General features: G+C 45.1%; 2 protein-coding genes and 1 pseudogene across 2 annotated transcripts; all 3 read left to right on the top strand.

Moving 5' to 3' along the window:
• Nucleotides 1-8,110: 8,110 nt before the first annotated feature.
• LOC123108183 (putative serpin-Z12) lies at nt 8,111-9,361 on the top strand. The gene has a single exon (XM_044530018.1). The coding sequence runs from the start codon at nt 8,111-8,113 to the stop codon at nt 9,347-9,349; it is 1,239 nt and encodes a 412-aa protein (XP_044385953.1). The 3' UTR covers nt 9,350-9,361.
• Nucleotides 9,362-40,805: 31,444 nt separating this feature from the next.
• LOC123101715 (putative serpin-Z12) lies at nt 40,806-42,922 on the top strand (annotated as a pseudogene).
• A 17,127-nt stretch (nt 42,923-60,049) lies between these two features.
• On the top strand, nt 60,050-61,905 carry LOC123101714 (putative serpin-Z12). Its single transcript, XM_044523041.1, has 2 exons — nt 60,050-60,577; nt 61,065-61,905. Exons 1-2 carry the CDS (start codon nt 60,177-60,179, stop codon nt 61,903-61,905), a joined length of 1,242 nt encoding a protein of 413 aa, XP_044378976.1. The 5' UTR covers nt 60,050-60,176.
• The last annotated feature ends 10,184 nt before the right edge of the window (nt 61,906-72,089 follow it).

Here is a 72,089-nt window from a genome sequence, read left to right as displayed (position 1 = left end):
AAAGGGGGAATCCTACTCCCGGTGGGAGTAGGACTCCCCTAGGGCGCGCCATAGAGAGGGCCGGCCCTCTCCTCCTCCACTCCTTTATATACGGGGGCAGGGGGCACCCCATAGACACAAGTTGATCCACGTGATCATATTCTTAGCCGTGTGCGGTGCCCCCTTCCACCATAATCCTCGATAATATTGTAGCGGTGCTTAGGCGAAGCCCTGCGATGGTAGAATATCAAGATCGTCACCACGCCGTGGTGCTGACGAAACTCTTCCCCGACACTTTGCTGGATCGGAGTCCGGGGATCGTCATCGAGCTGAACGTGTGCTAAAACTCGGAGGTGATGTAGTTTCGGTGCTTGATCGGTCGGGCCGTGAAGACGTACGACTACATCAACCGCATTGTGCTAACGCTTCCGCTGTCGGTCTACAGGGTACGTAGATCACACTCTCCCCTCTCATTGCTATGCATCACCATGATCTTGCATGTGCGTAGGAAATTTTTGAAATTACTACGTTCCCCAACAGTGGTATCAGAGCCTAGGTTTTATGTGTTGATGTTATATGCATGAGGAGAACACAAGTGAGTTGTGGACGATATAAGTCATACTGCTTACCAGCATGTCATACTTTGGTTCGGCGGTATTGTTGGACGAAGCGGCCCAGACCGACATTACATGTACGCTTACGCGAGACCGGTTCTCCCGACGTGCTTTGCAAAAAGGTGGCTAGCGGGTGACAGTTTCTCCAACTTTAGTTGAACCGAGTGTGCCTACGCCCGGTCCTTGCGAAGGTTAAAACAGCACCAACTTGACAAACTATCGTTGTGGTTTTGATGCGTAGGTAAGATTGGTTCTTGCTTAAGCCCGTAGCAGCCACGTAAAACTTGCAACAACAAAGTAGAGGACGTCTAACTTGTTTTTGCAGGGCATGTTGTGATGTGATATGGTCAAGACATGATGCTGAATTTTATTGTATGAGACGATCATGTTTTGTAACCGAGTTATCGGCAACTGGCAGGAGCCATATGGTTGTCACTTTATTGTATGCAATGCAATCGCGCTGTAATGCTTTACTTTATCACTAAGCGGTAGCGATAGTCGTGGAAGCATAAATTGGCGAGACGACAACGATGCTACGATGGAGATCAAGGTGTCGCGCCGGTCACGATGGTGATCATGACGATGCTTCGGAGATGGAGATCACAGGCACAAGATGATGATGGCCATATCATATCACTTATATTGATTGCATGTGATGTTTATCTTTTATGCATCTTATCTTGCTTTGATTGACGGTAGCATTATAAGATGATCTCTCACTAAATTATCAAGAAGTGTTCTCCCTGAGTATGCACCATTGCGAAAGTTCTTCGTGCTGAGACACTACGTGATGATCGGGTGTGATAGGCTCTACGTTCAAATACAATGGGTGCAAAACAGTTGCACACGCGGAATACTCAGGTTATACTTGACGAGCCAAGCATATACATATATGTCCTCGAAACACGGAGACTGAAAGGTCGAGCATGAATCATATAGTAGATACGATCAACATAGTGATGTTCACCAATGAAACTACTCCATCTCACGTGATGATCGGACATGGTTTAGTTGATTTGGATCACGTGATCACTTAGAGGATTAGAGGGATGTCTCTCTAAGTGGGAGTTCTTAAGTAATATGATTAAATTGAACTTAAATTTATCATGAACTTAGTCCTGGTAGTATTTTGCAAATTATGTTGTAGATCAATAGCTCGCGTTGTTGCTTCCCTGTGTTTATTTTGATATGTTCCTAGAGAAAATTGTGTTGAAAGATGTTAGTAGCAATGATGCGGATTGGATCCGTGATCTGAGGTTTATCCTCATTGCTGCATAGAAGAATTATGTCCTTGATGCACCGCTAGGTGACAGACCTATTGCAGGAGCAGATGTAGACGTTATGAACGTTTGGCTAGCTCAATATGATGACTACTTAATAGTTTAGTGCACCATGCTTAACGGCTTAGAATCGGGACTTCAAAAGACGTTTTGAACGTCATGGACCATATGAGATGTTCCAGGAGTTGAAGTTAATATTTCAAGCAAATACCCCAGTTGAGAGATATGAAGTCTCCAACAAGTTCTATTGCCAAAAGATGGAGGAGAATCGCTCAACTAGTGAGCATGTGCTCATATTGTCTGGGTACTACAATCGCTTGAATCAAGTGGGAGTTAATCTTCCAGATAAGATAGTGATTGACAGAATTCTCTAGTCACCATCACCAAGTTAGTAGAACTTCCTGATGAACTATAGTATGCAAGGGATGACGAAAACGGCTCCCGAGCTTTTCATGATGATGAAATCGATGAAGGTAGAAATCAAGAAAGAGCATCAAGTGTTGATGGTAGACAAGACCACTAGTTTCAATAAAAGGGCAAAGGGAAGAAGGGGAACTTCAAGAAGAATGGCTAGCAAGTTGCTGCTCAAGTGAAGAAGCCCAAGTCTGGTCCTAAGCCTGAGACTAAGTGCTTATACTGCAAAGGGACTGGTCACTGGAAGCAGAACTGCCCCAAGTATTTGGCGGATAAGAAGGATGGCAAAGTGAACAAAGGTATATTTGATATACAGATTATTAATGTGTATTTTACTAGTGTTCATAGCAACCCCTCGGTATTTGATACTGGTTCAGTTGCTAAGAGTAGTAACTCGAAACGGGAGTTGCAGAATGAACAGAAACTAGTTAAGGGTGAAGTGACGATGTGTGTTGGAAGTAGTTCCAAGATTGATATGATCATCATCGCACACTCCCTATACTTACGGGATTAGTGTTGAACCTAAATAAGTGTTATTTGGTGTTTGCGTTGAGCATGAATATGATTTGATCATGTTTATTGCAATACGGTTATTCATTTAAGTTAGAGAATAATTGTTGTTCTTTTTACATGAATAAAACCTTATATGGTTACACACCCAATGAAAATGGTTCATTGGATCTCGATCATAGTGATACACATATTCATAATATTGAAGACAAAAGATGCAAAGTTAATAATGATAGTGTAACTTATTTGTGGCACTGCCATTTAGGTCATATTGGTGTAAAGCGCATGAAGAAACTCCATGCTGATAGGATTTTGGAATCACTTGATTATGAATCACTTGATGCTTGCGAACCATGCCTTATGGGCAAGATGACTAAGACTCCGTTCTCCGGAACAATGGAGCGAGCAACTGACTTATTGGAAATAATACACACTGATGTATGTGATCCGATGAGTGTTGAGGCTCGCGGCAGGTATCGTTATTTTCTGACCTTCACATATGATTTGAGCAGATATGAGTATATCTACTTGATGAAACACAAGTCTGAAACATTTGAAAAGTTCAAAGAATTTCAGAGTGAAGTGGAGAATCATCATAATAAAAATAAAAGTTTCTACGATATGATCGCAGAAGATGAATATTTAAGTTACGAGTTTGGTCTTCAATTAAAAAAATGTGGAATAGTTTCACAAATTCATGCCACCTGGAACACCACAGCATAATGGTGTGTCCAAACGTCATAACCGTACTTTATTGGATATAGTGCAATCTATGATGTTTCTTACCGATTTACCACTAAAGTTTCGGGGTTATGCATCAGAGACAGCTGCATTCACGTTAGAAAAAAGGGGCACCATCTAAATCCGTTGAGACGACACCGTATGAACTGTGGTTTGGCAAGAAACCAAAGTTGTCGGTTGCGATGCTTATATGAAAAAGTTTCATCCTGATAAGCTCAAACCCAAATCGGAGAAGTGTGTCTTCATAGGATACCCAAAAGAAAATGTTGGGTACACCTTCTATCATAGATCCGAAGGCAAGATATTTGTTGCTGAGAATGGATCCTTTCCAGAGAAGGAGTTTCTCTCGAAATAAGTGAGTGAGAGGAAAGTAGAACTTAATGAAGTAACTGTATCTGCTCCCTTATTGGAAAGTAGTTCATCACAGAAATCTGTTCCTGTGACTACTACACCAATTAGTGAGGAAGCTAATGATGATGATCATGTAACTTCAGATCAAGTTACTACCCAAACTCGTAGGTAAACCATAGTGAGATCCGCACCAGAGTGGTACGATAATCCTATTCTGGAGGTTATGTTACTTGAGCATGACGAACCTACAAACTATGAGGAAGCGATGATGAGCCCAGATTCCAATAAATGGCTTAAGGCCATGAAATCTAAGATAGGATCCATGTATGAGAACAAAGTGTGGACTTTGGTGGACTTGCCCGAGGATCGGCAAGCCATTGATAATAAATGGATCTTCAAGAGGAAGACGGACATGGATACTAGTGTTACTATCTACGAAGCTAGAATTGTCGCAAAAGGTTTTCGACAAGTTCAAGGTGTTGACTATAATGAGAGCTTCTCACTCGTATCTATGCTTGAGTCTGTCCGAATCATGTTAGTAATTGCCGCATTTTATGAAATCTGGCAAATGGATAAACAAAACTGCATTCCTTAATGGATTTATTAAAGAAGAGTTGTATATGATGCAACCAGAAGGTTTTGTCAATCCGAAAGGTGCTAACAAAATGTGCAAGCTCCAGCGATCCATCTGTGGACTGGTGCAAGCATCTCGGAATTGGAATATACGCTTTGATGAGTTGATCAAAGCATATAGTTTTATACAGACTTGCGGTGAAGCCTGTATTTACAAGAAAGTGAGTGGGAGCACTACAGCATTTCTGATAAGTATATGTGAATGACATATTGTTGATCAGAAATAATGTAGAATTATTCTGTAAAGCATAAAGGAGTGTTTGAAAGGAGTTTTTCAAAGAAAGACTTCGGTGAAGCTGCTTACATATTGAGCTTCAAAATCTATAGAGATAGATCAAGACGTTTGGTAAGTTTTTTCAATGAGTACATACCTTGACAAGATTTTGAAGTAGTTCAAAATGGAGCAGTCAAAGAAAGAGTTCTTGCCTGTCTTACAAGGTGTGAAGTTGAGTAAGACTCAAAGCCCGACCACGGCAGAAGATAGAAAGAGAATGGAAGTCATTCCCTATGCCTTGGCCATAGGTTCTATAAAGTATGTCATGATGTGTACCAGATCTATTGTATACCCTGCACTGATTTGGCAAGGGAGTACAATAGTGATCTAGGAGTAGATCACTGGACAGCGGTCAGAATTATCCTTAGTGAAATAAGGATATGTTTCTCGATTATGGATGTGACAAAAAGGTTCGTCGTAAGGGGTTAGGTCGATGCAAGTTTTTGACACTGATCCAGATGATTCTAAGTCTCAATCTGGATACATATTGAAAGTGGGAGCAATTAGCTAGAGTAGCTCCGTGCAGAGCGTTGTAGACATAGAATTTTGCAAAATACATACGGATCTGAATTTGGCAAGCCCGTTGACTAAATTTCTCTCACAAGCAAAACATGATCACTCTTTGGGTGTTAATCACATAGCGATGTGAACTAGATTATTGAATCTAGTAAACCCTTTGGGTGTTAGTCACATGGAGATGTGAACCAATCACATAAAGATGTGAACTATTGGTGTTAATCACATAGCGATGTGAACTAGATTATTGACTCTAGTGCAAGTGGGAGACTGAAGGAAATATGCCCTAGAGGCAATAATAAAGTTATTATTTATTTCCTTATATCATGATAAAAGTTTATTATTCATGCTAGAATTGTATTAACCGGAAACATAATACATGTGTGAATACATAGACAAACAGAGTGTCACTAGTATGCCTCTACTTGACTGGTTCGTTAATCAAAGATGGTTATGTTTCCTGACCATGGACAAAGAGTTGTTATTTGATTAACGGGATCACATCATTAGTTGAATGATCTGATTGACATGACCCATTCCATTAGCTTAGCACCCGATCATTTAGTATGTTGCTATTGCTTTCTTCATGACTTATACATGTTCCTATCACTATGAGATTATGTAACTCCCGTGTGCCGGAGGAACACTTTGTGTGCTACCAAACGTCACAACGTAACTGGGTGATTATAAAGGTGCTCTACAGGTGTCTCCCAAGGTACATGTTGGGTTGACGTATTTCGAGATTAGGATTTGTCACTCCGATCGTCGGAGAGGTATCTCTGGGCCCTCTCGGTAATGCACATAACTTAAGCCTTGCAAGCATTGCAACTAATGAGTTAGTTGCGGGATGATGTATTACGGAACGAGTAAAGAGACTTGCCGGTAACGAGATTGAACTAGGTATTGGATACCGACGATCGAATCTCGGGCAAGTAACATACCGATGATAAAGGGAACAAAGTATGTTGTTATGCGGTCTGACCGATAAAGATCTTCGTAGAATATGTGGGAGCCAATATGAGCATCCAGGTTCCGCTATTGGTTATTGACCAGAGACGTGTCTCGGTCATGTCTACATTGTTCTCGAACCCGTAGGGTCCGCACGCTTAAGGTTTCAATGACAGTTATATTATGAGTTTATGAGTTTTGATGTACCGAAGGAGTTCGGAGTCCCGGATGAGATCGGGGACATGACGAGGAGTCTCGAAATGGTCGAGACGTAAAAATCGATATATTGGACGACTATATTCGGACATCGGAAAGGTTCCGAGTGATTCGAGTATTTTTTGGAGTACCGGAGAGTTACGGGAATTCGCCGGGGAGTATATGGGCCTTATTGGGCTTTAGGGGCAAGAGATAGGAGAGGTTGGGCGCCCCCCCAAGGCCTAGTCCGAATTGAACTAGGGGGAAGGGCTGCGCCCCCTCCTTCCTTCTCTTCTCTTTTCCTTTGCCTTGACTCCTACTCCTACTACATGGAAGGACTCCTATTTGGACTAGGAAAGGGGGAATCCTACTCCCGGTGGGAGTAGGACTCCCCTAGGGCGCGCCATAGAGAGGGCCGGCCCTCCCCTCCTCCACTCCTTTATATACGGGGGCAGGGGGCACCCCATAGACACAAGTTGATCCACGTGATCATATTCTTAGCCGTGTGCGGTGCCCCCTTCCACCATAATCCTCGATAATATTGTAACGGTGCTTAGGCGAAGCCCTGCGATGGTAGAACATCAAGATCGTCACCACGCCATCGTGCTGACGAAACTCTTCCCCGACACTTTGCTGGATCGGAGTCTGGGGATCGTCATCGAGCTGAACGTGTGCTAAAACTCGGAGGTGCTATAGTTTCGGTGCTTGATCGGTCGGGCCGTGAAGACGTACGACTACATCAACCGCGTTGTGCTAACGCTTTCGCTGTCGGTCTACAAGGGTACGTAGATCACACTCTCCCCTCTCGTTGCTATGCATCACCATGATCTTGCGTGTGCGTAGGAAATTTTTGAAATTACTACGGTCCCCAACAGTATGAGCATGAGAAGAGGAGACCTACACGCGCGCTCCTCCTCCTCGCTCGCCTCGCCACGTCACGTCACCCCTCGTCACGACGCACCACGGGTTGCGGGTTGCGGGGTTGAGCCTAGCCGAGGACAGAGCTATGCACGTTGTCTATATTTTTGTTGCATGGGAAAATTAATGAGTCATTAATTAATAATTAATGGACGCGTTAATTACTGAACCGTTTCCGATTCTTTTGGATCGTGACGACTCGGACGTGGGGTTTACTCCCACGACCTACCCGGCCCGCACTATATAGTCAGGCAGACGTCTACCCTAGCGGCCGCCGCTTCGTATGGTTTCTCACCACCGCCGCCAAGCAAGTCTTCTCCATCCCTCCTTCCGGCGTGCATCGCGAGAAGGGACAGCAGGCCTCCGGAACCCTGCCTCTCGTGATCCTGTACGGGAGAGGGGCGATCAGGTTTTTGGGGAGCGCACTCGCGTGACTGCTGGCAGCGACGACTTCGAAATCGACGACTTCTTCCCCGACCTCGGCAACCTCGTCCTCGACGACATGGGCGACAACGTCAACGCCGGCGGTGCTGCACCCGCTGCACCGTATGTGATTCTGTCCTTCCTGTTCGAGACCATGGTAGAATTCATGCTTCTAGTATGTTCCCTAGATATGATATGTTCATCTGCTATGCTAGTTCGCATGATTAGTTTAATCTCTGATGTTGTGGTCATGATTTATCTTCTATTTATTTGGATTAAATCTCGTAGTAATGCTCATATTTCCAACAATTCCGATGTCGCCCTTCGGGAAGTTCTTGTTCTGCTTGACCCTGCTCGCCGCATGGCGCCTCAGCTCGACCCTGTTCACCGAGGCGCCTCCAGCTCCTGGTGTCGACCCCGCGTTCAGGAACGCATCGTGCCTGGCTCTCGCCAGGGAGGCCGGCGTCCGGGCGGAAGGCGGCACGGGGAGCAACTTCGTCATCTCACCGCTGTCCATCCATGCGGCGCTCGCGAAGGTGGCCGCCGACGCGCGGGGTGACATGCTTGACGAGCTCCTACAATTCCTTGGGTCGGCGTCGCTCAACGAGTTGCACCGCGCGATGGCGACCGAGCTCGTCGGCAGGCTCAACAGCATAGCGCAGACGTCCTTCGCCAGCGGCGTGTTGGTGGACCGGATGCTGGCGCTCAAGCCAAAGTTCACGGCCATCGCCGCGTCACGGTACAACGCCATGGTAGAATCCGTGGACTTCGTGTCGGGGGCTGAGCAGGCGAGGCAGCGCGTGAACGCCTTCGTGGTGGACGCGACCAACAAGCAAATCCTCCAAGTTCTGCCTCCGGGCTCCATCAACTCCGGCACGGCGGTCATCCTCGCCAACGCGCTCTACTTCAAAGGGGCGTGGACACAGCCGTTCGACGTCTCTAATGCGCCGTTCCACATCCCAGGCGGCACCACCGTGCGCGTGCCATCCATGACGACAAGCGAGTCACAGCAGATCGAAGTCTACCCGGGCTTTAGGGCCCTCAAGCTGTCGTACAAGAATGATGTGCAGCAGCAAGCTGAATTCTACATGCCTATCCTACTACCGGACAGCGAGACTGAGATCGTCGATCTGTACGACAAGGCTGTGTCGACGCTAGAGTTCATCAAGACGCACACGCTGACAAAGAAGGTTCCAGTCGGGCAGTTCATGGTCCCCAAGTTCAAGTTCACATCCGAGTTCGAAGTGTCATCCGACATGCGGAAGCTTGGTGTCACTAGGGCTTTCCGAGGCAGCGACTTCTCGGGCATGATGACCGGCGGGGAAGGGATTTCCATCACCGGGGTGTACCATAAGGCCACTATCAAGGTGGACGAGGTAGGCACCGTGGCCGCCGCTGCCACGGCCGTCCTCTGCTTTGGTAGTGCGGCTCCTGGGGCACCACGGGATCTGGTCGATTTTGTGGCGGATCGACCTTTCTTATTTGCCGTGGTAGAGGAGGGGACAGATGCAGTTTTGTTTCTTGGTCACCTGGCTAATCCTCTCGCTCACTAGATGAATAGTAAATAATTATTCTATAAAATTTGGAATCCTTTGTACAGTATTGGAATCAAATCATTAGGGGTTTGATGTGCAGTATTGGAATCTTATGGGTTTTTTTTTCTTCATAGAATTCATTTGTACTCTATTTTGATGGGGGAAATTTTCCTTCCAGTCAAACCTCTTGCAAAAATTTCTTTGTTTTTTCTGGGCTACCAAATACAATTCTATCCAAATTTCTTTAGTCTTGTAATCCTATATACAGAATACAAAAGGACATGTCACTCTACTCCCGCGTTTTTCCTATTCATGTATTTTGAAAATCCGGCAAATTACGACAGATAAAGAGAACCAAACATGGCACAAATTTTCCGTACAACAACAAAACAATTGATGGGTGATGATATATACAAAAACTAGCTAGCCCGGTTATGAACACTCCTCGATCTAAATCATGTATTTGTTATATATTTTTCAAGTGCTTGATCCGCGGAATTGAACACTCACTATCAGTCAGGACTCTAGAGTCTAGACTGACGCAAAACCGCCGAAGGAGAGAACTTGTGAGTTGGGGGTAAAAATCTCAGAGGAAAGGTTTCAACTCATCTATATCTATATCTATATCTACTAATAAAGTAAGGTGCGTTTTTCCAATTTTTTCATCCGTTCACCTTCGAAAGTATTTTTTTATCCGAGGTGGTACTAAACTTTTGTGCATCTATCCGCTAGAAAGAAAAAAAATTGTCCAGGATTACGTATTTGGGCCACGCACGCTCTGGCCCACCGATGCCAGCCCACTTATTATAGCCCACGTAGTTGGGAGGACCTTATTTGTCGCATGAGGTGATAAATAGTTGAAGCTGCCCACATGGCGCCTAAGACTAGGCCGGCCTGTTTGCCCTTTTTCGATGTCCTATTTCTATTTTTCTTTTTAAGTTCCTTTTTCTTTATCTTTTATATTCCCTCCTCCTTTTCCATCTTTATTTTTATTTTTTCTGTCAAGTAAATATTTACAAAAATATTCAGAATATCAATTTTTGTTCAAATATTCAAAAAAATGGTCAGAACTTAAAAAAAATCTTCCTGATTTAAAAAATGTTCAAAACTTTTAAAACAAATCATTTTTGTGTTTTCGAAAAATTCTTACAGATTTCTTTAATAAAAATTATATTTGATCAAATGTTCCATATTTAGAAATATCCTGTTTTAGTGACATGTTCACAAATCCAAAATAATATTTTCGCCTAAGAATTTTTTTTGAATGTTACCCTTTAAAAAGATCAAAAAATCGAAATTTTTGTGTTTTTATTAAAATTTCATGTTTTCAAAATATTTTTTGTGAATTTCAAAAACTATTAATGTTTCTAATTTTCTCATTTTTTTCCAAATATATTGGAATTTCCCAAAAACAATTGTCGCATCTTTTGAAAATTGTTCGGGATTTAAAAAATTGTTCACGTTTGCAAGAATATTCGCCAATTCATATTTTTTCGACGCTATAGTATTTTATTAAATATTCGCGCTGGCCATTGGTTAGCGGTGCGTGGTCGTTTTATGCTGGTTGACTATAAATGAAAGAAATTGTGGGCACATACAATAAAAGAGAATATGTTGCTTGGCTTTAATTATAGCAAAATTATGGGCACTTGAGCACTAAAATAATCAAAGAGAATAAACCCTAAAAAAGAAGGGACATTCATGCCTTATTATGCTAATGAAACGGGATTGATACGTTGCAATTAATAATCCACCTGGTTACGCCGGCGTAGGATACAGTGGTCGAAACTACCGTGTCCCGAAGGTCGCCGCGCAGCCACTAAATGAGTAGGCAGGCACAACCTGAAGATAGAGGCAGACCCAGATGGAAAAAAACATGAGTTGGGTGCTCGCCACCAATCCAACCAACCCCAACACTATCGAGATTTCCCGTGTCAAACATGCCCAGCGAGAAGACCATAACTCCTCTGTGAAGGAAATATGCCCTAGAGGCAATAATAAAGATATTATTTATGTCCTTATTTCATGATAAATGTTTATTATTCATGCTAGAATTGTATTAACCGGAAACATAATACATGTGTGAATACATAGACAAAAAGAGTGTCACTAGTATGCCTCTACTTGACTAGCTCGTTGAATCACAGATGACGGTTAAGTTTCCTAGCCATAGACAGGAGTTGTCATTTGATTAACAGGGTCACATCATTTGAGAATGATGCGATTGACTTGACCCATTCCGTTAGCATAGCACTTGATCGTTTAGTTTGTTGCTATTGCTTTCTTCATGACTTATACATGTTCCTATGACTATGAGATTATGCAACTCCCGTTTACCGGAGGAACACTTTGTGTGCTACCAAACGTCACAACGTAACTGGGTGATTATAAAGGTGCTCTACAGGTGTCTCCAAAGGTACTTGTTGGGTTGGCGTATTTCGAGATTAGCATTTGTCACTTCGATTGTCGGAGAGGTATCTCTGGGCCCTCTCGGTAATGCACATCACTTAAGCCTTGCAAGCATTGTAACTAATGAGTTAGTTGCGAGATGATGTATTACGGAACGAGTAAAGAGACTTGCCAGTAACGAGATTGAACTAGGTATTGAGATATCGACGATCGAATCTCGGGCAAGTAACATACCGGTGACAAAGGGAACAACGTATGTTGTTATGCGGTCTGACCGATAAAGATCTTCATAGAATATGTAGGAGCCAATATGAGCATCCAGGTTCCGCTATTGGTTATTGACTGGAGACATGTCTTGGTCATGTCTACATAGTTCTCGAACCCGTAGGGTCCGCACGCTTAACGCTACGATGACAGTTATATTATCAGTTTATATGTTTTGATGTACCGAAGGTTGTTCAGAGTCCCAGATGTGATCACGGACATGACGAGGAGTCTCGATATGGTCGAGACATGAAGATTGATATATTGGAAGCCTATGTTTGGATATCGGAAGTGTTCCGGGTGAAATCGGAATTTTACCGGAGTACCAGGAGGTTACCGGAACCCCCCGGGGGCTTAATTGGCCTACATGGGCCTTAGTGGAAAAGGAGGGAAACAAGGCAAGTGTGGGGCGCACCCCCTAAGGCCCAAACCAAATTGGTTTAGGGCAAAGGGGGCCGGCCCCCCTCTTTCCTTCTTCCCCCCTCCCAAGTCATATTCCAACTAGGAAAGGGGGGAGTCCTACTCCCAGTGGGAGTAGGACTCCTCCTGGCATGCCCCAAGGCTGGTCGCACCTCTCCCCCCTTGCTCCTTTATATACAGGGGCAGGGGGGAACCTCTAGACACACAAGTTGATCTGTTGATCTCTCCCAGCCGTGTGCGGTTCCCCCCTTCACCATATTCCACCTCGGTCATATCATAGCGGTGCTTAGGCGAAGCCCTACGTCAGTAGCAACATCATCACCGTCATCACGCCATCGTGCTGACGGAAATCTCCCGTGAAGCTCTGCTAGATTGGACTTCGCGGGACGTCATCGAGCTGAACGTGTGTTGAACTCGGAGGTGCCGTGCGTTCGGTACTTCGATCGGTCGGATCGTGAAGACGTACGACTACATCAACCGCGTTGTGCTAACGCTTCCGCTTTTGGTCTAAGAGGATACGTGGACAACACTCTCCCCTCTCATTGTTGTGCATCACCATGTTCTTGCGTGTGTGTAGGAAATTATTTGAAATTACTACGTTCCCCAATAGTGGTATCTGAGCCTGGTTTTATGCGTTGATGTAATATGCACGGGTAGAACACAAGTGAGTTGTGGGCGATATAAGTCATACTGCTTACCAGCATGTCACACTTTGGTTCGGCGATATTGTTGGATGAAGCGGCCCGTACCAACATTACGCGTACGCTTATGCGAGACTGGTTTTACCGCCGTGCTATGCACACGGGTGACTAGCGGATGTCAGTTTCTCCAACTTTAGTTGAACGTGTGGCTACGCCCGTTCCTTGAGAAGTTTAAAACAACACTAACTTGACAAACTATCGGTGTGGTTTTGATGCGTAGGTAAGAACGGTTCTTGCTCAGCCCGTAGCAGCCACGTAAAACTTGCAACAACAAAGTAGAGGACGTCTAACTTGTTTTTGCAGGGCATGTTGTGATGTGATATGGTCAAGACGTGATGAGATATAAGTTGTTGTATAAGATGATCATGTTTTGTTGAAGTTATCGGCAACTGGCAGAAGCCTTATGGTTGTCTCTTTATTGCATAAGATGCAAGCACCAAATAATTGCTTTACTTTATCGCTATGCGATAGCAATAGTTGCAAAGAGTAATAGTTGGCGAGACGACCATGTGACGACACATTGATATAGATCAAGATGATGGAGATCATGGTGTCATGTCGGTGACGATGGAAATCATGACGATGCTTTGGAGATGGAGATCAAAGGCACAAGATGATGATGGCCATATCATGTCACATATTTTGATTGCATGTGATGTTTATATTTGATACATCTTATTTTGCCTAGTTCGACAGTAGCTTCATAAGATGATCTCTCACTAATTATCAAGGTACAAGTGTTCTCCCTGAGTATGCACCGTTGCGAAAGTTCTTCGTGCTGAGACACCACGTGATGATCGGGTGTGATAGGCTCTACGTTCAAATACAACGGGTGCAAAATAGTTGCACACGCGGAATATTCAGGTTAAACTTGACGAGCCTAGCATATAACAGATATGGCCTCAGAACACTGAGACCGAAAGGTCGAGCATGAATCATATAGTAGATATGATCAACATAGTGATTTTCACCATTGAAACTACTCCATCTCACGTGATGATCGGACATGGTTTAGTTGATATGGATCACGTGATCACTTAGAGGATTAGAGGTATGTCTATCTAAGTGGGAGTTCTTAAGTAATATGATTAATTGAACTTAAATTTATCATGAACTTAGTACCTGATAGTATTTGCATATCTATGTTGTAGATCAATAGCTCGTGTTATTGCTTCCCTATGTTTTATATGTGTTCCTAGAGAAAACTAAGTTGAAAGATGATAGTAGCAATGATGCGGACTGGGTCCATGATCTGAGGTTTATCCTCATTGCTGCACAGAAGAATTATGTCCTTGATGCACCGCTAGGTGACTGACCTATTACAGGAGCAGATGCAGACGTTATGAACGTTTGGCTAGCTCAATATGATGACTACTTGATAGATTATTGCACCATGCTTAACAACTTAGAATCGGGATTTCGAAGACGTTTTGAACGTCATGGACCATATGAGATGTTCCAGGAGTTGAAATTAATATTTCAAGAAAATACCCGAGGTGGGAGATATGAAGTCTCCAACAAGTTCTATAGCTAGAAGATGGAGGAGAATAGCTCAAGCATTAAGCATGTGCTCAGATTGTCTAGGTACTACAATCGCTTGAATCAAGTGGGAGTTAATCTTCCAGATAAAATAGTGATTGACAGAATTCTCTAGTCACCATCACCAAGTTAGTAGAACTTAGTGATGAACTATAATATGCAAGGGATGACGAAAACAATTCCCAAGCTCTTCGCGATGCAAAAATCGGTGAAGGTAGAAATCAAGAAAAACATCAAGTGTTGATGGTTGACAAGACCACTAGTTTCAAGAGAAAGGGCAAAGGGAAGAAGGGGAACTTCAAGAAGAACGGAAAACAAGTTGCTGCTCAAGTGAAGAAACCCAAGTCTGGACCTAAGCCTGAGACAAAGTGCTTCTACTGCAAAGGGGCTGGTCACTAGAAGCGGAACTACCCCAAGTATTTGGTGGATAAGAAGGATGGAAAAGTGAACAAAGCTATATTTGATATACATGTTATTGATGTGTACTTTACTAGTGTTTAAAGCAACCCCTCGGTATTTGATACTGGTTCAGTTTCTAAGAGTAGTAACTCGAAATGGGAGTTGCAAAATAAACAGAGACTAGTTAAGGGTGAAGTGACGATGTGTGTTGGAAGTGGTTCCAAGATTGATATGATCATCATCGCACACTCCCTATACTTTCGGGATTAGTGTTGAACCTAAATAAATGTTATTTGGTGTTTGCGTTGAGCATAAATATGATTGGATCATGTTTATTGCAATACGGTTATTCATGTAAGTTAGAGAATAATTGTTGTTCTGTTTACATGAATAAAACCTTCTATGGTCATACACCCAATGAAAATGGTTTGTTGGATCTCGATCATGGTGATACACATTTTCATAATATTGAAGCCAAAAGATGCAAAGTTAATAATGATAGTGCAACTTATTTGTGGCACTACCGTTTAGGTCATATTGGTGTAAAGCGCATGAAGAAAATCAATGTTGATGGGCTTTTGGAAACACCTGATTATGAATCAGTTGATGCTTGCGAACCATGCCTCATGGGCGAGATGACTAAGACTCCGTTCTCCGCAACAATGGAGCGAGCAACAGATTTGTTGGAAATCATACATACTGATGTATGTGGTCCGATGAATATTGAGGCTCGCGGCATGTATCATTATTTTCCGATCTTCACAGATGATTTGAGCAGATATGAGTATATCTACTTGATGAAACACAAGTCTGAAATATTTGAAAAGTTCAAAGAATTTCAGAGTGAAGTGGAGAATCATCGTAACAAAAATAAAAGTTTCTACGATATGATCGTAGAAGTAAAATATTTGAGTTACGAGTTTGGCCTTCAGTTAAAACAATGTGAAATAGTTTCACTACTCACACCACCTGGAACACCACAGTGTAATGGTGTGTCTTAATGTTGTAACCGTGCTTTATTAGATATGGTGCGATCTATGATGTCTCTTACCGATTACCACTATCGTTTTGGGGTTATGCATTAGAGACAGCTACATTCACGTTAAATAGGGCACCATCTATATCCGTTAAGACGGCACCGTATGAACTGTGGTTTGGCGAGAAACCTAAGCTGTCGTTTCTTAAAGTTTGGGACTGCGATGCTTATGTGAAAAAGTTTCAACATGATAAGCTCGAACCCAAATCGGAGAAGTAAATCTTCATAGGATAACCAAAAGAAAATTTTGGGTACACTTTCTATCACAGATCCGAAGGCAAGATATTCATTGCTGAGAATGGATCCTTTCTAGAGAAGGAGTTTCTCTCGAAAGAAGTGAGTGGGAGGAAAGTAGAACTTGATGAGGTAACTGTACCTGCTCCCTTATTGGAAAGTAGTTCATCATAGAAATTTATTCCTGTGACTACTACACCAGTTAGTGAGGAAGCTAATGATGATGATCATGTAACTTCAGATCAAGCTACTACCGAACCTCGTAGGTAAACCAGAGTGAGATCCACAGCATAGTGGTACGGTAATCCTGTTCGGGAGGTCATGTTACTTGACCATGACGAACCTACGAACTATGAGGAAGCGATGATGAGCCCAGATTCCGCGAAATGGCTTGAGGCCATGAAATCTAAGATGAGATCCATGTATGAGAGCAAAGTATGGACTTTGATTGACTTTCCCAATGATCGACGAGCCATTGAGATTAAATGGATCTTCAAGAGGAAGACAGATGCAGATAGTAGTGTTACCATCTACAAAGCTAGAATTGTCGCAAAAAGGTTTTCGACAAGTTTAAGGTATTGACTACAATGAGAGTTTCTCACTCGTATCTATGCTTAATTCTGTCCGAATCATGTTAGCAATTGCCGCATTTTATGAAATCTGGCAAATGGATAAACAAAACTGCATTCCTTAATGTATTTATTAAAGAAGAGTTGTATATGATGCAACCAAAAGGTTTTGTCAATCCTAAAGGTGCTAACAAAATATGCAAGCTCCAACGATCCATCTATGGACTGGTGCAAGCATCTCGGAGTTGGAATATACGCTTTGATAAGTTGATCAAAGCAAATAGTTTTATACAGACTTGCGGTGAAGCCTGTATTTACAAGAAAGTGAGTGGGAGCACTACAGCATTTCTGATAAGTATATGTGTATGACATATTGTTGATCGGAGATAATGTAGATTTATTTTGCAAAGCATAAAGGAATGTTTGAAAGAAGTTTTTCAAAGAAAGACCTCGGTGAAGTTGCTTACATATTGAGCATCAAGATCTATAGAGATAGATCAAGACGCTTGATAAGTTTTTCAATGAGTACATACCTTGACAAGATTTTGATGTAGTTCAAAATGGAACAGACAAAGAAGGAGTTCTTGCCTGTGTTACAAAGGTGTGAAGTTGAGTAAGACTCAAAACCCGACCACGGCAGAAGATAGAGAGAGAATGAAAGTCATTCCCTATGCCTCAGCCATAGGTTCTATAAAGTATGCCATGTTGTGTACCAGACCTATTGTATACCCTACCTGAGTTTGACAAGGGAGTACAATAGTGATCTAGGAGTAGATCACTGGACATTGGTCAAAATTATCCTTAGTGGAATAATGATATGTTTGTCGATTATGGATGTGTCAAAAGGTTCGTCGTAAAAGGTTACGTCGATGCATGTTTTGACACTGATCCAGATGACTCAAAGTCTCAGTCTGGATACATATTGAAAGTGGGAGCAATTAGCTAGAGTAGCTTAGTGCAGAGCATTGTTGACATAGAAATTTGCAAAATACTTATGGATCTGAATGTGGCAGACCCGTTGACTAAACTTCTCTCACAAGCAAAATATGATCACACCTTAGTACTTTTGGGAGTTAATCACATAGCGATGTGAACTAGATTATTGAATCTAGTAAACCCTTTGGGTGTTGGTCACAAGATGATGTGAACTATGGGTGTTAATCACATGGTGATGTAAACTATTGATGTTAAATCACATGGCGATGTGAACTAGATTATTGACTCTAGTGCAAGTGGGAGACTGATGGAAATATGCCCTAGAGGCAATAATAAAGTTATTATTTATTTCCTTATTTCATGATAAATGTTTATTATTCATGCTAGAATTGTATTAACCGGAAACATAATACATGTGTGAATACATAGACAAAAAGAGTGTCACTAGTATGCCTCTACTTGACTAGCTCGTTGAATCATAGATGATGGTTAAGTTTCCTAGCCATAGACATGAGTTATCATTTGATTAACGGGGTCACATCATTAGAGAATGATGTGATTGACTTGACCCATTCCATTAGCATAGCACTTGATCGTTTAGTTTGTTGCTATTGCTTTCTTCATGACTTATACATGTTCCTATGACTATGAGATTATGCAACTCCCGTTTACCGGAGGAACACTTTGTGTGCTACCAAACGTCACAACGTAACTGGGTGATTATAAAGGTGCTCTACAGGTGTCTCCAAAGGTACTTGTTGGGTTGGCGTATTTCGAGATTAGGATTTGTCACTCCGATTGTCGGAGAGGTATATCTGGGCCCTCTCGGTAAAGCACATCACTTATGCCTTGCAAGCATTGTAACTAATGAGTTAGTTGCGAGATGATGTATTATGGAACGAGTAAAGAGACTTGCCAGTAACGAGATTGAACTAGGTATTGAGATACCGACGATCGAATCTTGGGCAAGTAACATACCGATGACAAAGGGAACAACGTATGTTATTATGCGGTCTGACCGATAAAGATCTTCGTAGAATATGTAGGAGCCAATATGAGTATCCAGGATCCGCTATTGGTTATTGACCGGAGACGTGTCCCGGTCATGTCTACATAGTTCTCGAACCCGTAGGGTCCGCACGCTTAACGCTACGATGACAGTTATATTATCAGTTTATATGTTTTGATGTACCGAAGGTTGTTCGAAATCCCTAATGTGACCACGGACATGATGAGAAGTCTCGAAATGGTCGAGACAAGAAGATTGATATATTGAAAGCCTATGTTTGGATATCGAAAGTGTTCCGGGTGAAATCGGGATTTTACCAGAGTACCGGGAGGTTACCGGAACCCCCCGGGGGCTTAATGGGCCTACATGGGCCTTAGTGGAAAAGGAGGGAAACAAGGGAAGTGTGGGGCATGCGCCCCAAGGCCCAAACCGAATTGGTTTAGGGCAAAGGGGGCCGGCCCCCCTCTTTCCTTCTTCCCCCTCCCAAGTCCTATTCCATCTAGGAAAGGGGGGAGTCCTACTCCCGGTGGGAGTAGGACTCCTCCTGGCGCGCCCCAAGGCTGGCCGCACCTCTCCCCCTTGCTCCTTTATATACAAGGGCAGGGGGCACCTCTAGACACACAAGTTGATATGTTGATCTCTCCCAGCCGTGTGCGGTGCCCCCCTCCACCATATTCCACCTTGGTCATATCATAGCGGTGCTTAGGCGAAGCCCTGCGTCGGTAGCAACATCATCACCGTCATCACGCCGTCGTGCTGACGAAACTCTCCGTGAAGCTCTGCTGGATCGAGCTGAACGTGTGCTGAACTAGGAGGTGTCGTGCGTTCGGTACTTGGATCGGTCGGATCGTGAAGACGTACGACTACATCAACCGCGTTGTGCTAACGCTTCCGCTTTCTGTCTACGAGGGTACGTGGACAACACTCTCCCCTCTCGTTGATGTGCATCACCATGATCTTGCGTGTGCGTAGGAATTTTTTTGAAATTACTACGTTCCCCAACACTCTGTCGCCTTCCATTGTGGATACCCTTTTTTTGTACCACACATCAATTATCTTTCTTGTTGCTTCTCACAAAAAACTCTCTTTAGTTGCAACGCACGAGCATATGTGCTAGTAAGACATTAACGGAAGGTAATGCTACAATGTCACATAGCATTGGCTACCGAATTACGACATATGTGAGCTAAACAAAGATAATGCATTGTCCGGTGCATTTTTATCGTGGCCAAAATAAGAACCTAACTTTTTCTAAAGCTGACGCCATTTGGCACTTTATTCAATAGGCGAAAGCATGTCTGACTGCACACACTCAATCAGGCAGCCAAGAATTACATTGAAAAATAGTAGAAATGTTTAAAGCATGCCTAGCTAAGCGGTGAGCCGCTGAATTAGTGAGACGGCAACAGAGCCGCCGCTCTTATCCCTAGAACAAAGCACTAACTTCCTTCATCTCCCTTAAAATATGGACGTCGATCGATTTCTGGTGTCACCCCCAGAGTTGTTGGATTTCCTGACAATTTGTTTCAAGCACCACCCTTCGTAGCCGATGTCATGTGCCAAAATAGAACGAAACTAGAGACACGTTAATTCTACACATGGTCTATGTGTATGCTGTCTGTATAATTTCATGTATATAAGTCAAATTCGCACTGTGGATGCAGGGACGAAACATGACTAGTTCGGGTTGAGGTCTTGAGGGCGCCTTAGCTCGGACCACCGCTCGAAGTAGATAGCTACCTCGATTGAGACGGGGACGAATCAAAGAGGCAAGGCAAGGATGGGAGGAGTGTTGGACGGCTGGAGTCCGACGCACGTGAGGAAATGTGCCGAGGTTCAAGGAACTCCTAGAGGTGTGGATTTAAATTGAACGGCTCAAGAAAATCAACCTACACAGGAAAAAAACATGAATTCCACATTTTACCCCTAGATATGAATTTGTGACATTAATTACCCATCGAGTGAAAATTCGTCTAGAATACCACTTTTAGAAACTTTGAACTCTCATTTTCTGATGCATGTCCATTACGCAAGGTGTGATGTGACGTTCGGGATTCAAAAATATCTGGACGACGACAAGGAACAGATGGACAAAAGAAGTCTGGACATGATCGCCAATGATGGCCTCGGATCTTTCAAAAGAAGTCTGGACGCATTTTTGTACAAATCATTGACGCAGCTTGTCGATCCTATCTAACATAAACAAGCAAATTGAAAAACTTGGGTAAAACCATGTTAGAAGTCTTCAAAATCTGATATTTCAACAGAAGTTCTACTAAATGGGCTAATATGTGTCATAAATGTACAAATTACAGGGTAAAAAATCGAATTCACTAAAAAATCACGCTAAGCATAGCCAATCTCTTAATTCGAGGAGAGATTGTCTTGTGCAACAAGGGAAAAAAGGTTTTGTTTGCGGGAAACAAGGAAAAAATCATTACATAGTCAATCCCTTAATTCTTGTACCAGAACCAAACTACCCGCCTCCTCCATCTAAACCACTCCGTGGATCCATATCGGTGCAACTAGTTAATTCCTTCCCCTTCACGACCGATCACGAGCAGGGAGTCTATCAGCAGGAGATGCCGTCGCCATGGGAGAGTACGGCGGCCCTGGTGGACGCGCGGTTCTGCAAGGGCCACACGACAACGTTAACGGTGACCAGATCGAAGTCCTCGCGGGGCTACGGGTTGGCCGTCACGGACGCCGCCGGCGGCGCGGTCGTGATGTAGGTGGAGCCCTCCTACTTCGGTGGCGACCGCGATCTGCGTTCGTTCCTCTTCCTTGACGCCGCGTTGGGTTGCCCCTTGCTCTCTGTCGAGGAGTGCCCGTCGTCCGTGTGGTGCGTGGGCCGACGGGCCGGCTGTTCCTCGATATGGATAGGGCGAGTATTTTCGAGATGACGACCAACGTCGACGTGTTCCTCGGCAACAACTCCTCCGTCGAGGAGGCGCCTGATTTGGCTGTTGAGAGCAACCACTACGGCAACGCGATGACCGTCTCCCGCCGTGCCTCCGCCGTTGCGCAGATCGACAAGCAGAGGAGCTGCTTTTGGGGCGCGCTGGGTGGAGAGCGCACGTAGAGCGTGAGGGTGAGCCCGGGCGTCGACCAAGCATTTGTCGTGGCACTCAGTGATTCTTGACCAGATGCATAATCTTGATCATGGTCCACGCTGTTCATGTGGACCTTCCAGAATAAATAGAACTCTTGATTACTGGCATTAAAAAGAAATTAGGACCGGTCTAGCTGGCGGCCGGGCGCTCGATGCCGCTCGCAAGCGACCGGCCCTGGTCCACACGTCTAGTCACTTATTAAAAAAAGCAAAATTATTGTAATTCAAAAATGCTAAAAGGACATTGCTATTTAATCATCTCTATATGGTTTTTTCTTACGTGATGAATATCTGTTCCCCATGTTCGTCCTTAGTGCATTAATTTTTGGTTTTCAAAATTATAAAAGGCACATCTTGTAAACTGTGTATCGAAATTCAGATCCGTTTTTATCGTTGAAACCTCCACGACATGCTCTTCAAAAGTAGATCCCGCATGGGGATGTTTCGACGAACTAGTCTTCCTGCCAACTAAATTTTAATGTGTGAGCAACTAGACTACATTGCCGCGTCAACTAAGTATATGTGTGTGCCAATAGTCCTGCCAACTAAATATCAATGTGTCTGCAACTAGACTACATTGCTGCACCAACTGAGCATATGTGTGTGTCAATAGTCCTGCCAACTAAACATCAATATATGTGCAACTAGACTACATCGACGCGCCAACTGAGTATATGTGTGTAACTAGTCCTGCCAACTAAATATCAATGTGTGTTCAGCTAGATTACATTGTCGAGCCAACTGAGTATATGTATGTGCAACTGGTGTCCTGTGAACTAAACATCAATGTGTGCGCAACTAGACTATATTACAAGCCAATTAAGCATATGTGTATGCAACTACTCTTCCTGCCAACTAAACATCAATGTGTGTGCAACTAGACTACGTTAAAAGCCAACTAAACGTCAATGTGTGTGCAACTAGACTACATTACAAGATATGACAATTCATATGCGACTATGCAGGCCAGATTGTGCAACTCTGTGGCCATGCATGTGCCAACTAGGACTACTATGTGTGCAACTATAACTACTGTGGATGTAGCTCCAAAAAACTGGGTTTGAAAAAAAATTGCACCATGCAGTATTAAAGTTACACAAAGCAGTACTGAAGTTGCACAATATAGCATCAAAGTTGGCATAAAAAAATTCGTTGAAACATACTCATGCGGGATCTAGTTTCAAAGATCTCGTCGCAGAGAATTCAACAGCGAAGACTGATCTGAATTCCGACACGCAGTTTAAAAGATATGGCTTTTTAAAAATTCGAAAAACCAAAATAATTGTACGTGAAGCTGTTTCTTTTAAATCAGACTAACCAATGTGAACACATTAAATACTGATAACGACATGCACTAGCAGACAAAAAAAAAACAATTCATGCATGCTAGGAAGCCCGGCTGCTCGTTCTCTCCAGTTAGCGCGCGCCCACTTTTTAGATTTTGGGAAGAAATTAAGTGTAAGTGAAAAGTTGAATTTTTATCTTTGTCATGCTTTAATCGAAGTTTGAAACAGCCGCAGCCTAATTTTTGTTTTTGTGTATGATCCAGATGAGTAGAAGTAGCTCATAGAGGATTCAGATTTTTTTTTCTGATAAAAAATACAAAAACAAATATATCTCTAATATTAACAAGAATAGCAGGTTCCAAGTGTCTCACACATGGGACACAAACACTGTGTCTCACGAACCGTTATGCCATATCGGCAAAAAGCGAGGCCCATTTGTCATCTTCGCCAAGTGTCGCCAAGGCATCTTCGCCCTTGGACGTACGGTATCTTTGCCTACTTCCCACGAGTACGCCTACAACGACATCATCAATGTTGTTTCTTGGTCACGTGGCTAATCCTCTCGCTTGCTAAATGAATAAATAATTATTCCACAAAAGGTCAAATCCTTTGATTGTTGGACAAATTATTGTAGCATTGTTCGTCGGTCATGTGATTATTATATTTTTAAACTGGTCGGTCATGTGATTAATTGTGCCACCTGATGCGGAGGACATACCATAATGTTGCCTCTCATGAACCGTTATGCCGTATCAGCAAAAAGTGAGACCTATTTGTCATAAACATGCTCAAAATACTCTCATCCACTGACCAATGGTTTACGCAACTGTACACAATAGTTTTTTTGCCAAACAAGTATACCATAAAGTCATGTTTTCCGATCGTACTTTGTATATGAGCCAATCAACAAAATAAACAAATTTGGGAGGATTCAAATCCCTGCAGTATTGGAATCTTATGGGGTTTCTTTTTTCACAGAATTCATTTCTACTCTATTTTGATGTGTGGGGGGGAGGAGGGGGGACGCAGGTCCTCTGACATGTCGTTGGCCCATTGACATGTGGACCCAGGCCCACATGCCAGTGGCCCAACGCAGGGCACCGTACGTCGGAGGATCCCTCTCCGGGGGGGGGGGGGGGGGGGGATTCCTTCCACTCAAACCTCTTGTAAAAATTTCTTTGTTTTGTCTGGGCTACCAAATACTTCCTCTGTCCGAAAACACTTGTCATCAAAATGGATAAAAAGAGATGTATCTGGAACTAAAGTATGTCTAGATACATCCCCTTTTATTCATTTTGATGACAAGTATTTTTCGACGGAGGAAGTACATTTCTAACCAAATTTCTTTAGTTTTGTAAAACGTGATGATTCCATCTCTCTAATTTTTGCTATTAATGTTTTGAACAAAAATACTTTGATAATTTTAGTTTCATAAATTATATATAATTTTAGTTTCAAAAATACTAGAGGTTTATAAAATCTTTTTAGTTGATTCCTTTTGCTATTAGAGTTTTATAAAAGCTTTTTAGTTGATTCTTTTTGCTATTGAAGAATATTATAGTTTTGTTATAGTTGATCATAATAGAATATTTTAATTGATTTTTTAGTTCATTCTTTTTTCTATTAGAGTTTCATAAAAAAATTCTAGTTCATTCTTTTTGCTAAATGACCCTGAAATTGCAAAGCACTACAAATGAACTCTGAAAAGATTGAAAGTTGTCATGGTATCATCATTTCCCTCACATAGCATGTTCTAAAAAGTTGAGAGGGTTACGGCAAAAACTGGATCCACTTCGTGTACAAAATGGACAATCTCTTTCGAAGTATCAGAGTTTCGGACGAAAACTCGTGTGTTACAAAGGGATTTCATTTTTTTGAACTTATTTGAACTCCAGAGTTTTTGTGTGTTCAAAATTCATCATTCAAAGCCACATCATCAATTTTCAACCCTTTCTGACTTCATTTGGTATTTTTCATGCATTTACTGATTTTTTAAAGCTAAATGATCCTGAAATTGAAAAGCACTACAAATGAACTATGAAAAGGTTGCAAGTTGGCATGGTATCATTATTTCACCCACATAGCATGTGCTAAAAAGTTAAGAGAGTTACGGCAAAAGCTGGATGCACTTCATGTACAAAATGGACAATCTCTTTCAAAGTATCAGGGTTTCATACAAAAACTCATCTGTTACAAAAGGCATTTCATTTCTTCACATGTAACTACAGTGATATTCTAGATCAAAGACATCATCATAATAGTTGTGGAGAGAAAGTCTTCAATTTTTCTTCACTTGTGTCATTTGCTTATTGCGCCATAACCATGGATAATCTTCATCGTTCAATAGGGTGCTTGGTTCAGCCTTGACTTTGAAGGGAGGAATTTCATGAAACTATTTATAATCTTCAGACATGTCGGTCTTGCCCTCCACTCCCACGATGTCTCTTTTTCCTGAAAGAACTATGTGACGCTTTGGCTCATCGTATGATGTATTCGTTTCCTTATCTTTTCTTTTTCTCAGTTTGGTAGACATGTCCTTCACATAGAAAACCTGCGCCACATCATTGGATAGGACGAATGGTTCGTCTGTGTACCCAAGATTGTTCAGATCCACTGTTGTCATTCCTTACTCTGGGTCTACCTGTACCCTGCCTCCTGACAGATTGACCAATTGCACTGAAAACAAAGGGACCTTTAAATCATGTCGATAGTCAAGTTTTCATATGTCCACTATGTAACCATAATAGGTGTCATCTCCCCTCTTGGTTGCTGCATCAAAGCGGACACCACTGTTTGGGTTGGTCTTTTGATCTTGGGCGATCGTGTAAAATGTATTCCCATTTATCTCGTACCCTTTGTAAGTCAATATAGTTGAAGATGGTCCCCTGGCCAACGAGTACAACTCATCAGATACAGTGTTGTCACCCATGAGACGTGTTTGCAACCAACTTCCGAAAGTCCTGATGTGTTCACATGTAATTTGTCACACCACTCCAGGTGTCTGGAGCGCAGAATATTCTTGTGTTCATTGGCATATGGGGTCACCAAGGTAGAATTCTGTAGAACTTTGTCGTGTGCTTGAGACCAAGAATGCCCGTCCCTACATATTATTGAGTCTCCTCCTAGCGTGCCTTTTCCTGTCAGTCTCCCCTCATATCACGATTGAGCGAGACCAAACTCCTTAAGGTCAGGAATGAAGTCAACACAAAACCAAATGACCTCCTCTATTTGATGGCTCGTGGAGATGCTTCCTTCTGGCCTAGCATGGTTACGAACATATTTCATTAAGACTCCCATGAACCTCTCAAAGGGGACCATATTGTGTAGAAATACAGGGCCCAGAATGGCAATCTCGTCGGCTAGATGAACTAGGACGCGCGTCATGATATTGAAGAAGGATGGTGGGAACACCAGCTCGAAACTGACAAGACATTGCGCCAAATTACTTCTTAACCTTGGTACGATTTCTGGATCGATCACCTTCTGAGATTGCATTGAGGAATGCACATAGCTTCACAATGGTTAATCGAACATTTTCCGGTAGAAGCCCCCTCAATGCAACCGGAAGCAGTTGCGTCATAATCACGTGGCAGTCATGAGACTTTAGGTTCTCAAAATTTTTCTCTGCCATATTTAGTATTCCCTTTATATTCGACAAGAAGCCAGACAGGACCTTCATACTGAGCAGGCATTCAAAGAATATTTCCTTCTCTTCTTTGGCAAGAGCGTAGCTGGCAGGACCTTTATAGTGCTTTGGAGGCATGCCATCTTTCTCGTGCACACATTGCTGGTCCTCCGATACCTCTGGTGTATCTTTTGTCTGACCATACATACCCAAGAAGCCTAGAAGGTTCACGCAAAGATTCTTCACCACGTGCATCATGTCGATTGCAGAGCGGACCTCTAGGTCATTCCAATAGGGTAGGTCCCAAAATATAGATTTCTTCTTCCACATGGGTGCGCGCCCCTTAGCGTCATTCGGAACAGATAGTTGATACGTCTACGTTGTATCAATAATTTTTGATTGTTTCATGCCAATATTATACAACTTTCACATATTTTGGCAACATTTTATATGATTTATTGGACTAACCTATTGATACAGTGCCCAGTCCCAGTTACTGTTTTTTGCATGTTTTTTGTCTCGCAGAAAATCCATATCAAATGATGTCCAAATGTAATAAAAAAAATTACGGAGTATTATTTTGGAATATATGTGATTTTTGGGAGTTGGAATCACCACAAACGGAGCCCACACAACCCACAAGACACCAGGGCGCGACCCAAGAGCCAGGCGCGTGGTGGTGGGTTGTGCTGACCTCGTACATCGGTTGGAGCTCTACTTCGGGCGCAAGGAAGCTTATATCCGGAAAAAATCGTGTTAAAATCTCAGCGCAATCAGAGTTATAGATCTCCCAAAATATAAGATCGGCCAGATCTGGATAATGCGAAATAGAAGAGAACAGAGAGGGAGATCCAATCTCGGAGGGGCTCCCGCTCCTCCGCCGCCATGGAGGCAATGGACCAGAGGGGGAACTCTCCTCCCATCTAGGGGGAGGCCAAGGAAGAAGAAGAAGGAAGGGGGCTCTCTCCCCCTCTCTGCCGGTGGTGCCGGAGTGCCACCGAGGCAAGGATCGTGACGGCGAACTACATCAACAATCTTGCTACCGTCATCTCCAACTTTCTCCTCCTCTATACAGCGGTGTAACACCACTTCTCCCCACTGTAATCTCTACTTAAACATGGTGCTCAATTCCATATATTATTTCCCAATGATCTATGCTTATCCTATGATGTTTGAGTAGATCCGTTTTTCCTCAGGGTTAATCATGATCTTGGTTGGTATGACTGTATATTTTATTTATGGTGTTGTCCTACGGTGCCCTCCGTATCGCGCAAACGTGGGGGATCCTCGCTGTAGGGTGTTGCAATATGTTCATGTTTTGCTTATTGTCAGTGTTGTGGGGGTGACAACAACCTAAACGCGGATAAGTGGGTTATGGTGTATGGGAGTAAATAGGACTTGATACTTAATGCTATGGTTGGGTTTCATGACTGTCATGGATTTGTCATGATAGATGTCCTCATGTGAGGACTTAGTCGTGGAGCCATCGCACTAGGTTAGCTTAAAGGGGTTAAACGGGACAAAGGACACATAAGTTTATATTGGTTCGGCCCCTTGCGATAAAGATAAAGGCCTAATCCAGTTTGAGGTGGTGTTGCTTATGTCTCGATTGCCAAGGAGCGAATACGCTTGACCTAGATTTCGATCTGTTGTCTCTTTGTAACACCCCGGATGTGATTTACCCAATATGTACTCCAACTCTTGCCGTTTCCGGCCTTAAGTTATTTTATTTTCTCGGGTTCGGTTTTTGTCTCCGTGTGTTGTTGTCGTTGTCATGCATCTCATATCATGTCATCATGTGCATTGCATTTGCATACGTGTTCATCTCTTGCATTCGAGCATTTTCCCCGTTGTCCATTTTGCATTCCGGCGCTTCGTTCTCCTCCGGTGGTCATTTCTACCTTTCTTTCGTGTGTGGGGATTAAACATTTCCGGATTGGACCGAGACTTTCCAAGCGGCCTTGGTTTACTACCGGTAGACCGCCTGTCAAGTTTCGTACCATTTGGACTTCGTTTGATGCTCCAACGGTTAACCGAGGGACCGAAAAGGCCTCGTGTGTGTTGCAGCCCAACACCCCTCCATTTTGGCCCAAAACCCACCAAAACCCTCTCCATCATCTAGAGCGTTCGATCACGATCGCGTGGCCGAAAACCGCACCTCGTTTGGACACTCCTAGCTCCCTCTATGCCTATAAATAGATCCTCCTCCAAAAATCCGGATCTCCCCCGTCCAAACCCTAAAAAATCCGTCTCCGCCGCCATCGGACATGTCCGGACGGAGCCGGACGCGTCCGCCCGATCCGCCGCCGCCAATCAGCCGCCGCCACCTGTCCTGGGCGGGACCACTTCGCCGCCGGTCCGCGTCAGGCCCGCGGGGTCCGGAGCAGGCCCTCCCGGCCCACGTCGCCCGCCGCCTCGCGACCGGAGCCGCCGCCGCCCTCCTCCTCGAAGTCCGACCGCTGCCTCGCGACCGGAGACGCTGCGCGCCACCGACGCCGGCCAGCGCAGGGGCGCCCGACCCGGCCTCGCCGCGCTCCCCCAACGGCCGCCCGCACCTTCCTCGCCGCCCTCCGGCTCCCCGCCGGCCGGATCCGGCGAGATCCGGCCCGGGGGCACCTCGCCACGTCATCCCCGCTCCGGCCACCTCTGTTTTATGGTGAATCTCGGGAAGCGCACCGCGATCCAGATCTGACAGCTACAGTAAACCCTAACCGCGAGGTGGAATTTTCTTCTAAGTCCTCAAAATCTCAGATCCATATGCCCTTGTTCATCGCGCTATAACTTTGCATCCGTAGCTCCGTTTTGGGCATATAGCATATCAAAATGTTCATCTTAGAGAGCATATCATTTCATCTCATTGCATCATTTTCATTTGAGTTCATCTTGACGCCCAAAATACTGTTAGAAGAGTGCTATTTGAGATAATTCTCAGATCTGCTGCTCCAATTAAATATTTGTCATTTTTGCCATGATTATTGTGTGCATGATATGCCCCTGAGCTCTACATATGTTTTGTTAAGCGTTTTGCCATCTTTCTAGAGGTGCAACCCATGTATTTTTGTGATGTGTGTGGTGACTAGCACAAGCTTGCAAAGTGAGGCATTTGTTAATGCTGATTTCAGGGACTTAGCATTTCCACTAAATCCTTGAGCTGGTTATCTCATATGGCCATATGTTCTTGTTGTTTCCTAGTTATCCGTGCCTCTTTTGAGGATGATCAGTAAAGATGTTTTGTTAATCTTGTAGTGCTCTATCCATCCATGTCTTTGTTTGCAATTATGGAGCAACCTAGCTTGAGTCAATCGAGCTCTACTTTTGTCATTTCGTGAATCTAGACAGATTGTCTACTTGTTAGCAATTTTGCCGAGGATATTGTAGTTGATCCGTGCATGCTATGCTATTGTTCTTGCCATGTCTAGCTTGAATTTTGTGTATTCTTGATGGGTGTATTCTTATTTTGTCATGACTTGCTCTGTAGTGAGTGCATCGAGCTCGTAAACATGCCTACTTGATATCTGTTTTCAGCATGCTCCAGTTTTCACTAAGTCTGTGATCTGATTATGTTTTTGCCATGTTCACATGCTTGCAAATGTATTTTCTGATCCCTTTTGGCTCAAGGTCACTAAGGGACTTTTGTTAAGCTCTTTGAGTAGCTCCATGCGATGCTTTACTTTGCCATGTTCAGGTCCTGTAGCATATAGTTTTCATGCTCCGAAGAGTGCTATCTGATCTGAAATCCCAAACAAGTGCTAATTTCACTAAGTCTGAAATCTGTTTGTCAAATGCATTTTTGCCATGCTTGTTTGAACCTGTTAATGGATGAATTGGGCGTAGCTCAATGCTAGAATTTTGTTAAGCTTCATGAATGCATCCCTGCCATGTATTTTTATGCCATGTTTGGGTGCTGTAGAATGTTCATCTTATTGCATTTAGATGGAACGTGGTCATATTTGAATTGCTTGCCATTTCCAAACCGTAACTCCGATTCCGGCGTTCTTTATATCGTTTTCAAGCGATTTCATCTCATCTTTCCAGTGGCACACTTGGATTTCTAAGTTGAGGCCAGGTTCATGCATCCCTTGTCAAATCTTGCATATGCATCCCGCATCGCATCCCACATAGCATACCATCCTTGCATCATATTGTTTGAGCTTTGCACGTGGTTGATTGTGTTCCGTTTGCTTGTTTGTCTTGTTTGGGTAGAGCCGAGAGACGAGTTCGCTAACAAGGAGCCCGATGAGTTTGCTTTCGAGGATCCAGTCAACTCTGACAACTTTGCAGGCAAGATGATCATACCCTCGAGATCACTACTATCTTTGCTATGCTAGATGCTCGCTCTTTTGCTATGCCTATGCTACGATGCCTACCACTTGCTTATCATGTCTCCCAAATTGCCATGTAAAACCTCTAACCCGCCATGTCCTAGCAAACCGTTGATTGGCTATGTTACCGCTTTGCTCAGCCCCTCTTATAGCGTTGCTAGTTGCAGGTGAAGATTGGAGGCTGTTCCTTGTTGGAACATTATTTACTTGTTGGGATATCATTATATTGCCATGTTATCTTAATGCATCTATATACTTGGTAAAGGGTGGAAGGCTCGGCCTCTCGCCTAGTGTTTTGTTCCACTCTTGCCGCCCTAGTTTCCGTCATATCGGTGTTATGTTCCCGGATTTTGCGTTCCTTACGCGGTTGGGTTATAATGGGAACCCCTTGATAGTTCGCCTTGATTAAAGCTTTTCTAGTAATGCCCAACCTTGGTTTTACCATTTGCCACCTAGCCTCTTTTTCCCTTGGGTTTCCGGAGCCCGAGGGTCATCTTATTTTAAACCCCCCCGGGCCAGTGCTCCTCTGAGTGTTGGTCCACCTGTCAGCTGCCGGTGGCCACCAGGGGCAACTCTGGGCTAGCCTACCCATACCTAAGACAATATGAGTGTGCCCTAAGAACGAGATATGTGCAGCTCCTATCGGGATTTGTCGGCACATTCGGGCGGTGTTGCTGGATTTGTTTTAACCTATCGAAGTGTCTTGAAGAACCGAGATACCGAGTCTGATCGGAACGTCTCGGGAGGAGGTCTATTCCTTCGTTGACCATGAGAGCTTGTCATGGGCTAAGTTGGGACTCCCCTGCAGGGATTTGAACTTTCGAAAGCCGTTCCCACGGTTATGGGCAGATGGGAATTTGTTAATGTCCGGTTGTAGATAACTTGAACCTTAACTTAATTAAAATGTATCAACAGTGTGAGTTACCGTGATGGTCTCTTCTCGGCGGAGTCCGGGAAGTGAACACGGTGTTGGAGTAATGATTGCGCAGGTTGTCCTCTAGTTTCTCGCTCGCGCTTTGCCTCCTCTTCTCGCTCTCTTTTGCAAACAGGATAGCCACCATATATGCTAGTCGCTTGCTGCAGCTCCACATATATTTACCTTGCCTTACCTATTAAGCTTAAATAGTCTTGATCGCGAGGGTGCGAGATTGCTGAGTCCCCGTGGCTCACAGATTACTTCCAAACCAGATGCAGGGCCTGATGATTCCGCTCCAGGTGACGCGCTTGAGCTCAAGTGGGAGTTCGACAAGGACTCTCAATGATACTATGTGTCTTTCCCTGATGATCAGTAGTGGTGCCCAGTTGGGGGTGATCGGGACCGTGTCACTTGTTGGGTTATCTTTTATTTTGGCGCCGTAGTCGGGCCATGAGTGTTTGGATGATGTAATGCTATTTTATGTACTTGATTGACGTGGCGAGTGTAAGCCAACTATGTTATCTCCCTTTTATTATTTATGTTACATGGGATGTTGTGAAGATTGCCTAACTTGCGACATTGCTTTCAATGCGGTTATGTCTCTAAGTCGTGCCTCGACACGTGGGAGCTATAGCCGCATCGAGGGCGTTACACTCTTGCCCTAAACCGCCGTTGGGTCGTCCCTTTATATATAAAGGTTGACGCCCTGCGGCTTACAGAGTCCTGGCCGGCTCATAGCAACGTGTCCGGCTCGGTGACCAAATATACATGCCTTACAATACAAGTCATACATAGATGGCGGTTTACACTCATGGGCTTCTAGCCGCCTCTGGGCTTTGGGCCTTTAAACGAGTCTTCATAGTGAACCACCACCATGAACATCTTTATGGGCTTCATCTTGATAAACCGCCATGGCTTAACCCGGCCCCTCCTGGGCGGGTTAACCCAATAGTCATCTCCCCAACAATGACCTTAATGATATTTAGTAGTTGCGGATGCTTGCTAGAGTACCAATCATTAGTGCATATGATCCAAATAGAGAAAGTATGTTAGCTCATGCCTCTCCCTCTTATAAAATTGCAAGAATGATTACCGGTACTTGCTATCGATTGCCTAGGGACAAATGACTTTCTTGTTGACAAAAGCTATCCACTATTATTACCTTGCAATTTATTTGTAGTTTTATTCTTGCAAAATAGTTTCATACTTGTTTTCGGTAAAGCAAACGTAAAGTGTTCGTAGAGTTGTATCGGTGGTCGATAGAACTTGAGGGAATATTTGTTCTAACTTTAGCTCCTCGTTGGGTTCGACACTCTTATTTATCGAAGAAGGCTACAAATGATCCCCTATACTTGTGGGTTATCAAGACCTTTTTCTGGCGCCGTTGCCGGGGAGCAATAGCGTGGGGTGAATATTCTCGTATGTGCTTGTTTGCTTTATCACTATGTAGTTTTTATTTTTTGTTCTAAGTTGTTCTCTATCTTTAGTTATGGATATGGAACACGAAACACCAAAAAAATTAGTTGTACTTGATACTCATGGAGATGGGGAACCTCCTAAAAGCCTCGATGCTTGTTATGTGAAAGATGTTATGCACTACTTTGATAATCCTGAGAAAACCCCATTCAACTATATAATGGGAGTAATGTTGGATCAACGTGAATACTTTAGGGACTATCGCTTGACTCATAAAGGGAAAATTTTATGGGATCTAATTCATATGTTGCATTGGTATGCTCGGGAGCTATGCTTGAGATATGATTATACTTGTTTCTCTTGGATGAACACTCCACACCTTCCCTTTTCATGCAAACTTAATGCTAATGAAACCTTGGCTTCGTATGCTAATGGTATATATGATTACTATGATGTGGAACAAATAGAAGAATTTGTTGCTTTCAAGGGTTCTTATGAAATTGAATGTTTGTTTGAAGATTTTGATGATTCAGTTTATAGACCTGAAAATTTTGCTATACTCAAATTTTGCTATGATAATCATAAATAAAATTCCGATATTGATGCATTTATTGAGAAAGTGTCGGCTGTCCAAGAAGAGACTAATATTTTGCAGGAGTCTATGGGAGAAGGAATTGATGAAACTGTGAGTTCATTGAATGAAAAAGATGATGAGGAGAGCGAAGAACAAGCGGGGGAAGGGTGGATTGATCACTCATGCCCACCTCCTAATGAGAGTAACTCTTCAACTCATACATTGCTTAATTTCCCTTCGTTCTTACCGAAGGATGAATGATATGATAATTGCTATGATCCTGTTGATTCATTTGAAATACCACTTTTTGATGAACTTGATGCTTGCTATGCTTGTGGCACGGATGCCAATATGAATTATGCTTATGGAGATGAACTTGCTATAGTTCCTTATATTAATAATGAAATTGTGGCTATTGCACCCACACATGATAGTCCTATTATCTTTTTGGATTCTCCCAACTACACTATATCGGAGAAGTTTGCTCTTATTAAGGATTACATTGATGGGTTACCTTTTACCGTTGCACATGATGATTTTGATGAATATAATATGCATGTTCTTGCTGCTCCTACTTGCAATTTTTATGAGAGAGGAACTATATCTCCACCTCTCTATCTTTCCAACATGATAAAATTGCAAGAAACTGCATATGCTATGTATTGGCCTTTACTTGATGTGCATGAACTATTCTTGTATGACATGCCGATGCATAGGAAGAGAGTTAGACTTCTTCATTGCATGATATATATTGCTTTGTGCTCACTACTAAATGCCAAATCATTATTAACTAAAATTGGCTTTGATATACCTTGGGATCCGGGTGGATCCATTACTTGAGCACCTTATGCCTAGTTTAATGGCTTTAAAGAAAGCACTGCCAGGGAGACAACCCGGAAGTTTTAGAGAGTCATTTATTTCTACTGAGTGCTTTTATAAAGTTCTTTTAAAAAAATATAGAGGGGAACTGAAAACTTCACAAAAAGAAAAGTGAAAGTGAGATAGACGAGCACCGTGGAAGCGGGAGCATGCCTTGAACTTTGCTCATGCCCATGGAAACTTTGTGAATCTTGAATTGCAGAAAATTTTCAACAAAAATAATTATCCCCTTGTACAATTCCATTGTATTATAAAAATAATGTGCTAAGATTTGCCTTTAGGATGAGTAGACTTCTTGTTGGTATGTGTGGTGCAAAAACAGAAACTTTGGCTGTAGTGCGTGCTTTTACATTTTTTACTGGAACGTCAAAAGCTTATGAAATTTTTTGCACAGTCTTTCTATACAAATTATTTATTTTTCCCTAATTGTTCAGAATTTTTGGAGTACCAGAAATATGGTGAATGTTCAGATTACTATAGACTGTCCTATTTAAGACATATTCTATTTTTTGATGCACTGTTTTGCTTGTTTTGATGAAACTATCGATATTTATCAGTGGTGTAAGCCATGGAAAAGTTATATTACATTATATACAATGCAAAAAAATGAATTGGTTTGCAACAGTACTTAGAGTAGTGATTTGCTTCATTATACTAACGGATCTTACCGAGCTTTCTATTGGGTTTTGTGTGGATGAAGTGATCAAAGATCGAGCAGGTCTCGATATGAGGAGAAGGAGGACAGGCAAGAGCTCAAGCTTGGGGATACCCAAGGCACCCGAAGTAAATATTCAAGGATACTCAAGCGTCTAAGCTTGGGGATGCCCCGGAAGGCATCCCATCTTTCTTCAACAAGAATCGATATGTTTTCGTTCTCGTTTCGTTCATGTGATATGTGTGAATCTTCGAGCGTCTTTTGTGTTTATTTTTCATTTTTATTTTAAGCATCATGCTGGTATGAGATAGTCCATGGTTGATTTATAGAATGCTCATTGCACTTCACTTATATATTTTGAGTGTGGCTTTATAGAATGCTTCATGTGCTTCACTTATATCATTTGAAGTTTGGATTGTTTGTTTCTCTTTACATAGAAAACCGTTGTTTGAAGAATGCTCTTTTGCTTTTATTGGAGCATGGTATTTTGTAGAAAGAATTACTCTTTTGCTTCACTTATATCTATTTAGAGAGTTAAAAGGAATTGATCAATTGCATGGTTAGTCATAAAATCCTACATAAAACTTATGGATCAGTGAATATGATATGTTTGATTCCTTGCAATAGTTTTGCGATATAGAGATGGAATATGTGGGAGGTACTAGTAGACGGTTGTGTTTAGTAAGAATATTGGTGTTAAGGTTTGTGATTCCCGAAGCATGCACGTATAGCTCTCGTTATGCTATGAAGTTGGAGCATGATTTATTATTGATTGTCTTCCTTATGAGTGGCGGTCAGGGACGAGCGATGGTCTTTTCCTACCAATCTATCCCCCTAGGGGCATGCGTAGTAGTATTTTGCTCCGAGGGCTAATAAACTTTTGCAATAATTATATGAGTTCTTTATGACTAATGTGAGTCCATGGATTATACGCACTCTCACCCTTCCATCATTGCTAGCCTCTTCGTTACCGTGCATTGCCCTTTCTCACCTCGAGAGTTGGTGCAAACTTTGCCGATGCATCCAAACCCCGTGATACGATAAGCTCTATCACACATAAGCCTCATTATTCCTTCCTCAAAACAGCCACTATACCTACCTATCATGGCATTTCCATAGCCATTCCGAGATATATTGCCATGGAACTTCCATCATCATCATATACACGACTTGATCATTTATTGTCATATTGCTTTGCATGATCGTAAGATAGCTTGTCCATGGCCATTCCGAGATATATTATCATGCAACTTCCACCGCTTCCGTTTGATGACTTGAGCTTTGATTGTCATATTGCTTTGCAAGATCATATAACTTATATGTCTCCAATGTATCTATAATTTTTGATTGTTCCATGCTGTTATATTATCAATCTTGGATGTTTTATAATCATTTTATAGTCATTTTATATCATTTTTTGGTACCAACCTATTGACAAAGTGCCAAGTGCCAGTTCTTATTTTTTCCATGTTTTTTACATTGCAGAAAATCAATATCAAACGGAGTCCAAATACCACGAAACTTTATAGAGAATTTTTATGGCCAAAAGGAACACAACGGGCCCTGGCTGCGCCTGGGGGAGCCCCGAGGGGAGCACAACCCACCAGGGCATGCCAGCCCAGGCGCGCCCTAGTGGGTTGTGCCCACCTCGGGAGCCCCACGGACCGCCTCTTTGCTCTATAAATACTCCAATATTCCCAAAACCCTAGGGGAATCGATGAAATATTGATCCAGCCGCCGCAGAGTTCAGAACCACCAGATCCAATCTAGACACCATCTCGGATGGGGTTCACCACCTCCATTGGTGCCTCTCTGATGATGCGTGAGTAGTTCTTTGTAGACCTTCGGGTCCGTAGTTAGTAGCTAGATGGCTTCATCTCTCTCTCTTTCTTGATTATCAATACAATGGTCTCTTGGAGATCCATATAATGCAACTCTTTTGCGGTGTGTTTGTTGGGATCGATGAACTTTGAGTTTATGATTAGATCTATTTTTTATATCCATGAAAGTATTTGAGTTTCTTTGATCTCTTTTATGCATCATTTCTTATAGCCTCGTATTTCTTATCCGATGGCCAACTTGATCTATTTATCTTGCAATGGGAAGAGATGCTTTGTAGTGGGTTTGATCTTACAGTGCTTGATCCCAGTGACAGAAGGGGAACCGACATGTATGTATCGTTGCTACTAAGGATAAAACAATGGGGTCTATCTCTACATAGATAGATCTTGTCTACACCATGTCATCGTTCTTATTGCATTACTCTGTTTCTCCATGAACTTAATACACTAGATGCATGCTGGATAGCGGTCGATGTGTCGAGTAATAGTAGTAGATGCAGGTAGGAGTCGGTCTACTAATCTTGAATGTGATGCCTATGTAATGATCATTGCCTGGATATCGTCATGAGTATTTGAAGTTCTATCAATTTCCCAACAGTAATTTGTTCACCCATCGTTTGCTATTTTTCTCGAGAGAAGCCATTAGTGAAACCTACGGCCCCGGGTCTCTTTCTCATATTATTTGCCTTTGCGATCTACTTTTATTTGCTTTTATTTTCAGATCTATTAATCCAAAAACCCAAAAATACTTTGCTACACTTTATTTTATTTGTGATCTATTTATTCAATCTATTACAACTTTTTCCCGTCACGCAACAATTTCTAGCACCGTTACCTGAAAGGGATTGACAATCCCTTTAACACGGCGGATTGCAATGATTTGTTATCTGTGTGCAGGGGATGCTTACATTGCGTTGCTTGGTTCTCCTACTGGTTCAATAACCATAGTTTCATATCTAAGGGAAATACCTACCACCGCTGTGCTGCATCATCCCTTTCTCTTTGGGGAAATACCGACATAGCTTCAAGCGACATCAAAAGGAATCTCTGGCGCCGTTGCCGGGGAGAATCTTCAACATATAACAGGTTCCTAATCACAAATCTCATCTCCTTGCAATTTACATTATTTTCCATTTGACTCTCGTTTTCCTCTCCCCCGCTTCACAAAAAATTGCCGTTTTATTCACCTCTCTTTTTCATTCGCCGTTTTCTTGTTGGGTCTGTTTTTGAGTGCAATCTTCTTGTGTTGTCATGATGACTCAAGAGAACACCAAATTATGTGATTTCTCAAATACCAACAACAATGATTTTATTGGCACTCCACTTGCTCCTCCCACCACTAGTGCGGAGACTTTTGATATTAATACTTCTTTGCTGAATCTTGTCAATGTGCACAATGGTGGTGCCACGATGGGAGGCGGTCATCACCGTCACCCGGGTGTACCATAAGGCCACCATCGAGGTGGACGAGGTAGGCACTATGGCTGCTACTGCCACGGCCGTCGTAATGGGGCTTACTAGTGCGGGACCACGGCATCTAGTAGATTTTTTGGCGGATCAGCCTCAGCGCGGCCCAAAAGGTGCCCCTCTTTTTGTCGATGTGCACAATGGCGGCGCCACAGTGGGAGGCGGTCATCACCACCACCCTGGTGTACCATAAGGCCACCATCGAAGTGGACGAGGTAGGCACCATGGTCGTCGCTGCCACGAACGCCGTAATGGGGCTTACTAGTGCGGGACCACGACATGTAGTAGATGTTTTAGCGGACCGGCCCTTCTTATTTGTGCTTGTTGAGGAGAGGACATATGCAGTGTTGTTCCTTGGTCACGTGGTTAATTCTCTCGCTAGCTGAATGAATAAATAATTATTCTATGAAAGGTGGAATCCTTTGGTTGTCGAATGAATTATTGAAACTGGTTAAAAAATTGATGTTACAATCACCGCGGCGCAATTAGTTCGCCTGACCACACTGGGCCCAGTATATCTCCTCCTGCTCTAGGAGATTCTCTATCAACATCGAGAGATCCTGCTGTTTTGCCCCCACCTCTGAACTATATGGCTCTCTCATGAGCATATCTAGATCCCGCTGAGCTCAACATAACCTATGGCGCGTTCCCTTGAAAACCTTGTGATTCCACGTATCAAGTTCTTTATGGACAACAGCAGGTTTATCGCTGGCCGTAGGACAAAGCCCACGAGTAACAGCCTTTAGCCATGCAGTTTTTACCACTTCCTCAACCGCTTCTTCTGCTAGCCATCTTGATTCGAACTTGCGACCAGCACTAGGGCTCGGTGAAGCTACACCGGCCAAATACTCAGTATCCAAGTAGATAGGTCTGTGATCCGACTTGCCCATTTTTAAGTTACTCAATCTGCATAATGGGTGCATCTCCATACAGTCTGCATTCGACACCGCTCGGTCGAGCAATTCCCTTAGTTCTCCTCTGCAAAAGGTGAACTTATCACCATGGTAGCCAATATCCTCGAGGGAACCATCCATAAGCGCATCCTGAAAATCTTGCATCCGACTGTGTTGCCGAGGGGCTCCTCCATCCTTTTTCGACGAGAATAGAATCTCATTAAAATCACCAATCACCACCCACGGGAGAGTGGACTGAGCATGGAGATCGCGCAAGAGATGATACGTCCTCTCCTAATTGTCCCGGTTTGGTTCACCATACACTCCCGTTAACCTCCACAGTTTGCCATCACTTTCCTCCACCGACACATCAATGCAGCTAAACCACCCTTCTTCCAGACTAATAGCAAACCATCCTTCCTTCCATTCCCATCCTCCTCATCAGAGCCTCTGCCTTATCCTCGTTGAAGTGCGTCTCAGACAAAAAAAAAGCATCTGCATTATTTTGCCTCTGGATGTCCAGAAGCGAGCGAACTGTCGGGGCACCGAGAAGGCCCCGACAATTCCAACTTACGAGCTTCATTGTTTCCTGGAACTAGTTGACTTTGCAGACGAACAAAACCTGTCGTAATCAGAATGATACGGAGGGACAGAAAAACGATCACAACACCTTGCTAGGCAATGGAGTTGCGCCGGGACAGAATACAAATTGTCTCAGAAAAAAAAAGATAAACGGTTATGTGTCGTAGCGTAATCTGATTACGCTAGAATTAGACACGAGTCCGTCCCGTCCTAGGAGAGAACATCTTGTACAACAAGAAACGATCCTCAACGACGGCATATACATACTCCCTCCGTAGGGAGTACATAGCATAGCCTCCTCGATCGGCTTCTGTACCCAAGTACTGCCACCCTCCTCCCGATCTAAACCATCTTGATAAGCCAGCACGTTCCATCCTCCTCACGACGACGATGGGCAGCGAGTCGATCATGGAGTCGTCGGACCAGACGGCGGCGATAGTTGACGAGAAGTTCCACGCGCCGACCAAGACGGAGTTCACGGTGACCAAATGCTTCACCTCCAAGGGTGCCGGATTCACCGTCACGGACTCCGCCGGCGCCGCGGCCGTGATGGAGGTGGAGACCACCGAAGTGGGCGTCCGCAACCTAAGCTGCCTGCTCTGCCGCGACGCTGCCTCACCCAGCCCGCTGATCACCCTCCAGGAGGCCATGATCAGCAGCATGGGTCAGCGGCAGTGGAAGGCGTTCAGGGGGCACGGCACCAACGGGAGCGATTTGCTGTTCGTCGCCGTGGACATGACGCGGTTTTTCCAGATGGGGATCACGCTCCACGTGTTCCGTGCCGGCAACAGCCCCCGCGACGAGAAACCCGATTTCGTCGTCCGTGGCAGCTACTACCGCGGCGCCATGACCGTGTCCCGCCGCAACGAAAAAGATAACTACATTGACATTGCCGACATTGCGGAGATCGGCAGGGAGAGTTCTCTGTGGTGCGCGATGCTTGGACATAACACGTATACTGTAAGTATCAGCCAGGAAGTCGACCAGGCGTTCGTCCTGGCACTCACCGTGATCCTCGACCAGACGTATAGCCCTAAGCTCAACTCATGTTGCTGTGCTTGTGACCATTCATCTCCATATGGGAGAGATTGCCGCCGTAGACATAATCGTTCAATAGATATGTGAGCATAGGCTTAGGTTTGTGGTGACTTGCGTTGTCATTCTAGTCAATTTGGAGTCGGAGTTGGGAGCATGTGATGACGTAGTCGCAACGCCTTAGGTTTCTTGTGTTTGAGTCTGAAAACTGGAGCTGTACTAGGTCGCGTCGTGTTGGGCATTAGTTGAGTCGTTTTGGAGTTGACATGTATCTTCTTTATCTATTACTCGCTCGGTCCGAAAATACTTGTTGGAGAAATAGATGTGTCAAGATAAAATGAAATAAATTGTTTTTTAAACATAGTACAAATGCAAGTGCTCAAACATACACGCCTACACTCATCCCTATCAACATATACACACACACCCTACCCATGAGAGCACCTTCAAGAGATTGAGGCGGGATATCATTTTGAGATTTACGAAGTCACCAATGGGACATCTCCTCCCACTCAAAGCGCATCGCGGAGTTTCTGAAATAAATCCCGAAATAATCCGAGCACCTAGACTTGAATCCTGGTGGTGGCGACTGAGCTCGTCGGCAGGCTCAACGGCATAGTGCAGACATCCTTCGCCAGCGGGTGTGGGTGGACCGGAGGCTGGCGCTCAAAGCCAGAGTTCACGGCCACCGCCGCGTCACCGTACAATGCCGCGGCGGAATCAGTGGACTTCATGTCGGGGGCCGAGCAGGCGAGGCAGAGCGTGAACGCCTTCATGGCAGACGCGACCAACAAGCACATCCGCGAAGTCCTCCCTCCTGGCTCCGTCGACTCGTCCACGTATGGAGTTTGTCCTTGCGAACGCGCTCTACGTCAAAGGGCCATGGTCACGGCCGTTCGACGTCTCCACCGTGCGCGTGCCATCCATGACCACAAGCCGGTCAGGCTGCCGTACAATAACGACGTGCAGCAGTAAGCTGAATTCTACTACATGCTTATCCTACTACCGGACAGGGACACTGTTAGTCTCGCCGATCTGTACGACAAGGCCGTGTCGACACGGGAGTTCATCAAGACGCACAGCCCGACAGGGAAGGTTCCAGTCGGGCGATTCATGGTCCCCAAGTTCAAGTTCACGTCCGAGTTCAAAGCGTCATCCGACATGCGGAAGCTTGGTGTCACTAGGGCTTTCGAAGGCGGCGACTTCTCGAGCATGATGACTGGCGGGGAAGGGCTTTTCATCAATGGGTCTACCATAAGGCCACCATCGAGGTGGACGAGCTAGGCACCGTGGCCGCCGCTGCCACGGCCATCACCGGGTTTGGTAGTGCAGGACCGGGGCATGGGGAAGATTTTGTGGCGGATCGGCCTTTCTTATTTGCCGTGGTAGAGGAGGGGACAGATGCAGTGTTGTTTCTTGGTCACGTGGCTAATTAATCCTCTCGCTCGCTAAATGAATAAATAATTATTTTAGAAAATGTAGAATACTTTGATTGTCAAATGAATTATCTATGAATTATTGTAACATTGTTCGTCGATTATGTGATTAATCGTGCCACCTGATGCGGAAGTCATGCGACAAAGCTGTGTCTCACGAACCGTTACACCATATCTGCAAAAAGTGAGACCCATTTCTCATGAACGTGCTCAATATACTCTCTCCACCAACCAATGGTTTACGCAAAAAAAATTACTGTAAAATAGTGTTATTGCCAGTAAAATTCGTAAAGTCATGTTTTTCGATCTTACTTCGTTAATAAACCAATCAGCCAAAAAAAACAGTTTTGGGAGATCTTGCGGGTTTTTTTTTCATAGAATTCATTTGTACTCTATTTTGATGGGAAAAAAAATCCATCCACTCAAACCTCTTGCAAAAATTTCTTTGTTTGTCTGGGCTATCAAATTCATTTCTATCTAAATTTCTGTAGTTCCGTAATCCTACAGAATATAAAAGGACATGTTACTCTACTCCGGCATTTTTCCTTTTCATGTATTTTGAAAAAACGACAAATCAAAGAGGGCATCATTTCCTAGCAGGAAAACTGCCCCGCTCCGCCGCGACCGCCGCCTTCGGCCCCGCCCCGCCGCGGTCGCCGCCCCCGGCCATGGCCCCACCCCGCCGCGGCCGCCGCCCTTGGCCCCGGCCCCGCCTCGCTGCCGCCGCCGGACCTAGGTCCCATGTGGCTGGCGATGTTGCCATGCGCGCCGCACTGGCGTGCTATGGCCCTGTTGCGGCCTCGTCCGCCCTCACACCGCGGGAACCACGTGTCCCCGTCAGTCCCGTTGGAGATCAGATCGGGAAGGAAACCATGTGCTGCTCGAAGTACAAACGACGGCAGGAATCCGGCAAGGGTTGCGATGGGAAGACGTGCGCTGGTGTAAGGAACCCTTGGGCGATCAAAGAGCCTAAGCCCAAGGCATGCGATCCTCCTGACCGGCCTCGTGCACCAGTTCAGCGATTTGTGAACACGAACAGAGCGGTGGCACTGGCCCCCCTTGTGCTACCCGTGGGGATCGTGTCCGGGGCCTCTACGAACCTGAGGGCTAGTGGGGGCGATTATGGGGCTCCCTTTGAGGATGCTGCCCGCCCGAAGCTGACCGATGGGGAACATGTGGATCCTGCGACGGAGAACCCGGATGCAGTTGCTGTCGATATAACTGAGCAGTGGACGGACAAGGCAATACAGACTGCACATGATGAGGTGCCGGCGTTGCCGAGCCAGGAAGAGTTTGAGCCTGAATGTAGCCTTGAGCAACAGAGCAGAGTCTTCTTTCAGAAGAAGGATGAAAACAACGCCAAACCAGAAAGATTTCAAAATTGTGCCACACCCTTTTGGGGAGCAGATACAGAGATGATAGCTGATTTGCAGCCGGACTATGGTGTTGTAAGGCTAGTGGATGAGGAGGTCAACAGGGTGTGTGAGGTGGATATGGAGGCAACCGGCCTAGGGGCCGCCGGTAAACTGACGGGGCCGTATGTGGCGCCCCGTCAGGAGCAATGAATTGCCTAAGCTGAAACTGTCGGGGGGCGGCCAACAAACCGACAGTTCGTGAGTTAGTTGGCATGGTTAAATCATCTCAAGCTAAGATAGTCTTTTTATGTGAAACTAGGCAGAGTTCTGAAAAAGTGAAGCGCTTGCATGGTAGGTTAGGTCTAAGAGGTTTCTCTGGTGTTAGCTCTAATGGCCTTAGTGGAGGTCTAGCTCTTTTTTGGTGTGATAGTCTGCATGTAGAAGTTCAGTCATCTAATGAAAGATATATTGATGCATATGTGAGGCTTTCTGATCATGATCCTTTGTGGCGGTTGACGTGTGTCTATGGCGAACCACGAACAGAAAACCGTCACAACATGTGGACAATTATGCAAAATCTGAAACAGCAGTCTGACCTTCCGTGGTGTGTCATTGGGGATTTTAACGAGGCACTGTGGTCTTTTGAACACTTTTCCGGGACACCATGTAATGAAGCTCAGATGTTGGCTTTCCGGGATACCCTCGAGGTATGTGGTTTAATTGATCTTGGTTTTTCTGGCTTACCATTTACATATGAAAATAAGCAGAAGGGACGCAAGAATGTACGGGTACGGCTGGATAGAGCAGTTGCCGACAACCGGTGGCGGGATATTTTCTCTGAAGCTCGTGTGGTAAACAAGGTTTCTCCATGCTCTGATCATAGTCCACTTATGTTGAAGTGCATAAAGGAGGAACGAAACAACATCCGTACTAACTTTCGGCGATATGAAACCTATTGGGAAAGAGATGAGAGCTTACCTGAACGGGTTGCTGCGGCATGGGAAAAGGTTGGACAGAAATTCAGTCTATGGGACATCCGGTCTAGCCTTGCAAAAATTATGATGGAGCTCCACGCGTGGGGTAAGGAAAAATTTGGGAATATTATTAAGGAACTTGAGCAGTCCAGAACACGTTTGGAGGAACTTATAAGGATGAATGCTGATAGAAATGAGATAAGGAAGGTTAGCGATCATATGCAGGAGCTGCTGTACCGCGAGGAGATGTTATGGATGCAACGGAGTCGGGTTGATTGGCTGCGCGAGGGAGACCGAAATACCAAATTTTTTCAGAGCCGCGCGGTGTGGCAAGCGCGCAAGAACAAAGTGAAACGATTAATTGATGATGAGGGCTGTAGCCATGGCGATCATAAGGTACTGAGCAGCATGGTCACGTCCTATTTTCAAACTTTGTTTACTTGTGATACCACTCTTGAGCAGCAGTCACTACTGGACCTATACGAGGAGAAGGTTACACCCGGTATGAATGAACAATTATGTGCAGAGTTTAGTGAGAAGGAGATATCTGATAGTCTCTTTCAAATGGGGCCTCTAAAAGCACCGGGGAAGGATGGATTTCCAGCAAGGTTCTTCCAAAGAAATTGGCTAGTTATGAAGGCGGAAATTGTGAAGGTGGTACATGATTTTTTTCAGACTGGTTGCATGCCTGAGGGGGTGAATGAGACGGTAATTGTGCTTATCCCTAAGGTGGATGACCCGGTCCGCCTCACTGATTTCAGACCTATAAGTATTTGTAACGTCATTTACAAAATTGTGGCCAAATGTTTGGTGAATAGCCTCCGTCCCATACTGGATGATATTATCTCTCCGTACCAAGAGTGCGTTTGTCCCAAGGCGTTTGATCACTGATAATGCCCTGCTAGCTTTTGAGTGTCTACATTTTCTTCAGCATGAGAAAAATCCCGAGAACAATTTTTGTGCATACAAGCTTGATCTATCAAAGACATATGACAGGGTGGATTGGGGGTTCTTGAAGCAGGCGATGGAAAAGTTGGGCTTCTCTCATCAATGGGTTCAGTGGATAATGACATGTGTAACCTCGGTGAGATATTCAGTTAAATTCAATGGAGCCATTTTGGATTCGTTTGCACCGACGCGTGGGCTTCGGCAAGGTGATCCCGTATCCGCTTTCTTGTTCCTCTTTGTTGCTGATGGATTGTCTGCACTGTTGCGACAAGGAGTGGAGTCACAGGAGTTCCAACCTCAAAATATGCAACCGAGCACTGGGAATTTCACACCTTTTTTTCGCAGATGATACGTTTCTGTTCTTTAAGGCAAATACTACTCAGGCTACCTATGTCAAGAGCATCATCCAGAGATACACGCGGGCTACTGGTCAGCTCATCAACCCACAGAAATGTTTCATACAATTCGGTGATAACTGTCCTGTGGACACACAAAATGAGATCGGGCAAGTGCTACAGGTACAAAAAATGGAGTTTGAAGGGAAGTACCTTGGATTGCCAACACCAGATGGTCGCATGCATAAAGGAAAATTTCAGATGCTGCAGGCGAGTTTGTCCAAGCGCATAATGGCATGGGGTGACACCCTATCTCAAGCTGGTAAGGAGACGTTGATCAAATCTGTCTTGCAGGCAATACCCACGTATATCATGGGGGTGTTTAAACTGCCTGCTTCAGTGTATGATGATCTCACACGCCTGGTGAGGAACTTTTGGTGGGGTTCAAAACAGGGACAACGGAAAACGCATTGGCGAGTCTGGGAGAAAATTATCCAACCCAAGGGGAAGGGAGGACTTGGCTTTCGTGACTTCCGCATCTTCAACCAAGCCTTGCTTGCTCGCCAGGCTTGGCGTTTGCTTACCCGGCAGGCCTCCCTATGCTCTCAGGTATTGAAGGCAAGGTATTATCCTAATGGGTCCCTAGAGGACACTGTATTTTCAGGAAACGCTTCTCCCACGTGGCATGCTATTCAGCATGGCCTTGATCTTCTCAAGCAAGGACTATTCTGGCGGGTGGGAAATGGTGAAAGCATCCGCATTTGGCGGGACCCGTGGTTACCACGACCGATGACCTACAGGCCTATCACGCCACGTGGCACATGCCGGCTACGACGAGTGTCCGAGCTCCTGGACGGAAACGGCAGGTGGCGGGTGGATCTTATACAGCAACACTTCACCGTCTCGGACGTTGAGTGCATATTGACGATCAAGGCCAGCCCACGGGGTTTGGAGGACGTCCTAGCTTGGACGCCAGACAACCGCGGCATGTTCAGTGTACATAGTGCGTACAAAACCGCCATGGAGGGGCAAACAAGCACTTCCATGTGCGCCATGAGCAGGACACCGGACGGCACGCGTGCCGTCTGGAAGGCAGTGTGGGGGTTCCCTGCTCCCCCAAAGGTATGAGTATTTGCATGGCGTGTGGCCACAAATTCTTTGGCTACTCTTGATAAAAAGCATAAGCGGAAGCTCGAGATTTCTGACATGTGTGCTTTATGTGGTATGGAACGAGAGGACACATTCCATGCCTTATGCAGATGCCCTCTTGCTTGGCTATTGTGGAAGGAGATGACCAAGTTTTGAACCATGCCCAAGTTGGAAACCGTCGTCAACACCGGAACCGAGTGGATTATCCATCTCCTTGACTGATGTACCCATGATGAGCGCCTCCCTGTGTTGATGACACTATGGCGAAGTTGGTACGTACGGAATGAGGTGTACCATGCAAAGCCGGCACCTCCAGTTGAGGCATCTAGCAGATTCCTATGCGGCTACATCAATACGTTGCTTAATATTCAACAACACCCCAAGGCGGACGTCGCCAAAGGGAAAACGATTACATCCTACGGAGGGAGACGAGGAAGCAGTCCACATGAACTGGCGGCCTCGCGAGGGCGCCCTCCAGAGCGATGGAGCAAACCATCGGTGGGATGGGTCAAGCTGAACATCGACGGGTCATGGTTTTGGAAATATGCCCTAGAGGCAATAATAAATTGATTATTATTATATTTCCTTGTTCATGATAATCGTTTATTATCCATGCTAGAATTGTATTGATAGGAAACTCAGATACATGTGTGGATACATAGACAACACCATGTCCCTAGTAAGCCTCTAGTTGACTAGCTCGTTAATCAATAGATGGTTACGGTTTCCTGACCATGGACATTGGATGTCGTTGATAACGGGATCACATCATTAGGAGAATGATGTGATGGACAAGACCCAATCCTAAGCCTAGCACAAGATCATGTAGTTCGTATGCTAAAGCTTTTCTAATGTCAAGTATCATTTCCTTAGGCCATGAGATTGTGCAACTCCCGGATACCGTAGGAGTGCTTTGGGTGTGCCAAACGTCACAACGTAACTGGGTGGCTATAAAGGTACACTACGGGTATCTCTGAAAGTGTCTGTTGGGTTGGCACGAATCGAGATTGGGATTTTGTCACTCCGTGTAAACGGAGAGGTATCTATGGGCCCACTCGGTAGGACATCATCATAATGTGCACAATGTGACCAAGGGGTTGATCACGGGATGATGTGTTACGGAACGAGTAAAGAGACTTGCCGGTAACGAGATTGAACAAGGTATCGGTATACCGACGATCGAATCTCGGGCAAGTACCACACCGCTAGACAAAGGGAATTGTATACGGGATCGATTGAGTCCTTGACATCGTGGTTCATCCGATGAGATCATCGTGGAACATGTGGGAGCCAACATGGGTATCCAGATCCCGCTGTTGGTTATTGACCGGAGATCATCTCGGTCATGTCTGCATGTCTCCCGAACCCGTAGGGTCTACACACTTAAGGTTCGGTGACGCTAGGGTTATAAAGGAAGTTTGTATGTGGTTACCGAATGTTGTTCGGAGTCCCGGATGAGATCCCGGACGTCACGAGGAGTTCCGGAATGGTCCGGAGGTAAAGATTTATATATAGGAAGTCCTGTTTCGGCCATCGGGACAAGTTTCGGGGTCATCGGTATTGTACCGGGACCACCGGAAGGGTCCCGGGGGCCCACCGGGTGGGGCCACCTGCCCCGGGGGGCCACATGGGCTGTAGGGGGTGCGCCTTGGCCTACATGGGCCAAGGGCACCAGCCCCTAGAGGCCCATGCGCCAAGATATAGGAAAAAGGGGAGAGTCCTAAAGGGGGAAGGCACCTCCGAGGTGCCTTGGGGAGGATGGACTCCTCCCCCCTCCTTAGCCGCACCCCTTCCTTGGAGGAGGGGGCAAGGCTGCGCCTCCCCCCTCTCCCCTGCCCCTATATATAGTGGAGGGGAGGGAGGGCATCCATACCTGAGCCCTTGGCGCCTCCCTCCCTCCCGTGACACCTCCTCCTCTCCCGTAGGTGCTTGGCGAAGCCCTGCAGGATTGCCACGCTCCTCCATCACCACCACACCGTTGTGCTGCTGCTGGATGGAGTCTTCCTCAACCTCTCCCTCTCTCCTTGCTGGATCAAGGCGTGGGAGACACCGTCGAGCTGTACGTGTGTTGAACGCGGAGGTGCCGTCCGTTCGGCACTAGGATCATCGGTGATCTGAATCACGACGAGTACGACTCCATCAACCCCGTTCACTTGAACGCTTCCGCTTAGCGATCTACAAGGGTATGTAGATGCACTCTCCTTTCTACTTGTTGCTGGTCTCTCCATAGATAGATCTTGGTGTTACGTAGGAAATTTTTTGAATTTCTGCTACGTTCCCCAACAGTGGCATCATGAGCTAGGTCTATTGCGTAGATTCTTTGCACGAGTAGAACACAAAGTAGTTGTGGGCGTCGATATTGTTCAATATGCTTGCCGTTACTAGTCTTATCTTGATTCGGCGGCATCGTGGGATGAAGCGGCCCGGACCAACCTTACACGTATGCTTACGTGAGACCGGTTCCACCGACAAACATGCACTAGTTGCATAAGGTGGCTGGCGGGTGTCTGTCTCTCCCACTTTAGTCGGATCGGATTCGATGAAAAGGGTCCTTATGAAGGGTAAATAGCAATTGGCATATCACGTTGTGGTTCATGCGTAGGTAAGAAACGTTCTTGCTAGAAACCCATAGCAGCCACGTAAAACATGCAAACAACAATTAGAGGACGTCTAACTTGTTTTTGCAGGGTATGCTATGTGATGTGATATGGCCAAAAAGGATGTGATGAATGATATATGTGATGTATGAGATTGATCATGTTCTTGTAATAGGAATCACGACTTGCATGTCGATGAGTATGACAACCGGCAGGAGCCATAGGAGTTGTCTTTATTTATTTGTGACCTGCGTGTCAACTTAAACGTCATGTAATTACTTTACTTTATTGCTAACCGTTAGCCATAGTAGTAGAAGTAATAGTTGGCGAGGCAACTTCATGAAGACATGATGATGGAGATCATGATGATGGAGATCATGGTGTCATGCCGGTGATGATGATGATCATGGAGCCCCGAAGATGGAGATCAAAAGGAGCAAAGTGATGATGGCCATATCATGTCACTATTTGATTGCATGTGATGTTTATCATGTTTATACATCTTATTTGCTTAGAACGACGGTAGTAAATAAGATGATCCCTTACAACAATTTCAAGAAGTGTTCTCCCCTAACTGTGCACCGTTGCGACAGTTCGCTGTTTCAAAACATCACGTGATGATCGGGTGTTTTATTCAGACGTTCAAATACAACGGGTGTTGACGAGCCTAGCATGTACAGACATGGCCTCGGAACACATGCAAAACACTTAGGGTTAACTTGACGAGCCTAGCATGTACAGACATGGCCTCGGAACACGGAGACCGAAAGGTCGAGCATGAGTCGTATAGAAGATACGGTCAACATGAAGATGTTCACTGATGATGACTAGTCCGTCTCACGTGATGATCGGACACGGCCTAGTTTGACTCGGATCATGTAATCACTTAGATGACTAGAGGGATGTCTATCTGAGTGGGAGTTCATAAGATGAACTTAATTATCCTGAACATAGTCAAAAGGATTTTGCAAATTATGTCGCAGCTCACGCTATAGTTCTACTGTTTAGATATGTTCCTAGAGAAAAAAAAATTTAGTTGAAAGTTGATAGTAGCAATTATGTAAACTGAGGATTGTCCTCATTGCTTCATAGAAGGCTTATGTCCTTAATGCACCGCTCAGTGTGCTGAACCTCGAACGTTGTCTGTGGTTGTTGCGAACATCTGACATACACGTTTTGATAACTACGTGATAGTTCAGTGAAACGGTTTAGAGTTGAGGCACCAAAGACGTTTTTCGAAATGTCGCGGAACATATGAGATGTTTCGAGGGCTGAAATTGGGATTTCAGGCTCGTGCCCACGTCAAGAGGTAAGAGACCTCCGACGATTTTCTTAACCTGCAAACTAAGGAGAAAAGCTCAATTGTTGAGCTTGTGCTCAGATTGTCTGAGTACAACAATCATTTGAATCGAGTGGGAGTTGATCTTCCAGATAAGACAGTGATGGTTCTCCAAAGTCATTGCCACCAAGCTGTTAGAGCTTCGTGATGAACTATAACATATCAGGGATAGATATGATGATCCTTGAGGTATTCACGATGTTTGACACCGCGAAAGTAGAAATCAAGAAGGAGCATCAATTGTTGATGGTTGGTGAAACCACTAGTTTCAAGAAGGGCAAGGGCAAGAAGGGATACTTCATGAAATGGCAAATCAGCTGCTGCTCTAGTGAAGAAACCCAAGGTAAAACCCAAACCCGAGACTAAGTGCTTCTGTAATAAGGGGAACAACCACTAGAGCAGAATTACCCTAGATACTTGGTAGATAAGAAGGCTGGCAAGGTCGATAGAAGTATATTGGATATACATTATGTTAATGTGTACTTTACTAGTACTCCTAGTAGCACCAGGGTATTAGATACCGGTTCGGTTGCTAAGTGTTAGTAACTCGAAACAAAAGGCTACGGAATAAACGGAGACTAGCTAAAAGTGAGCTGGCGATATATGTTGGAAGTGTTTCCAAGTTTGATGTAATCAAACATCACACACTCCCTCTACCATCAAGATTAGCATTAAACCTGAATGGTTGATTGAATCTCGATCGTAGTGATACACATTTTCATGTCAAAAGATAGTAATGATAGTACCACTTACTGGTGGCACTGCCATGTAAGTCATAATGGTATAAAACGCATGAAGAAGCTCCATATTGATGGATCTTTGGGCTCACTCGGTTTTGAAAAGTTTGAGACATGCGAACCATGTCTATTGGTGTATATGCATGAAGAAACTCCATGCAAATGGACCGTTTTGACTCACTTGATTTTGAATCACTTGAGATATGCAAATCATACCACATAGGCAAGATGACTGAAAAGCCTCGGTTTCAGTAAAATGGAACAAGATAGCAACTTGTTGGAAGCAACACATTTTGATGTGAGCAGTCCAATGAGTGCTGAGGCATGTAGTGGATATCGTTATGTTCTTACTTCACAGATGATTCGAGTAGATGTTGAGAATATTTACTTGATGAAACACAAGTCTGAATTATTGAATGGTTCAAGTAATTTCAGAGTGAAGTAGAAGATCATTGTGACAAGAGGATAAAATGTCTATGATATGATCATAGAGATGAGTATCTGAGTTACGAGTTTTGGCACACAATTAAGACATTGTGGAAATTGTTTCACAATTAATACCGCCTAGAACACCATAGTGTGATGGTGTGTCCGAACATCATAGTTGCACCCTATTGGATATGATGCATACCATGATGTCTCTTATCGAACTGCCACGATAGTTTATGGGTTTGGCATTAAAGACAACCACATTCACTTTAAATAGGGCACCACGTAATTCCGTTGAGATGACACCGTATGAATTATGGTTTAGAGAAACCTAAGCTGTCATTTCTTGAAAGTTTGGGGCTGCGACGCTTATGTGAAAAGGTTTCAGGTTGATAAGCTCGAACCCAAAGCGGATAAAATACATCTTCATAGGACACCCAAAACAGTTGGGTATACCTCCTAATTCAGATCCGAAAGCAATATGGATTGTTTCTTGAATCGGGTCCTTTCTCGAGGAAAGGTTTCTCTCAAAAGAGTTGAGTGGGAGGATGGTGGAGACTTGATGAGGTTATTGAACCATCACTTCAACCAGTGTGTAGCAGGGCACAGGAAGTTGTTCCCGTGGCACCTACACCAATTGAAGTGGAAGCTTATGATATTGATCATGAAGTTTCGGATCAAATCACTGCCGTACCTCGTAGGGTGACAAGGATACGTACTACTTCAGAGTGGTACGGTAATCCTGTCTTGAAGGTCATGTTGCTAGACAACAATGAACCTATGAGCTATGGAGAAGCGATGGTGGGCCCGGATTCCGATAAATGGCTCAAGGCCATAAAACCCGAGAGAGGATCCATGTATGAAAACAAAGTGTAGACTTTGGAAGAACTACTTGATGGTCGTAAGGCTGTTAGGTACATATGGATTTTGAAAGGAAGACAGACAATGATGGTAAGTGTCACCATTGAGAAAGCTCGACTTGTCGTTAAGATGTTTTTCTACAAGTTCAAGGAGTTGACTACGATGAGACTTTCTCACTCGTAGCGATGCTAAGAGTCTGTTGGAATTATATTAGCAATTACTGCATTATTTATGAAATCTTGCAGATAGGATGTCTAAACATTGTTTCCTCGACGATTTTTGAGGAAAGGTTGTATGTGATACAACCGGAAGGTTTTGTCTATCCTGAAATATGCTAATAAGTATGCAAAGCTCCAGCAATCCTTCTGAGGACTGGAGTGAGCATCTCGGAGTTGGAATGTATGCTTTGATGATGATCAAAGATTTTGGGTGTATACAAAGTTTATGAGAAACTTGTATTTCCAAAGAAGTGAGTGGGAGCACTATAGAATTTCTGATGAGTATATGTTGTTGACATATTAATGATCAGAAATGACGTAGAATTTCTGGAAAGCATATAGGGTTATTTGGAAAGTGTTTTCAATGGAAAACCTGGATTAAGCTACTTGAACATTGAGCATCAAGATCTATAAGGATAGATCAAAACGCTTAATAGTACTTTCAAATGAGCACATGCCTTGACGTGATCTTGAAGGTGTTCAAGATGGATCAGTCAAAGAAGGAGTTCTTGCCTGAGTTGTAAGGTATGAAGTTAAGACTTAAAGCTCGACCATGGCAGAATAGAGAGAAAGGAAAGAAGGTCGTCCCCTATGCTTAAGACATAGGCTCTACAGTATGCTATGCTGTGTACCGCACCTGAAGTGTGCTTTACCATGAGTCAGTCAAGGGGTACAAGAGTGATCCAAGAATGGATCACAGGACAGCGGTCAAAGTTATCCTTAGTAACTAGTGGACTAAGGAATTTTCTCAATTATGGAGGTGGTAAAAGAGTTCGTCGTAAAGGGTTACGTCGATGCAAGCTTAACACCTATCCGGATAGCTCTGAGTAGAGATACCGGATACGTATAATGGAGCAACAATTTAGAATAGCTCCAAGTAGAACAGTTATCTGGAATAGCTCCAAATAGAACGTGGTAGCTGCATCTAGGAGATGACATAAAGATTTGTAAAGCACACACGGATCTGAAAGGTTCAGACCCGTTGACTATAACCTCTCTCACAAGCATAACATGATCAAACCCAGAACTCATCGAGTGTTAATCACATGGTAAATGTGAACTAGATTATTGACTCTAGTAAACTCTTTGGGTATTAGTCACATGGGGATGTGACCTTGAGTGTTAATCACATATCGATGTGAACTAGATTATTGACTCTAGTGCAAGTGGGAGACTGTTGGAAATATGCCCTAGAGGCAATAATAAATTGATTATTATTATATTTTCTTGTTCATGATAATCGTTTATTATCCATGCTAGAATTGTATTGATAGGAAACTCAGATACATGTGTGGATACATAGACAACACCATGTCCCTAGTAAGCCTCTAGTTGACTAGCTCGTTAATCAATAGATGGTTACGGTTTCCTGACCATGGACATTGGATGTCGTTGATAACGGGATCACATCATTAGGAGAATGATGTGATGGACAAGACCCAATCCTAAGCCTAGCACAAGATCATGTAGTTCGTATGCTAAAGCTTTTCTAATGTCAAGTATCATTTCCTTAGACCATGAGATTGTGCAACTCCCAGATACCGTAGGAGTGCTTTGGGTGTGCCAAACGTCACAACGTAACTCGGTGGCTATAAAGGTACACTACGGGTATCTCTGAAAGTGTCTGTTGGGTTGGCACGAATCGAGATTGGGATTTTGTCACTCCGTGTAAACGGAGAGGTATCTCTGGGCCCACTCGGTAGGACATCATCATAATGTGCACAATGTGACCAAGGGGTTGATCACGGGATGATGTGTTACGGAACGAGTAAAGAGACTTGCCGGTAACGAGATTGAACAAGGTATCGGTATACCGACGATCGAATCTCGGGCAAGTACCATACCGCTAGACAAAGGGAATTGTATACGGGATCGATTGAGTCCTTGACATCGTGGTTCATCCGATGAGATCATCGTGGAACATGTGGGAGCCAACATGGGTATCCAGATCCCGCTGTTGGTTATTGACCGGAGATCATCTCGGTCATGTATGCATGTCTCCCGAACCCGTAGGGTCTACACACTTAAGGTTCGGTGACGCTAGGGTTATAAAGGAAGTTTGTATGTGGTTACCGAATGTTGTTCGGAGTCCCGGATGAGATCCCGGACGTCACGAGGAGTTCCGGAATGGTCCGGAGGTAAAGATTTATATATAGGAAGTCCTGTTTCGGCCATCGGGACAAGTTTCGGGGTCATCGGTATTGTACCGGGACCACCGGAAGGGTCCCGGGGGCCCACCGGGTGGGGCCACCTGCTCCGGGGGGCCACATGGGCTGTAGGGGGTGCGCCTTGGCCTACATGGGCCAAGGGCACCAGCCCCTAGAGGCCCATGCGCCAAGATATAGGAAAAAGGGGAGAGTCCTAAAGGGGGAAGGCACCTCCGAGGTGCCTTGGGGAGGATGGACTCCTCCCCCCTCCTTAGCCGCACCCCTTCCTTGGAGGAGGGGGCAAGGCTGCGCCTCCCCCCTCTCCCCTGCCCCTATATATAGTGGAGGGGAGGGAGGGCATCCATACCTGAGCCCTTGGCGCCTCCCTCCCTCCCGTGACACCTCCTCCTCTCCCGTAGGTGCTTGGCGAAGCCCTGCAGGATTGCCACGCTCCTCCATCACCACCACGCCGTTGTGCTGCTGCTGGATGGAGTCTTCCTCAACCTCTCCCTCTCTCCTTGCTGGATCAAGGCGTGGGAGACATCGTTGAGCTGTACGTGTGTTGAACGCGGAGGTGCCGTCCGTTCGGCACTAGGATCATCGGTGATCTGAATCACGACGAGTACAACTCCATCAACCCCGTTCACTTGAACGCTTCCGCTTAGCGATCTACAAGGGTATGTAGATGCACTCTCCTTTCTACTCGTTGCTGGTCTCTCCATAGATAGATCTTGGTGTTACGTAGGAAAATTTTTGAATTTCTGCTACGTTCCCCAACACATGGAGTGGTGAGGATGGCACAGGAGGTGCCGGAATGGTGCTCCGGGATCACACTGGATCCATTATCTTCATCGTCCTGCAGGTTTATCCAAAGGTGTGCGAATGCCCTAGAGGCTGAAGCTGCAGCTCTCATGGAGGGGGTTGACTTCGCTCTTGCACAGAGTTCAGAGAACCTTATTGTGGAGTCGGACTGCGCTATGCTAGTTCGCATGTTCAAGGAACCTGAGGTGAACAGATCGCAGATAGTAGCAATGCTTGCGAGTACTAAGAAGCAGCTGGCCTCACGCCAGCATGAAATAAAAATCGTCACACGTGACCAAAATAAAGTCAGCCATTCTCTTGCGCTGATGGGTAGAACATTGCCCAAAACTGCTGTGTGGTTACGTTCTGCCGTTGACGATGTTGACGTGTTGTGTCAACAAGATTGTAATGACTCTGGTTGATTAATATATTCATTTCATTAGCAAAAAAAGAGGGCATCATTTAACTATGTCAGATAAAGAGAACCAAACATGGCACAAATTTCCCGTACAACAACAAAACAATTGATAGGCGATGATATATACAAAAACTGGCTAGCCCGGTTACGAACACTCCTAGATCTAAATCATGTGTTTGTGATTTTTTAAAGTGTTTGATCCACAGAATTGAACACTGTCTGTTAGTCAGAACTCTAGAGTTTAGACTCACGCAAAACTGCTTAAGGAGATAACTTGTGGGTTGAGGGTAAAAAATCTCAAGAGAAAAGATTTCAACTATAAGAAGTTGACGGAAGGTAAGGCTACAATATCACATAGTAATAGCTACCGAATTACGACATATGTGAGCTAAAAAAGGTAATGCATGGTTCGATGCATTCTCATTATGGCCAAAATAGAACCTAACTTTTTTTAAGCTGACGCCCTTCGGCACTTTATTCAATAGGCGAAAGCATGTCAGACTGCACACACTCAGTTAGGCAGCCAAGGATTACATCGAAAAACTGAGAAATAATAGAAATGGCTAAAGCATGCATAGCTAAGCGGGGAGCCACCGAATTACCGAATTAGTGAGACGACTAGAGAACCGCAGCTCATAAGCCTGGAACAAAAGCACTGACTTCCTTCATCTCCCTTAGAATATGGACGCCGATTGATTTCTGGGGTGACTCCCAGAGTCGTTGGACTTCCTGGCATGTTTCAAGCACCACCCTACGTAGCCCATGTCAGGTGCCACAATAGAACCAAACTAGAGACACGTTAATTTTACACATGAAGAAGAAGAAGAGTACACAACCATGCAGTGAAGAAGAAGGAGAAGAAGAAGAAGAAGAAGACGAAGAAGAAGAAGAAGAAGAAGAAGAAGAAGAAGAAGAAGAAGAAGAGTCCGCGACCATGCAGGTTTGTATCGTGAAGATTTGTCTGTAAAAATTTCATGTATAAGTCAAATTTGTACCGGAAAGAAGAAGAGTCCGCGACCATGCAGTTTAAAGCCACATCAACGGGCAGCGAGATGGGGTAGACCATGATGAATTCCTCTTAGTTTGTCATAGGGTAGGTCATGGTGACATAACAGACCAAGTTTGAGCAATAACCCACAACTTTAAAGTTGCAAAAATGGTGTTATTCATTGGAGAGAGATGGTGAAATTGGACCATCAGAAGGGAGATGAAAACTAACCCAACAGACTGGATAAGGAAAAGGAAAATAAATAACATGCAATGAGTAAATATAAATGCAATGCACCACATTATAAATCATTTTTTGCACTACAAAATAGGTTTGCAAAAAATAGAGTACCTGTAAGCCGAGTGCCGTTTATCGGGTACTCGCCTTACATCTAGCTCCATCATGGAGCTGCTTGTGGTCTACATGATCTCCACATGGAAATAATAGTTGCCGAGCCCTAACTCTAAGCCGAGCGCATTTGTTCTATGTGCCGAGTATTGTACGCAAGTTGAGAAACTTTTTTCGACCCACTCGACTTATTTGGACATAAGCCGAGTCACTTTTTTTGCCGTGTGTTTGCCATTCCATACTCGGCTTATGTGAATGTAAGTTGAGTACCCGTGTATCTGCACTCAGACTTACGGCCTGCCATACGGCAACATGTGACTTCCCTGTAGTGAATACTATCATAGAAGGGGGCTGCCAAACTAATTTTACATGTCCTTGACGTTTATGTGACCTTATCTCAACAGGCATGATTAATGCATGTCTATGTGTTAGACGTGATAGGTTGTCCTGCCGTATATACATATGAAGATGCCACAGGCGATCTCCTGCCTTCTCTCAACGACAGTGACGCCACGGGTCCTTGTCCTCTCCATCTGCCGCTCTAGTGGCGGGAGCGGGTGGGGACCCGATGATCTTCTTGGTACGTAGATAGGATTGGCATAGTTTTCTGTCAGAGGTACTGCATCAATGGTGAAGACGGCGCCGCGTTGGAATAATCTGCTTCTACTTTTCCTCCATCTTGGTGATGTTCTAATGGGCGGCACCGAGGAGCAGGTGGCTCGGTCTTCTTGCCAGTCTCTAGTTCCGGTGAGATTTGTGTCCGCTGGACGACGCACGAGGGTGGCGTTGGTTGGTATCGCCCATTGCAGTTGTGTTTGGTGTCTTGCAGTGGGGTGCATGGATGGAGACAAGCAGTGACATTCATCTTCTTCGACCACATTTGATGAAGTTAACAGCGCTGGGATTTAGCGGACACGGGGAAGAACCCCGGCCGACGTGCCACAAAGTCTCGATCTCGTCGCTTGCGGCGGTCCGTTTCATCGGCTCGAAAAGCATCATTGTAAGTGAAGGTGCTCCTACAGGTCTGGATATAACGGCAACTCCCCTCTTTCTTCAGTGTTGCCTCGGTGACTGTGAAAGGTGAAGATGGACGACGTTTCGGCATGGCACAAGATTCTGCCGGGTGAAATTTTAGTTTTACTTCCTGTGGAGTCTTTGATGTAAAACTGCATACATTTATGTATGTCTCTTGTGGTGATGTAATCTTTGTAGTCCGTTTTTCTCGTGAAATATATGTGGCTACTTCAAATCAAAAAGTTGACGCAGCAAAGCGCGTGACAAACTTTCTACTCCAGTATAGATGAATCGTGGAGGAAGCTGACGTCCGGAAGGAAGCGAGAAGCCGCTCAAGTCGGTCAAGTTTTTCCTTTCAAGGATAAGTCGGTTAAGTATTTTTTTAGGGAAGTGTTAAGTCGGTTAAGTGTGTTTCCATAAATAAATTGATAATTAGCTCAACAGCATATTAGTAGTTCATTGTGCACCTAACCCTAACCCAGACGCGTGGTCGCTCGCAGGGATTCTGCCCGCCGCCTGTCTCCTGATTTCTGTCTGAAGCTGATCGCCTTCAACATCTGATCGAGCTGTGGTCCCTTCTGAATCTTACCGCGAAGGCGCGATCAAGCACACGGCCAAGCGCAGCGATTCCGATGTCGCCCATCGGGAGGTTCGTGCTCTTCTTGACCCTGTTTGCTGCATGGCGCCTCCGCTCGACCCTGTTCGCCGAGGCGCCTCCAGCTCCTGGTGTCGACTCCGCGTCCGCGATCGGGAACGCATCGTGCGTGGCCCTCGCCAGGGAGGCCGGCATCCGGGCGAAAGGCAGCACGGCGCGCAACTTCATCATTTCGCCGCTGTCCATCCACGCGGCGCTCGCGAAGGAGGCCGCCGGCACGCGGGGCGACACGGTTAACGAGCTCCTGCGGTTCCTCAGGTCGGCGTCGCTCAACGAGCTGCACCGCGCGGCGGCGACCGAGCTCGTCGGCAGGCTCAACGGCCTAGCGCAGACGTCCTTCGCCAGCGGCGTGTGGGTGGACCGGATCATAGTTGCCATGTTTTCGGTACGGTTGGAACGAGGAACGGGAACGAGGGACGAGAGTCGGTGGCTGAAAAAAATAAGGTACAACGAGAGTATACATCTCTCGAACGATTTTTTTATAGCGAGGACGCGATTCAATCCGTTTGGGTACGATGAACCCGGTACGGTACCATGGTCGAGGAACGCAGTTCCTGAAAAACGACGACTCCCTGATGGTCAGCATTCCTTGCTGTTAATGGATCCCTTGCAATTAATGGACTGAAGGAAGAACGAGGAGTCCTTGAGAAAAGAAACGACGGCCTGAGTAAATTATGCCTCGCGTTTTGGCTTTTGGTTCCTTGAACCTGAATCGAGGAGCAGGCTGCGGGGACGCCGAATCTTCATCGAATCGTACTGAATCCGACCTTGTTCCCGAATCCGATCCCGGGTCGATGAATCGGGATCGAGGGACGGCCCACCGTTCTCCGTTTCCGGCTACTATGGACCGGATGCTGGCGCTAAGGCCAGAGTTCACGGCCATCGCCGTGTCGCGGTACAACGCCACGGCAGAATCCGTGGACTTTGTGTCGGGGGCCGAGCAGGCGAGGCAGCGCGTGAACGCCTTCGTGGCGGACACGACCAACAAGCACATCATCGAAGTCCTGCCTCCGGGCTCCGTCAACTCCAGCACGGCGGTCGTCCTCGCCAACGCGCTCTACTTCAAAGAGGCGTGGTCACAGCCGTTCGACGTCTCCACCGTGCCGTTCCACATCCCAGCCGGCGGCACCACCGTGCGCGTGCCATCCATGACCACAAGCCGGTCACAGCACATCGCGGTCTACCCGGGTTTCAGGGCCCTCAAGCTGCCGTACAAGAACGACGTGGAGCAGCAAGCTGAATTCTACATGCTTATCCTATTACCGGACAGGGACACTGTTAGTCTCGCCGATCTGTACGACAAGGCCGTGTCGACGCCAGAGTTCATCAAGACGCACACGCCGACAGGGAAGGTTCCAGTCGGGCGGTTAATGGTCCCCAAGTTCAAGTTCACGTCCGAGTTCGAAGCGTCATCTGACATGCGGAAGCTTGGTATCACTACGGCTTTCGAAGGCGGCGACTTCTCGGGCATGATGACCGGCGGGAAAGGGCTTTCCATCAACGGGGTGTACCATAAGGCCACTATCGAGGTGGACGAGGTAGGCACCGTGGCCGCCGCTGCCACGGCCGTCATCGGGTTAGGTAGTGCAGGACCAGGGCATGGAGTAGATTTCGTGGCAGATCGGCCTTTCTTATTTGCCGTGGTAGAGGAGGGGACAGACGCAGTGTTGCTTCTTGGTCAAGTGGCTAATCCTCTCGCTCGCTAAATAAATAAATAATTATTTTATAAAATGTGGAATCCTTTGATTGTCGGCAGAATTATTGTAACATTGTTCGTTGGTCATGTGATTAATCGTGCCACCACATGATGCGCAGAACATGCCACAATGCTATCTCTCGCGACCGTTACGCCATATCGGCAAAAGGTGGAACCCTTGTGGCATCAACGTGCTCAATATTTTCATCCGCTGATCAGTGGTTTGTAGAAAAGGTTTACTGTACATATAGTTTTTTAATCAATAATTTGTAAAGTCATGTTTTCTGCTAACCTGACCCTCAGTTTTTTGTTGTTAATTCGATGAGGACTGACGCCATCGCTGAGAAGGGAACTCTTCTCATAGAACTCCATATAATCTAAAGATAACAAAACAATTATATGCAATGTTATGTCTTGTTCCTCTAGTGGTAATAACAAATGCTCTATAGAGTTAATTTAGCCTGATATTTGCCATAGCATGATATTTGAAACTTTGATTAAGCACAACAAGATTTTAAAATTTAGACCGTGCTATGTGGGAGAGAGAGATGGGAAGCATCGCACAGGAATAGTGTTCTTATTTTATGGGCCTATAGTGTTTCGCAGTTGGTTGGCCCAATTAACAGGAGAGAGCCCAAGTAGGTCTGCGGAGCAGTGGCCCAGATACGGGGGACGCGATTGGCACAATGACTGAAAAATTAGGTGCGTTCAACTGCGTGATCTGGTGGCTGAGAGACTTGAAGCGCTGTAAAGGCTCTTGGCTAGCTTAGAGCATCTTCAGCTGTTGCGCCTCCCAGGAGGCATTTTTTCAGCCTCCTGGGGAGGTGCCGGTGAACATATTTGCGTGGGGGTGGAATTTCTTTCAGTCGTGCCCCCACCCAACAACAGCTGGGAGGAGCTCCTACGGCGGCCACCCTGTCCCGCGCCCACGCCTCGCCGCCCCGGCCACGACCACGCCTAGAGCGACCAACAAACAGCAGCGGCAAGTGGCGGCAGCAGCTATGCAGCGGCAGCAGCAGCAAGAAGTAGCAGTAGCAAGAAGGCAACAGCAGCAGAGCTTCAGCGGCAAAGAAGCAGGTTGCGGCCACGAGCAGCAGCAGTTGCCCCCGCGCACTGGCAAGGGCAGCTGCGGGCGCAGCGCACGACGACGGGAGCAGTGGGGTGCGGCCAGGGGACGGCCGCCTACGCGAGGCACGGGCGCGCATCGCGGCCAACAGCCGGAGCTTGGGCCGCGGCAAAAGCAGGGGTTCGGCCGGCGAGTGGATGCGGGACGCGGGCAAGGATGGGCATGGCGCGGGCGCAGGCAGGAGAGCCCGGGGGCGGGCTGAGCGCGGCGACAACATGCAGGGCGTGCGGGATCGAAGCACCGTCTGTGGTGGCCTCGTCGGGTGCGTGCGACTACGACGACGGGTCAAGGTTGAGGAAGGGGTCAAGGCGAGGAGGAGCGCCCGTTCCCGTGCCTGGCCGGCTCCGATGCCGCCTCCCGCCGCGGCCGGCGCCGTGGACAGGACGCCATGGACGAGCAGGACGCTATGGACGAGCTCCCCGCCTCCCAACTCCGGCGCCCTCCCCGCGAGCTCCGGCACCCGCCCGCCGTGACGCCCCCCCGTGCCCCAGCTCCGGCGCCCTGCTCGCCGTGCCTGTCCCGTCCCGTGCGTGCCTGCTTCAGTGGGTGGGGGATGGGGGAGTGTGAGCACATGGGTGGGCCTACAGAAAAGAGAGGGAGAGAGAGAGAGGAGAGAGGCAATTGAGACACTGAAAGTGGGCCATTTTGCATGCAAAGTAAGAGTGCCGGCGTCCCCAGCTGCCTCCCGGGGGGCTGGGTTTCGCCTGTGCTCGCCGGCCGTATTTTTCCTCGAATCCGGCGAAAACTGGGCTTTTGGGGTGACGAGTGGAAGGAATTTTACTTGCCAGCGGTGAAAAAGTGTCCGGGGAAGGCTTCTTGGGGGGCTAGTGGAGATGCTCTTAATTATACTGTTTAGTAATCGGAACTGCAGGCCATACCTTGTCCTCTCCCACGGGTAGCAACGAACCTGGCCACCGTCGCCGCGAGCAATATCGCACCGCCATGCCGGGAGTAGTTGCCCGCTCTCCACCCTCGCGCCTCCTCGCGGGCGCGCACGGATGCAATCAGCAGCATGGGAAACAACGTGGTTCCACCAGCGCCTGGCACGAGCAACAGCTTCAACCGGCCGGTACTTGAACACCGCCATGTCGTCTTGTCCTCCTTTGTTGGCATGTACCAGCAGCTCGAGAGCATGCGGTAGACACCGTCATGAACATGGCGTTCCCCCGCAGTTTGGGTGATGGGGCGTGCATGACGTACGCCACAACGGCAACACCATGAAGGAAGTGCCAAAGAATCGATTCAGAGCAAAGCTAGATCCAGGCAAGTCAAGTACGTATTCTGCCGCTGCTAGTAAATTGATCAAGATTCTTCGGTCTAGCCTTGCGCTTTTTTGCTGCTAGCTGAAACGATCCAGGCTAGAAAACTTTCAAACCGGCAGCATTTAGAGTGTTAGATGGAAGCGTTCCTACTCCTCGTGATAGGAGCCACGGTTTATATATTAATATGAGGTAGGAACAACCCCTGCCGTGGCGTACAAGGAAGAACCGATCGCTAGGATTCGGTAGTTACAGAGAGGAAGATAGATATGAGAGGGAGAGAGAGGATAGTGTCTGTTGAGATTACAATAGAAGATTTATCTCTATTCGTAACACCCTTCCTTAATCTCAACTATCCTATATTAAGATTTCTCTTGAACTCCTCAAATGGTTTGACCGACAGTGTTTTAGTAAAGCCATCTGCTACATGATCTTTAGAGGTAATGAACCTAATCTCCAGTTTCTTCTCTGCAACCCTTTCTCTCATAAGATGAAAGTCAATTTCAATATGTTTGGTTCTGCCATGAAAAACCGGATTAGCAGAGAGATAGGTAGCTACTTGTGACGCCCCCGATTCAATCGTACACTAATTATACACGCAAACATGTATGATCAAGATCAGGGACTCATGGGAAGATATCACAACACAACTCTACAAATAAAAAGTCATACAAGCATCATATTACAAGCCAGGGGCCTCGAGGGCTCGAATACAAGAGCTCGATCATAGACGAGGCAGTGGAAGCAACAATATCTGAGTATAGACATAAGTTAAACAAGTTGCCTTAATAAGGCTAGCACAAACTGGGATACAGATCGAAATAGGCGCAGGCCTCCTGCCTGAGATCCTCCTAAACTACTCCTGGTCGTCAGCGGGCTGCACGTAGTAGTAGACACCTCCCGAGTAGTAGTAGTCGTCATCGACACTGGCGCCTGGCTCCTGGGCTCCAACGTCAGGTCGCAGCAATCGAGTATAGAAAAGGGGAAAGGGGGAGAAAAGCAACCGTGAGTACTCATCCAAAGTACTCGCAAGCAAGGAGCTACACTACATATGTATGCATTGGTATCAAATGGAAAAGGGGTATCATATGTGGACTGAACTGCAGAATGCCGACTTAAGAGGGGGATAACTAGTCCTTTCGAAGACTACGCTTCTGGTAATCTCTGTCTTGCAGCATAAGAAGAGAGTAGATGGTAAGTTCACCAAGTAGTATCGCATAGCATAATCTTACCCGGCGATCCCCTCCTCGTCGCCCTGTTAGAGAGCGATCACCGGGTTGTATTTAGCACTTGGAAGGGTGTGTTTTATTAATTATCCGGTTCTAGTTGTCATAAGGTCAAGGTACAACTCCAAGTCGTCCTGTTACCGAAGATCACGGCTATTCGAATAGATTAACTTCCCTGTAGGGGTGCACCACATTTCCCAACACGCTCGATCCCCTTTGTCCGGACACACTTTTCTGGGTCATGCCCGGCCTCAGAAGATCAACACGTCGCAGCCCTACCTAGGCACAACAGAGAGGTCAGCACGCCAGTCTAAATCCTATGGCACACGGGTCTGGGCCCATCGCTCATTGCACACCTGCACATTGCGAGGGCGGCCGAAAAGCAGACCTAGCAACCTCCATTACAAAGGAAGTTGCATTACGCGGTCCAACCCGGCGCGCGCTGCTCAGTCGCTAACGTCACGACGACTTCGGCTGATACCACGACGTTGAGTGCCCATAACTGTTCCCGCGTAGTTAGTTAGTGCGTATAGGCCAGTAGCCAGACTCAGATCAAATACCAAGATCTCGTTAAGCGTGTTATCTTGAAGTCAACGCGAACGCCGACCAGGGCCAGGCCCACCTCTCAATTGGGTGGTCTCAACCTGCCCTGTCGCTCCGCCACAAAGATCCACACAGAGGGCCGTCGGGAAAGTATGTCCTTCCAGCCTCCAATTCATGAATCAACCGCGGGTACTGAACGAGCCGACTCGACTTTAGTCACAATATATATCATGTGTAATAGGTATAGTATATACCCGTGATCAACACCGACGTGATCACGGCCCGATACTATAGCATGGCAGACAGACAAGAATGTAGGGCCACTGATGATAAACTAGCATCCTATACTAAGCATTTAGGATTGGAGGTAAGGTATCAACAGTTGTAGCAACAATGACAGGCTCTGCATCAGAATAGGATTAGCGGAAAGCAGTAACATGCTACACTACTCTAATGCAAGCAGTAGAGAGAAGAGTAGGCGATATCTGGTGATCAAGGGGGGGGGGCTTGCCTGGTTGCTCTAGCAAGAGAGAGGGGTCGTCAACACCGTAGTCGTACTGGGTAGCAGCGGCGTCAGTCTCGGTGTCTAGCGAGAGAAGAGGGGGAAGAAACAATAAATATTAAGCAAACAGATGCATGACGATGAATGACATGACAAAGCGTGATGCTAGGTGTGCCCAAACGCGGTATGATGTGGTACCGGTGAAGGGGGGAAACATCCGTGAAAATATCCCTGGTGTTTCGCGTTTTCGGACAGATGAACCGGAGGGGGAAAGTTGTGTGTTCGCTATGCTAGGGATGCATGGCGGACGAACGGGCTGCGTATCCAGATTCGTCTCGTCGTTCTGAGCAACTTTCATGTACAAAGCTTTTCATCCGAGCTACGGTTTATTTTATATTAATTTTAAAAGATTTAAATTAATTTTAGCATTTATTTAATTAATTTAATCCAACATTATCTAGAATAGTGTTTGCTGATGTCATCATGACGTCAGCAGTCAACAAGGTTCACTGGTCAACCTGACCAATGGGTCCCACTGGTCAGTGGCACATTTTAATTAAAACCTAATCAGGATTAATTAGGGGGTGGGCCCCACTGTCATTGACTAGTTAATTAACTAAGAGTAGTTAGTTTAATTAGTTTTTAGATTAATCTAATTATGATTAATTAGTTTAATTAATCAAAATTAATTAAGTTAATTGATTCTTTAATTAATTATTATTCATTAATTATTATTTTTTAATTTTTTTTAAAACGTTCTCAGGGGGCCCCCACTACCAGTGGCACGAGGGGGGGGGGCTTAGTGGGCGCGCGGGTTACGGGCATCGCTGATAACCCACAAGTATAGGGGATCGCAACAACTTTCGAGGGTAGAGTATTCAACCTAAATTTATTGATTCGACACAAGGGGAGCCAAAGAATATTCTCAAGTATTAGCAGCTGAGTTGTCAATTCAACCACACCTGGAAACTTAGTATCTGCAGCAGAGTGTTTAGTAGCAAAGTAATATGATAGTGATGGTAACGATAACAAAAGAGTAATGAAAGCAAAGTAATGTTTTTGGTATTTTGTAGTGATTGTAACAATAGCAACGGAAAAGTAAATAAGCGTAAACCAGTATATGGAAAGCTCGTAGGCATCGGATCAATGATGGATAATTATGCCGGATGCGGTTCATCATGTAACAGTCATAACATAGGGTGACACAGAAGTAGCTCCAATTCGTCAACGTAATGTAGGCATGTATTCTGAATATAGTCATACGTGCTTATGGAAAAGAACTTGCATGACATCTTTTGTCCTACCCTCCTGTGGCAGCGGGGTCCTAATGGAAACTAAGGGATATTAAGGCCTCCTTTTAATAGAGAACGGGAACAAAGCATTAGCACATAGTGAATACATGAACTCCTCAAACTACGGTCATCACCGGTTAGTATCCCAATTATTGTCACTTCGGGGTTAACGGATCTTAACACATAATAGGTGACTATAGACTTGCAAGATAGGATCAAGAACTCTCATATATTGATGAAAACATAATAGGTTCAGATCTGAAATCATGGCACTCGGGCCCTAGTGACAAGCATTAAGAATAGCAAAGTCATATCAACATCAATCTCAGAACATAGTGGATACTAGGGATCAAACCCTAACAAAACTAACTCGATTACATGGTGAATCTCATCCAACCCATCATCGTCCAGCAAGCCTACGATGGAATTACTCACGCACGGCGGTGAGCATCATGAAATTGGTGATGGAGGATGTTTGATGATGATGACGGCGACGAATCCCCCTCTCCGGAGCCCCGAACAGACTCTAGATCAGCCCTCCAGAGAGGTTTTAGGGCTTGGTGGCGGCTCCATATCGTAAAACGCGATGATTTCTTCTCTCTGATTTTTTCTCCCCGAAAGCAGTTATATAGAGTTGGAGTTGGAGTCGGGGGGTCTCTAGGGGGGCCATGAGGTAGGGGCGCCCCAGGGGGGGCGCCCCCACCCTCGTGAGAAGGGTGTGGCCCCCCTGGTCTTCATCTTTGGCGAGGATTTATTATTATTTATTGTAAGATATCCCGTGGAGTTTCAAGTCATTCCGAGAACTTCTGTTTTCTGCACATAAAACAACATCATGGCAATTCTGTTGAAAACAGCGTCAGTCCGGGTTAGTTCCATTCAAATCATACAAGTTAGAGTCCAAAACAAGGGTAAAAGTGTTTGGAAAAGTAGATACGTTGGAGATGTATCAACCTCCCCAAGCTTAAACCCTTGCTTGTCCTCAAGCAATTCAGTTGACAAACTGAAAGAAATAAAGAAAAACTTTTACAAACTCTGTTTGCTGCTGTTGTTGTAAATATGTCAAGCTAGCATTCAAGTTTTCAGCAAAGATTATAACTAAGCACATTTGCGACAATTCTCAGGTCTCATGTTTACTCATATCAATAGCATAATCAACTAGCAAGCCATAATAATAAATCTCGGATGACAACACTTTCTCAAAACAATGATAATATGATATAACAAGATGGTATCTCGCTAGCCCTTTTTGAGACCGCAAAACATAAATGCAGAGCACCTTTAAAGATCAAGGACTGACTAGACATTGTAATTCATGGTAAAAGAGATCCAATCATAGTCACACCCAATATAAATTAACAGTAATGAATGCAAATGACAGCTGCGCTCTCCAGCTAGTGCTTTTTAATAAGAGGGTGATTACTCAACATAAAAGTAAATAGATAGGCCCTTCGCAGATGTGAGTAGGGATTTGTAGAGGTGCCAGAGCTCGGTTTTGGAATAGAGGTGAATAATATTTTGAGCGGTATACTTTCATTGTCAACATAACAACCAAGAGATGGCGATATCTTCCATGCTACACACATTATAGGTGGTTCCCAAACAGAATGGTAAAGTTTATACTCCCCCTCCACCAAAAAACATCAATTCATGGCTTGCTCGAAACAACGAGTGCCTCCAACATACATCAGGTCCCAAGGTGAGTTTTGTTTGAAATTATTTTGATATAGTTTGCATAAAGCATGGGACTGGGCATCTCGGTGACCAGCCCTTTATCTCGTGAGTGAGGAGCGGAGTCCACTCCTCTTGAGAATAACCCGCCTAACATGGAAGATACAGACAGCCCTAGTTGATACATGAGCTATTCGAGCATACAAAACATGATGATTATTTGAAGGTTTAGAGTTAGGCACATACAAATTTATTTGGAACGACAGGCAGATACCGCATATAGGAAGGTATATAGTGGAATCATGTGGAATAACTTTGGGGTTTAAGGGATTGGGTGCACAAGCAGTATTCCTGCTTAGTACAGGTGAAGGCTAGCAAAAGACTGGGAAGCGACCAACTAGAGAGCGACAACAGCCATGTACATGCATTCAAATTAATAAACATTGGATGCAAGCATGAGTAGGATATAATCCACCATGAACATAAATATCGTGAAGGCTATGTTGATTTGTTTCAACTACATGCGCGAACATGCGCCAAGTCAAGTCACTTAAATCATTCAGAGGAGGATACCACCCTATCATACCACATCATAACCATTTTAATAGCATGTTGGCACACAAGTTAACCCATTATAACTCATAGCTAATCAAGCATGGCACAAGCAACTATGATCTCTAATTGTCATTGCAAACATGTTTATTCATAACAAGCTAAATCAATAACGATGAACTCATCATATTTACAAAAACAAAAGAGGTCGAGTTCGTACCAGCTTTTCTCATCTCAGTCAGTCTATCATATATCATCATAATTGCCTTTCACTTGCATGACTGAACGATGTGAATAATAATAAGAGTGCACGCGCATTGGACTAAGCTGGAATCTTCGAGCATTCAATAAACAGGAGAAGACAAGGCAATATGGGCTCTTTGTTAAATCAACAATAAAGCATATAAGAGCCACTTCAACAATTTAATCATGGTCTTCTCCTACTGACCCCCCCCAAAAAAGAAAAGAAATAAAACTATTTACACGAGAAAGCTCCCAACAAGAAAAAGAAGAACATGAAATATTTTTGGGTTTTCTTTTTAATTACTACTACAAGCATGGAAATTAAACTGATTAAAAGCTACAACTAAGTTTTTTTGCTTTTCTTAAGGTTTACTAAACACACAAGAAGAAAGCATAAAAGAAAATAAACTAGCATGGATGATACAATGAAAAAGTATGAGCACCGACATCTAGTAATGAGTGTGTGTGAACATAAATATAATGTCGGTGAGAAATACGTACTCCCCCAAGCTTAGGCTTTTGGCCTAAGTTGGTCTATGGCCACGGCTGGCCTGGCTGATATCCATAATAATAGTTGTTGGGGTCATACTGTGATGCAGCGGCTATCGCCTCCTGAGCTGCAGCGTGGCGACTAGCAGCCTCCGCTCTCCTCTCGTACTCACCTGCCTCCTCTCTGGTAATAGTATATCCTCCTCTTGCCTGATAATCAAAGAAAGCAGGAGCAGGGAGACTAATATGGACAGCACGGCTCTGTCAAAGATTAATCGGTACTGGAGAGGTGATTCGTTCCTCTCAACAAAATGGTGGGAAACCATAGAATCAAAATCTAAATAAGCAGGAGGCAACTCCATGTCTCCTTCACGAACGTCTATCTCAAGAAATTTAGCTAAGCGGGTTGCATAAATTCCTCCAAAGAAATCTCCATTATGTCTATTATGATGCAACCTACGAGCTACAATGGCTCTCGTATGATAAGATTGGTCTCCTGACACAGCACTCCTGAGTATGCTAAGGTCAGGGACACACATGTGACATGCTTCATCCTTAGCATTTATGCACCTACCTATGAAGAGAGCAAAATAATGTATAGCAGGAAAGTGAATGCTCCCTATGGTAGCTTGCGTTATATCTCTAGATTCCCCTACAGTTATACTAGCAAGAAAGTTTCTAAATTCAGATTTAGAGGGATCCCTAACACCACCCCATTGTGGACGTTTGCAAGCAAAAGTGAAATCCTCTAAGTCCATAGTATAAGATTTGTCATAAAGATCAAACATGAGCGAAGGAGAATTACACGAAGATGAATACTCAAACCTCCTCACAAAAGAGCTTGTGAGCTCATGATACTAGGGGCATTTGTCTGCCTGAAAGTCCTCAAGATCGGCATAACGCAAATATGCGTTAAATTCTTCTTTAATTCCCGCTCGATCCATACAATTCAACGGGGATATTTCTTCTTGACAGTAGGAAGAGGAAATTCAAAACCTCCAAATATAATCGATGGAATTTTTCCGATAGAATTGATACTATGGACTTGAGGTTGTTTCCCTGGAAAGTGTACCGTATGCTCATTACCATTAACATGAAAAGTGACATTGCCTTTGTTGCAATCAATAACAGCCCTTGTAGTATTAAGAAAATGTCTTCCAAGAATAATAGACATACTACCGTCCTCGGGAATATGAAGAATAACAAAGTCTGTTAAAATAGTAACGTTTGCAACCACAACAGGCACATCCTCACAAATACCGACAGGTATAGCAGTTGATTTATCAGCCATTTG

The sequence above is a fragment of the Triticum aestivum genome, chromosome 5A (genome assembly GCF_018294505.1).
Source record: "Triticum aestivum cultivar Chinese Spring chromosome 5A, IWGSC CS RefSeq v2.1, whole genome shotgun sequence".
In the NCBI taxonomy this organism is placed as follows: Eukaryota; Viridiplantae; Streptophyta; class Magnoliopsida; order Poales; family Poaceae; genus Triticum; species Triticum aestivum.
Note: the sequence above shows the minus strand (reverse complement) of the source record. Positions and strands in the feature narration are given on the sequence as shown.

What these genes read in the sequence shown, in the direction of transcription:
- LOC123108183 (XM_044530018.1), top strand. Translation starts at nt 8,111, where the DNA reads ATGTCGCCCTTCGGGAAGTTCTTGTTCTGCTTGACCCTGCTCGCCGCA.
- LOC123101714 (XM_044523041.1), top strand. Translation starts at nt 60,177, where the DNA reads ATGTCGCCCATCGGGAGGTTCGTGCTCTTCTTGACCCTGTTTGCTGCA. An exon ending in GACCGGATCATAGTTGCCAT is followed by an intron (nt 60,578 to 61,064) that starts GTTTTCGGTACG and finishes GCTGGCGCTAAG; the next exon opens with GCCAGAGTTCACGGCCATCG.